General features: G+C 30.9%; 6 protein-coding genes and 2 long non-coding RNA genes across 8 annotated transcripts; 3 read left to right on the top strand and 5 right to left on the bottom strand.

Annotated features, from left to right (window-relative positions):
- Positions 1–8552: 8552 nt before the first annotated feature.
- Positions 8553–14669, top strand: LOC126680010 (probable terpene synthase 12). Its single transcript, XM_050375036.2, is given in 8 exon segments — positions 8553–8822; positions 9280–9535; positions 10694–11060; positions 12880–12902; positions 12905–13070; positions 13540–13678; positions 13787–14035; positions 14187–14669. Coding segments are annotated over 8 exon segments (1707 nt in total). The 5' UTR covers positions 8553–8615; the 3' UTR covers positions 14487–14669.
- Positions 14670–15611: 942 nt separating this feature from the next.
- Positions 15612–16602, top strand: LOC126681257 (uncharacterized). The gene is made up of 2 exons (XM_050376757.2): positions 15612–15896; positions 16250–16602. The coding sequence occupies exons 1-2, from the start codon at positions 15672–15674 to the stop codon at positions 16433–16435; spliced, it is 411 nt and encodes a 136-aa protein (XP_050232714.1). The 5' UTR covers positions 15612–15671; the 3' UTR covers positions 16436–16602.
- A 471-nt stretch (positions 16603–17073) lies between these two features.
- Positions 17074–24597, bottom strand: LOC126681256 (uncharacterized). The gene is made up of 11 exons (XM_050376756.2): positions 24155–24597; positions 23850–23918; positions 23633–23725; positions 23216–23334; positions 22452–22647; positions 21513–21688; positions 19764–19893; positions 18827–18987; positions 18172–18263; positions 17891–17993; positions 17074–17400 (listed from the first exon to the last, which is right to left on the bottom strand). Exons 1-11 carry the CDS (start codon positions 24470–24472, stop codon positions 17355–17357), a joined length of 1503 nt encoding a protein of 500 aa, XP_050232713.1. The 5' UTR covers positions 24473–24597; the 3' UTR covers positions 17074–17354.
- An 883-nt stretch (positions 24598–25480) lies between these two features.
- Positions 25481–28434, bottom strand: LOC126683433 (uncharacterized). The gene is made up of 5 exons (XM_050379322.2): positions 28175–28434; positions 27944–28052; positions 27114–27322; positions 25996–26169; positions 25481–25832 (listed from the first exon to the last, which is right to left on the bottom strand). Exons 1-5 carry the CDS (start codon positions 28346–28348, stop codon positions 25746–25748), a joined length of 753 nt encoding a protein of 250 aa, XP_050235279.1. The 5' UTR covers positions 28349–28434; the 3' UTR covers positions 25481–25745.
- A 300-nt stretch (positions 28435–28734) lies between these two features.
- On the top strand, positions 28735–33049 carry LOC126679962 (probable U3 small nucleolar RNA-associated protein 11). The gene is made up of 10 exons (XM_050374988.2): positions 28735–28802; positions 28907–29011; positions 29102–29192; positions 29385–29476; positions 29557–29650; positions 29771–29850; positions 31855–31938; positions 32304–32403; positions 32663–32758; positions 32837–33049. Exons 2-9 carry the CDS (start codon positions 28956–28958, stop codon positions 32753–32755), a joined length of 690 nt encoding a protein of 229 aa, XP_050230945.1. The 5' UTR covers positions 28735–28802; positions 28907–28955; the 3' UTR covers positions 32756–32758; positions 32837–33049.
- A 2059-nt stretch (positions 33050–35108) lies between these two features.
- LOC126680085 (adenine phosphoribosyltransferase 2) lies at positions 35109–37117 on the bottom strand. The gene is made up of 6 exons (XM_050375135.2): positions 36903–37117; positions 36712–36822; positions 35889–35981; positions 35641–35790; positions 35491–35549; positions 35109–35387 (listed from the first exon to the last, which is right to left on the bottom strand). Exons 1-6 carry the CDS (start codon positions 36991–36993, stop codon positions 35331–35333), a joined length of 561 nt encoding a protein of 186 aa, XP_050231092.1. The 5' UTR covers positions 36994–37117; the 3' UTR covers positions 35109–35330.
- Positions 37118–45236: 8119 nt separating this feature from the next.
- Positions 45237–51624, bottom strand: LOC126680088 (uncharacterized). Its single transcript, XR_007641048.2, has 5 exons — positions 47763–51624; positions 47607–47682; positions 47220–47501; positions 45878–45950; positions 45237–45474 (listed from the first exon to the last, which is right to left on the bottom strand). It is a non-coding gene; the product is annotated as an uncharacterized LOC126680088 (long non-coding RNA).
- A 1030-nt stretch (positions 51625–52654) lies between these two features.
- Positions 52655–55619, bottom strand: LOC126680086 (uncharacterized). The gene is made up of 5 exons (XR_007641043.2): positions 55181–55619; positions 55025–55100; positions 54638–54919; positions 53296–53368; positions 52655–52892 (listed from the first exon to the last, which is right to left on the bottom strand). It is a non-coding gene; the product is annotated as an uncharacterized LOC126680086 (long non-coding RNA).
- Positions 55620–64913: the final 9294 nt, after the last annotated feature.

The following is a 64913-nucleotide window of genomic DNA, read 5'->3' as shown; positions in this document are numbered from 1 at the left end:
GACGCACACATGGTGTGCGAACGCACACCAGTGTGCGAACGCACAGGGTGTGCGAACGCACACCTATGTGTGCGAACGCACACCAGACCGTCAGTGCGAACGCACGGGACCCTTTTGTGCGCTCGCACTGCAGGCTATCGCACCTGTTTGAGTATCTTGACTCGTTTTGACCTAGCCTCCCGAATTCGAATATGTCGGATGTTGAAAATGGATTACAAACCTCGAAAACGGGAAATTTGGGTATCGAACATAACGTGTTCGACTAGAGTTTCGAAGTATATAAAGAACCTAAGTTTATAACTTAGGACTTTAGTATTCAGTTTACGTTTATGAATTAAACGTATGAGTAATTTGAATAGGAAACGGATGTATCGACAAGCTACCAGGACGACGAGCTGGAATAGCTACGAGAACGACGCATGGAGCTTACGTTATGGAATCATTATAATGCAATTTTGGGATAGCGGTCACTGTGAGTTGCATTTTACTTTCGTGTATTATATATAAAGTTATTTTATATAAATACGTACACTGTTTTTACGCATCGCATGTTATATGATTTGATTGAATGTCATACGTTTATTTAATTTCTGTATATAAGAACTAGTATGCGATCCGATGAAACTAGCTACCTATTGGGTGTCAATAGGCTGTGTGATCACCAGTATCGAGTCAGTCTAGTATGTTTGCATTGAGAAATGACTTGACACAGCTGTGAGCTGTTGATGAATATGAAATTTACGATTTGGTTATGATTTAGATACGCAGAGTGAACTCGGCTACGGTGTAGCCTGGAAGTCCCCGTATCTAGTGGCTGGGCCACCAGCGAGTTGGACTCGCAATTGATATTTACGATTGGATTGAATGATATATGATTATTCGAGAGATGTGTCGCATGCTAGGATATTAGTTTCACACGGATCAAATACATGTTTATATGTTTTATACTATTGTTTTCTTGAGATGCGATGTTATGTTTTTATATTAATACCGTTAGTAACTTGCAAGCTCACTCAGTATTTCCCAAAATACTGACCCCCTCACAGTGTTTCCTTTCAGGTGACCGGAGTCGGATCAGACAGACCATCTCCTTTGTGTTGGCAGCCTTTTGGCTTACACAAAGTACAAGTTTTATAGAGCTGCAGTAGTCAGTAGGTGTCAGTATAAGGTGTATGATTTAATTTCAAACGGTATTTGAAAAGTAAACTCTGATATAATTATATAAGTAAGTTGTTTATAAAGATGGCGTTTTATTCGTTTGAATTGTGTACCAATTGCCTTAAGAGGAATTGGTTATGTTTGTGGTCAGAAACAGGGCGGTGCTGGATATGAGATATCGCTCGGTAAGACCCTGGTTTCTAAGAATTTGTTCGCGAATGTTTTCAAAAAAGAAATCCGATGTTTTAATAATTGAATTATATTATTTAAAGAAGATTTCTGAAAACGTATTGTATATAGTAATATGTTTTAATCGCGAAAAATTTATAACGGTTTTAGGCTTGCTACGGGTTTCAGAGCAACCACTCCCATTCCCTAGCGCCGGTCTCGGCTCAATAATTTGGGTCGTGACAATTGTGGTATCAGAGCAGTTGGTCCAGTTACCTCTGCTAATATAAATTTTGTCAGTTAAGTGACCTAGGAACTACTGCAGCTATAGAGTTGAGCTCTGTCTGATCCAAGTAGTTTGCATTGTTGTTTTACGATAAGTATAATTGATTGATTTGTGAAATACTTATGTGTTTTTGTGACACGTATATACGAGATATATACGCATATGTTGTTTCGATGAGACATGCATATAAGATATGCTTTTTGAAATGAAGTTTCTAGGAGAGGTGTTGCCTCCTATGACTAGAGTATAATTGTTGTGAATGTGATTTGATGATATGTATGTATGTGTGTTTAGCATCTTATAACGTAAGAGATGCTATTGAATTCGATCAATCGAAACTTTGGGAAGAGTATGAAGAAGGAATGTAAAGTGGCAGAAGTTGAAGAACTTTCTGGATACAGAGTTTGAAGGTCTAGAGAACTTACAAAACTCGATGTTTATAATTTTTTTTAAAAAAAAAAAGTTATTTGTTTAACAATTTTGAAAGCATAATTGTGCCTAGACCCGATATAGAAATGTATGATTGCCACGACATTGATAGAAGTGCATCACTACATACATTATTAATGAAAGAATAATCAATGAAGACATGCATTAATAGTACATGCATCATATGCATTACGCTCAGACCAAAAGGTGAGCTGTGGCAACTCTTTGGGGATGAGAGACGTCATCACCCTAGTGCACAATTTTGCTAAAGTTTCAATGGAATTTTGATTTAAATCTCGAAATGAGATGTTTTATTTGAGAAAGTTTCCAAAGAGTTTTGTTTTTATGTAAGTATACCTAGACCATAACTCTGTGAAGGAAGTGAAGTACTCGCGAGCAAGCTACGATCAAGGCCACGAGAAGATTGAATACGTATAGTTGCGAGAACATAGGAGTTATGCTTTTAGGATATGAACTTAGTTTCGAGTTAACGAGCTAGAATATAGCTAGAAATCGCAGATGTATTGGAAAGTGACGCGTACCAGGTTAGTGGTAAGCTAGAAAGTAAGTATCTCTTTGACATGACGTCATAGATATTAAACTACGATATAAGGGAAGAAGTTTATAAGAAGAATGAAGTTTATATACGAGAAGCGTATGGTAAGATGTATGTGAGTAGCAAAATGTAACTAATCGAACGATGAACTGGGATATTCCTATCTTTAAACGAAGTGATTAGAGCATCATACTACCACACCATAGAAGTAAGAAAGAGGATAGTCGAGCATAGAAATAGACTCACAGTTTACACCCTGAAGCTAGAAGATTACCCTTATGAAAGGATAATATGAATACTACGTAATGTTAGAAAGTCGTCAGGTTTAATAAGATCGTGACAACTCTTTATCGAACCGGTGGATCAAGTTGACACTGGGACACGATGTCCCTAAGACGGTAACCTAAGAGTTAACCATTACGATCGACAAACCGAGAACGTGAAGTAGATTTCATAAGAATATCGATAATGGTTATATGTCGATAAAAGCGACGAGCTAAGAAGACATGTGACAAGAATATAAAGTACGGAGTGTGGAATTGAATGGTATAAAGTATGAGAGTTGATCAGCTAAGTATTGCCAACATTAACCCCACATGAAAGCAAATGGAAAGAGAGATAAACGATAAGTGCTGCAATAAGTGAATTAGGAGTTGGAACTTTCATTACAAGATTGCAACTATGAAGCGGATTAGTAAACCAAGAAAGGTATAAACGTAACGAACGTATGTGAAGTGTAGAGTCTCAAGCTTTAAGCTCGAATGATTAAAAGGTGAAATGCATAGTGCGATCGATTTGGAGAATTAATAGTAATCCTTTAGTAAAGACGTAAACACTATATGAAGGATTAAAATACATTATATAACCTGTTTTGTATGTGATTGAAACTTCAAGTATTGAAATGCGTGAAAGGATGTAAAGAAGAGACTTAATGTCAGAACTGGGCTATACTAAAGAAAGTAACACCAGATAGATCGAAATATAAGACAAGAGGTAGAAGTAAGATATCTACAAGAGAGTAACCATGTGGAAGGAGGGATGAGGTATGCATAATAAGATATAAGGATTCAAAAGTAAGTCATGGATAGTAAGAGATCAGTTAAGGTAATAAGTATTAATAAAGTACGAATAACCTGCGTATGTCGCAAGGAACTCGATAAGAGTGATCGAGGAAAAGAAAAGAGAAAAGTCACGTGGAGAGTTGACGAGGAGATTAGAGAAATGGAATTCTATGTAGTCGCGGATATATAGAAACAAAGAAGAATAAAGAGGACAGAGACATAGGATTGGATCCACTGACAGTTAAACTGTCAGTAAGAGTACAATAAGTGTATATGTGCGTAGTCGAGAACGTAACATATCGAGTAATTTGAAGGAAATAGATTGCGAACCTCTATTGATAGTCGAGGTTAAAGATATTAAAATAAGAAATATAAGAGATACAAAGTATAATGAAGAAGAATAATAAGAATGCAATAGAAGACAAACGAGGCTTGTGATAAGAACATGAATATGGAACATAAGAAAGGTACCATAGAGTTATAGCATTAAGACTATTAATCCTACTAGTTAATTAGAAACAAGTAGTCAAGGGAGTATCAAGTGAAAATAACAAAACCGTGGACAGTAAAAAGTAAACCTTACACCACGATATGGGAAAGAGAAATAGTTTGGGAATTAAAGGTCAAACTAAGATACAATGTTGAAAGGAAGAACGGAAAAAGAATAGTGAAATATAATGATAAATGCTAAAAGCATCCTTAAAGGTCGTAATACGATCAACGTTAAGAAGACGACGAAAGAAGGAAGAACATAGATAAGATAAAACGAAAAAGTAAAGGAGAAATTGATATCAAGAGGAGATTGATATGAAGAGATTGTACGTGCCAAATACGGCAATAAGGATTTGAATATCGAAATGATCATAAGGATCAGTATGGTATGAACATCGTAAACAATGTTTACGTTCATAATACGTATAAGCAAAGAACTTCGCAAAAAGTGCAGAGAGAAATTGGATAAGTAAGAGAGTAGATTGACGAATTGAAGATTAGTGAAACATATATGCGATAAGTAGGGATGACGACAGTGATGACACTGTCAAAAGCAACACACAACGACGAGAGTTGAAAGAATTAATGATTTTCATTAGAAGTGAGTAAACGAGATACACCAAATAGATCAAGAGTGGAGCTCCAATATGACGACAATTATTATTCCCCTAGTACAAAGATCGTACGCATAACAGCTACGCTTGAACCAAGAAGGTTTACATAAAGACTAAACATCTCTTTCTTATGGGATATCAAGCAGTAATGTACAAGTGTCTGTGGTATAAAGAAACATCACGTAAGACTAACAATCTTTAAAAGATGTTAGCAATAATCGTAAAGTAGAATAGAGGACGGGATAATAAAGACAGTTATCCAAGAATGTAACGAATGAAAGATGAAACAGAACGATGAGAAGTAAAAAGAGGTAAGAAATTTCAATGTTTAGTGCATTGCATTTAGGGAAAAGGAAGTAAGTCAACGAGAATACGACAAAGGAAGTAGTACGTAAGGTACAAGAACATAAAAAGAAGAAGATCAAGTAAGTCCTTGCAGGGAAAGCAAAGACATTATACGGATGCACTATGAGAAATATCTCATATACGACAGTTGATAAACGACAATAGTAAAGGATGAAGTTGCATAAGTATAACAAGATAAGTGAGGATGGTGGATAATGGAATTAGATTCCAAATACCACAACGAATAGCAATCAGATGGTGACAACATCAGTACGAAAGAGACTACGCAAGTAGCGAAGTACGGATCATTTGAGTGTTTACATCACTCAACAAGGAACAGATGAAAGTGTCATGTATATAAGATCGAAGCGAAGAGATTAAAGATAAGGGATCACGAGGCATCAAAATACACCTGACATCACGATAGAAGAAGGTGGTAACATGAAGATCGTCAATGATGAATGACGTTATTGTACAGGAAGTACATAACTGAAATGATAACTTCACGCACCAATAGGCGTCGTGAAATGAACACGGTGTACCTATCATGAAGGGAATTCAAGATGTTAAGAGTTTAAGATAAGTCAAGAAAAGTATATGAAAATTCGAGGACGAATTTTTATAAGGGGGGAAGAATGTAATACCCCAAAATAATTAATTAGCTAATTGGACCACGTGTACAGTTTGGATTCGCCGGAGTGGCGATATCAGAAAGATTTCTGATAAAGATTAAAATGCATAATGTTAGTAGGTCGGTTTCGGGAAGTTAACGACGAAGTTATTAATATCATATGACAGTTGTAAAGTTAGAATTGGAATTAAAAGGAAAAGTGTTAAGAAAAGCCCAAAATAAAGTATAGGGACCAAAGTGGTAATTTAGCCACTTTGAGATAAAAATGGAAATTATTTCGCCAAGGTCCGCGAAATGTTTTATAATATATGTGGTAAAAGTTTCGGGTCAATCGGAGACCTTTTAAAATTTGGACGCGGATGCGTTTGGGCTAAATTGTAACTTTTGAAAAGTTTCAAGGGCTAAAGTGTAAATTAGCCAATTAAGCTTAGAGAATAGCAATTTGAAGATTAATGACGGAAAAATAAAATATTGAGTTAGTATTATTTATCGGATATAAATAATACGTAAGTAATCGAATTAAAAGGATAATTAAACCATTTAGTTAAATTAGAAAGTTTAAAAGAGAAATGGTTTAAATTAAAGAAATGAAGGACCAAAGTGGCTAGTTAACCAAGATATATATGTTTCTTTCCTTATGAATAAGGAAAAGGGGAAAAGTGATCAGAGAAAGAAGAAACCTACAGAAGGTTTCGACGATCAAATGCGATCCGTCGCGGTTTCGCCGTTTCTCGTCCAAATCGCGAGTTCTTTATATCGATTCGTCCAGAATTCAATTCTCTATCATCGTTAAGCTTCAACCCGAGGTAAGCTTGACGTTTTTATTGTGAGAATTGGAAATTAGGGTTATTTCGTTTTAACGAATTAAACGAATCGTAATCGCGTTTCTATAGTCGTTTTTGGTATGAATTGGATTGGAATTTGTGTTATAATGAAGTGGGAGCATGTCGGGAGTGCCGGCGAGCGACGAAGCGCCCGGAAAATGGATTTTTCCGGGAGCTGCTGTGGGTGTGCGGTAAAACAAACAATCCGTCGGCAACAAACAAGCTGCGTTAATGAAACGCTGCGTTTCATTAACGCAGCATTTAGCGACGGATTTTTTGAATCCGTCGCTAACTTTAGCGACAGATTTCAAATATCCGTCGCTAAAATGGGCTCACTGAAACGGTGAGTTTCATTGATCCCATTTTAGCGACGGATTATATTCCGTCGCTAAAACAAACAATCCGTCGGCAACAAACAAGCTGCGTTAATGAAACGCTGCGTTTCATTAACGCAGCATTTAGCGACGGATTTTTTGAATCCGTCGCTAACTTTAGCGACAGATTCCAAATATCCGTCGCTAAAATGGGCTCACTGAAACGGTGAGTTTCATTGATCCCATTTTAGCGACGGACATATGATCCGTCGCTAACTTAGCGACAGATTTTTCGAATCCGTCGCTAAACGACGACCAAAAAAAGGTGGGACACTTTCCGCCATGCTTATTTGGGATTTTGGCGACGGAATAGTAATCCGTCGCCAAATCCGTCGGTAATTGCTGATTTAGCGACGGATATTAAATCCGTCGCTAAAATCCATCGGTAATTCAGTGGATTTTAGTAGTGGACGATCTGCTTGATCCGTTGAATCTTAACTTTCCGATTATCATCTTCAATAAATTCCACAAAAATAGATAAAAACATATCGAAAATTCTTGAATCTTCAAAAACTTGAATATAAAACTCGAACGATCGCTAAATTTGTTTGCATAATTCAAAAAATCAAAATGCCAACCGAAGATATCTTCGCAAATTTTTTATTCAAACACACAATAACTCCATTCCCGGGAGATTATTTAACAAAAAATCTTAAACAATAAAATTTATTCATACACACGATGAACTCCATTCCAGATAGCTTATTGAACAAGAAAAACCTTAAATATAAAAATCATTTTGGGCGGAGAGAAGGTGATTTTTAAATCAAGATCGGAAATCACCCTCTCCACCCTCCAAAAGGATAAGAAGAAAAAAAACTTTCTAGAGAGAAAGAGGATCAAAGTTTTTAAAAAGAGAGTTTTTCTATAAAATGTTAATTACTAGCAGTAGAATATAGGTTAAATGTACATATTGGACTTTCACATTTGGTTCGATTTAGAATTTAGACCCTAATGAATTTTTTTTCCTGATAGAGGTATTTAACATTATAAAAAAAATTACATCGGACCCTCCGAACCTAAAATGCCACATGTTTGTTAGTGATTGTTGAATATGAACCATTTAACCTAATACGTTAGTGCTGAGTTAGCCAGTCACTAACGGACATGTGACATTTTAGGTTCTGAGGGTCCAATGTGAAATTATTTTAAAACGTTAAGTACATCCATTGAAAAAGAAATTTATTAGCGTCCAAATTCAAAACTGAACCAAACGAGAGGATCCTATTCGTATATTTAGGCTAAAATATAATAGGCAACGATGATATATATATATTTCTTGAAATATACTCAATTGGTTTGACCGGGAAACTGTTGACCTTACCGGTTCATCCATTGGTTCAGTTTTTAAAACACTTTTTTATACCTCTAAATTTTGGCTCTTGTACCTCTAAATTTTAAAGTGTATCATATTAATCGGTATAATAACATATTTTATAGTAAAAAAAAAGTTAAAATACAACAAATATAATATATTTTAATAATTATTTTCATTTTTATTGAATTCGAGTAGTTCGGATATTATTCGAGCACGACTTTGAGAATTTAAGCTCATTTGGGCTCAAGCTTTAAGCTCAAACTTAGTATAAATACATGTGCTTGTAAACTAAATTACAATAAACTTATACTACATAAAAGCAAAAGAATAAAAAAAAAAAAAAGAGATAGAAAGTTGCAATGGGTACACGGTTTTGCTCAATTCATATGTTGAGTTATAGTGTTAAACCAAAAATGCCAATCTTCCATCCTTCAAGAAGATCATCAAAGACTCACAAAATGTCTACTTTCTCGCTTTGTTATTCACAAAATGAGAGAAGGTCGGCTAATTATGAATCCACCATATGGTCTTTTAACTTCCTTCAGTCCTTTAATAATAATAATGCGGTAAACTCCTTTTTTTACTTTTTTTTCTCTGTTCTAAATACTACTATAAACTACTGTTTCGGATCTTGAATATATTTATGAGAATTCTGAAATAAACTCTTGATAATTTTATTTACTATTTTGAGGATTTGAAATATTTAATAAACGAATGTAATCTTAAACATATCATTGCAAAAATAGATTTATGTATCATGAAGTGAAGTTTTCTTTAAAGTATAAAATTTAGGGATTTGGCGGATTAAAAAACATACTATATTTACTATTTTTATTTTTCTAAATAATATGCATCTATGACCTTAAGGAATGTGTGTTTCGGAAATATTTCCGTTTCCGAAACTCTCAGAATGTCCTAAGAAACGTTTCGAGCCGTTTCATGCAATATAGCTTATAGTTAAATAAGTTGCTACCTGAAAAAGGAAAAAATAAATGAAAAATCCAGCATAATGGTTGTTTCCAGGATGAACTATATAAAGACCAGGCAAAGAAGCTAGAAGAGGAGGTGAGACGTACGATGAAGGATACAGATATTGAATCATTAGGCGTACTTGAAATGATTGATGACATCCAACGGTTAGGTTTGGGTCACCGCTTCCGAGATGATATAAACACAATCCTGGCGAGAGTTTCATGTAATGAAAATGAACGCAAGTATCTCTATCATTCTGCTCTCCGCTTCAGGCTTCTTAGACAACATGGCTACAATGTCTTTCAAGGTAGTTTCATCATGCTAGATCTCCTACTTCTAAAAGAAGGGTCAATGTCAAAAAAAATCACGAACTTTATACGTTTTCTTATTTCAATCACGCAGTTTAAATTTTCTCATTTTTATGCACGAACTACTATTTTTTTTCAAATTCATGCACGGTGCTGAGTATTGGTGTAAAATGAGCTCCACCTCGGCGAATTACATCAATGGAGCCGTGACACCTCAGCACCGTGCATGAATTCGAGAAAAAGTAGTAGTTAGTGCATGAAAATGAGAAAATTTAAATTGCATGATTAAAATGAGAAAACGTGTAAAGTTAATGAATTTTTATGATATTAACCTTTAAAAAAAGTATAGCATTTGTAAGAACAACTTACTATATATTAATTGTTGTTGTTTCTAAATAATTGAATAATGTTTTAGTAAGTATATTATATTTTTTTATGAATTTTTATTCAACTGAGTAGTTTTTTTTTTAATTTTTTAAAAAATTATAAATATTTAAATAGAAGGAGATAATACTTGTAATTTTTAAAACATCTATTTTTTTTCTTTCGAAAAACTCATTATTTATTCCGAATTCTGAACAATTTAAATATTTATTTGAATTATATTTTTATAATTTTAAAAGTACTTATGGAATTATTTTGAAATTAAATTTGTGAGTCAAAATAAATTTTATTTTTGACAATTTAACACTCAAATCAAATCAACTAGTATAAATTAGAAGACGAAAAGCAATGATAGTATAATTAGTCAAATACCAGAGTAATTAAACTAGTTAAATTTTGAATTCTCGTCCAGTATTTTTGTAATTGTTTTCTCTGATAGTTCTGACAAAAAAAGTCCCATTTTAAAAAAATGGAAAATTATCTTTTTCATGATCAACACCGTTCATTGTAAAATGAATGGTGTAGATTAATTTGCTTAAACTTGTACCTTTTTTTATATACACCGTTCATTTTACACATGAACATGAACTTGAGAGAATCTCAATTCCAATCCCAATCCCCAGTACAACTTATATTAAACTTTCTAAAAGGTTAAACCTTTCTGAAAATATACTTTTCGAAAAGTTAACTTTTCAAAAAAATACTTTAAAATGAATCAAGTGACCTTAATTAGTACAAAAATAACAAAGGGCCAATAAATGTATTATTAACAGATATATTTAGAGATTTCATGGAGCACAATGATGATCTTAGAAGGGACACAAAAGGACTGTTAAGCTTGTATGAAGCTTCCCATCTCTCGTTTGAAGAAGAAGATCTATTAGATCAGGCATTAATACAATCAAAACTATACCTCGAGGAAATTAAAAATGGTTCCGAAGCAAAATTGGAAATTATTGAGAGCATCAGCCATGCTCTTGAGCTTCCACTGCACAGAAGAATTGTTATATCGGAATCCCGGTGGTATATTGAAGCATATAGCAAAAGAGAAGATGCAAATAAATTTCTGCTTCAACTTGCCAAGTTGAATTTCAACATGGTGCAATCTGTACTTCAAAGAGATCTTAAAGACATGTCAAGGTAATTACTCATGTTTTCAAGAAATCTACATTATTAGAAAAAGCGCCTTTATGTTCATTATAAATCTTCAATTTTAGTCTTTCTCACGTCACAGTTTTTAAATTTTAATTCGTAACTATATTTTCTATGAATTTTTATTTTGTATCCATATTGTCCTTGACGTGACTCTAACTTCGTTTCTGTCAAAATTCAATGGGTGTTTATCTCATGCATTGATTGTACCATGTCATATTTACAACAAGCTAATGAATATTTGCGATAGAGAATCTTTTAATTATTACTTAATTTTTTTATTATTAATTTTTTCACATGGCTAACGCACTATATATTGAGTTGTTGTACGAATGATATGGCACAACGGTTGCGTGCAATAATTTTTTAAATTCAATAAGAGGTATTTTCACTTTTCATATTTGTAGTAATTTAAGAAGAACTTTTAACACAAAATTCAAATTTTTCATGTTTTGAACATTTCTGACACAAAAGTAATTTTCCTTCACCAAATGATATTGTTGTTTGTAGTTTTTGATGAATAAAATGACATCGAATAATGATGCTGAACTATAAAATACTAAAAAATAGTACTTCCTTCATCCCAATAGCTAGAGTTGTCCACTTTGATAAAAAAATTGTCCCAAAACTCTTGTCCACTTTCAAAAAATAACAATTTCAAAAACTAATCTTCCTATTCTATTCATATTTAAATTCAACTAATAAAGTAAATTGAAAATAGACACTACATTAAATGAGGGTATAACAAAAAAAGTAGAGAAAAATTTATAAATTTTATAACAATAATTATATTTTTTTAAATTGTGTGATAACGGTAAAGTAGACAACTATATTGAGACGGAAGGAGTAATAGATTGTGTCTTTTTGTGTCAAATTTTAAAGATGTACTTACATTGCTATAAATACGAAACGTGATTTTTTCTCTCTCTCAAATAATCCATTAACAAGATGGCATTGTGGCCAGCTACAGTCTCATTTCTACTAGTAATTTTTTTTGTCATCTGATGCCATGAGCTGGAATAATGTCAGAAAAGAACAAAAACAAAATAACATTTTAGAAAAATTTAGTTGTAACCTGTAACTTGTAACTGAAGTTTAGAAACTATGGTAAAAGAGAGACAAATTCAAAGAATTGGTATCGAAAATTTTCCACAAAAGTGGGTAATTCGATCACCAATAGTTAACATTAGGTAAATATACCTATCTATTCCCGCTTTTGATATATTAAACATAAATAATATAATCTTTCTAATTTTATCATATATATCATAATTGTTTCAATTTTATGATCATATATAACATCATTTTCCAATTTTTATTAAATATACGCACAATTTATGATGTTATTCATCTACATATACAAAACAATCCTAAATGACATATACAACATCATAATACATCATCTTTAAACAGATTTTAAATATATTTGGTAAAAATTGAAAAACTGACAATTAATATATACATATATATATATATATATATATATATATATATATATATATATATATATATATATATATGTATGTATATGTATGTATATATATATGTATGTATATATATATGTATGTATATGTATATATATATATATATATATATATATATGTATGTATATATATATATATATATGTATGTATTAAAACTTAAAATTATAGTATAGTCGGCAATTATATTAAAATTGTAGATAAATAAATATAATTTATCTTAAAATTACTCGAGAATTTCAGTCTCATCGGAAAATCAATATATCGTAATAGTTGTAGTTTAGAGGGTAGTAAAAATTTGACCAAGTATTTGCATGTGTTGATAGGTGGTGGAACAGTTTAGGCCTATCAAAATGGAGTGCTTCTTTTGGAGTGTTGGGATGATCTTTCAACCTCAATTTAGCTCTTCTCGTAAAGGGCTAACACAAGTTGCCTCTTTCATAACCACCATTGATGACATATATGATGTCTATGGTACTTTAGACGAATTGCAACTCTTTACGGATGCGGTTGAAAGGTCTGTGATAACTCATTACTAATTTATTTAAGCTCTAATGCTTTGAAATCACTCGACTTTTAATCCTTTTCAGTCTTATCCTAATGTTGAAAACTGGTCAATTTTACTCTGTTTCGTATTTTCCATTTTAATTGTACCCGTAAACATTAAATTGATTTTTTTTATTTAGAAAAAGTTCAAAATAATTCTTGAAACTAACTCTTTTTGCATTAAATTAATATTTTTATATTAAATCGTCCTTTTTTGAACTTTTTCTAAATGAAAAATGTCAACTTAAAATGTTTAATGGTATAATTGAAACGAAAAAATGTAAAATAAAATAAAATAATCAGTTTTCAACATTTCGTATATTAATCTCCACGTTGATTCAAACTCTGATTTATCTACTCAAACCTCCAAGTCTTTCAAAATCGACTTTAATTAGGGTTCTCAATCTGCTGCCAACTGTTTAGTTTTCTATAATGATCAGGTGGGATGTAAATGCAATAAAAGATCTTCCAGATTATATGAAGCTATGCTTCCTTGCTTTCTTCAACACTATCAATGAGATTGCTTATGAAATTCTCAAAGAACAAGGACAAGATGTCATTCCTTATCTTACCAAAGCAGTATGCCAATTGTTTTTTGTTCAATTTCCTTTTTTTAAGCTAAAAAATTTAATTTAAATTAAATTATTTATGACTTTGAGGCTAATAATGTAATATATCAAGTTTTAGTGGGCAGATTTATTCAAAGCATTCTTACAAGAAGCAAAATGGAGTCGCTACGTAATTATTCCGTCATTTGAAGAATATCTTGAAAATGCATGGCGATCAGTATCAGGATCAGTTTTGTTACTTCATGCATATTTTTTAATGGGTCAGAATAACTCAAAGGAGACACTTGATTTCTTGATTAATTACCATGAAGTTTTGCGTTGGTCATCCATTATTTTCCGCCTTTCTAATGATTTGGGAACTTCTTCGGTACGTATTTATATGCTTGTAAAAAATCATATAAATCTTTTTTAGTTTGTAAAACGAATTACTAATATATTAACTCTTTGTAATTTGACATAACGACTTGCTATTAAACTATAATGTATTATTAATCTTTGGTTTTTAACCTGTTTCACAGGCGGAGATAATAAGAGGTGACAATGTAAATTCAATTTCATGCTACATGAATGAAAATGGAGTTTCTGAAGAGCAAGCTCGTGAATATATAAGAAACTTGATAGATAAAGCATGGAAGAAGATCAATCGGTACCAAGCCGATGATGCGAGTCCGTTTACAAAGCTTTTTATTGAAATTGTAATAAATCTTTGCAGAATTTCACAATTCACATACCAACATGGAGATGGCCATGGAGCTCCTGATGCCAATTCAAAAAAGAAAGTATTGTCATTAATAATTGAACCTATATTAATAGAATAAATATAAATGGGTTAGAATGTAGAATGTACTATAAATAATTCTTAATAGTTAATCTATATGAGACCGATGTATTTAGGAATTGAAATTAAAAGAGGAAAATGTAATATTTTTCTATATGATTTGTAAGAGATACTCTGATCATGTTGATAATCAAGTTCTAGCTCCTGCAAAGGTCTACTAGTATATACTAAGAAATTGACTTTTTTATTTGTTGATAATCGAGCTAAAAATAGTAATTATGAACTGAAATATGTTCCACCTGTTACTGAAGATAGGGATTGTGTTGTGAGTTTTAATTCAAAAGAAGTTATCAATGAGAATTGTAGATGTGATTAACAGATTATAACCAATGAACAATTAATTAACTTTTTTTTCCATTAAAGATATCACTGGCGATCTGGCAATGTTTAGAAACTTATAAAATTAATACTTAAAAATTATTCTTATAGCGTTTAAATTCAAAATTTATGTAGTAAGCTGATTTAATGATGCAGAACATGTTAGAATTATAAAAGAATAATAATCAATTTTTTTAAGTATGTACCAAATAAAAAATAATAAACATCAATCGACAAATTAAATTACGAGCAACGTATGATATATATATTTATAATACATAGCATAATTTGATAAAATAAAAAAGTTATTAATTAAAAAGAAATACTTAATCACTTAAAATACCTATCTTTTTTTTATGGCCTTATCTTTCAAAATGTTCAATTTTAACCTATTTTTCAATTTTTATTTTTAATTGTAGCCAATTGTTCAAATTGAAATAGAAAAAAATTTAAATAAACTTCTCATATTACTTCATTTTAAAGTTTATTATGATAAAAATGCAAATTGAAATAATATAAATAACGTAATTGAAATTTTTTCTAATTTGGACAAATGGTTACAGCTTCAGGGTTTGGGCGGCCCATCTGGTTAGTCTGGTTAGTTCAGCTATCACTGCTGGATAATTGAAAAATAAGTTAAAATATTTTAAAAGATATAGCTATAAACAAAAAAAAATTCAGAAAAGCTAAATATTGTTAAGTGATTAAGTTTAAAATAAATAAATAAATAAGAAAGACGATGGACTATGATTTGATAGAAAAGGCCAAATAGTGTGATAAGTGATATAAGGCTTTCGTGCGGTATATCATTTCTCTTGTTATTTTTAGAACTACTAACAGATTAATAATGGCGGTGGCGACGGCAGCGGCCATGACAAACATAGCTCCGAAGCTCTGCTCTACTCAATCCTCACGTCACCAGCTTTTATCGAAACCCGTAAAGAAGAAGCTAATGTCTGTTCCAAAATTCCACCTCTCATCAAACACATCCCTCAAAAGACATTCTCCCATTTATGCCTCTAATTCTCCACCGGAAGAACAAACTCCGGCCACCAGCCCTATTATCTCTCAGGTCAGTCGGTACTCTCTTTTAGTATATTTTTATAAACATAAATTAGACGGCACATCAATTCTTGATATTCTTGTGTAATAATGCAAGAAGCTGAGGTGAATTAAATTGAAAATTGAGTGTTAAAGATCAAGAACACAAATACCCAGAAAACTAGGTAGCGCACTCACTTCATTCAATCAACGTGTTTTGTTTCGGAAATGTTTCGAACATAAAACTTCATATTTTACATAGTAAATCTTAAAATAACACCATTTCGCGGTGTTGTATCCAAGTGTCCTGTTCTCCCGTGTTCGTATCCGTGCTAACTAGCCAGAAACAGTTTATAAATTTTTTTCTGATTTTTGGTAGAACAGGAAGAGTGGAGTTATCTATGGAAATTAGGAGTTGGTTCTGTTGGTGGTGCGGCTTTAATAAAGTATGGTAGCGTTCTTTTTCCGGAGATTACAAGACCCAATATTGTACAAGCTCTCGTCATGATTTTAACTCCTGTAGTTGTTGCCACTGTGCTTCTGATCAGGCAGAGCCGAGGATCGAAGTGATTATGTATTTGTAAGAGATTTGTATATTGGAACATTTTGTGGATATGTTGTTATTAATCCATGTTAATACCCATTATGATGGGGAAATGTAGTTTGTTCTCCAAGAAATATGTTGAAACAAGTTAAATCTGTAGATAAATCAAGTTGATGATCTGATATTAACAGCAGCAGCCGATCTACTCGATGTCCAGAGCCACTGTTTTGACTAATTCGGACAAAGCGGGATAGGACCTGTTAAGATGATAAAGTTATTTCATAATGGCTAGAATCGGAAACCTCTTTCCAAAATTTCACAACAGCCGAAAATGAACAAAAATGGTATCCAACGGCTCCAAGAGCTAGCAACAACCAAACCAAACAACCATATCAAATACACTGTAAAGCTGATTCGCAGAATATATCACTTATACTCCATTAAAAATACAAGTTCACCTAGTGTCAATCAGTTGAACTTATAGACAACAAAAATTGGTATGCATCAGAATATGTAATATCCAATATGTTTTTCAGTCTGAAATACAGCCTTTGACTCTTTCATCTCATGGTTTCAGATCTGAGCATGTAATTGTCATATTTTTGCCTCTTCAAGGAGTAATGCTAGAGAATTACTTTCAACTGGTAAAAGAGGCTCAAGTGTATGTTGCATGCTAAACTTCAGTACATTCAGATAAACAAACTACAAATAATGCTTAAATTTGCTCGCTGTTGATGCTCATAGAATACAGACTAACATACTAAATTTACAAGTGAAAAAAAAAATGAAAGAATCTATACTAGGGTGCCATTGAATTTTCTACAGCACAGTCCAAGTTGGATTGGCCCTTAGGACTGTCTCTGAGGGAAGCAAAAAATATCTAATGGCCAATTTGAAACACAGAGGTTTGTTTTCAGATGTCATGAAAGCATGAAAACTTCAAAATTAGAGGTTGTCTTTGAACCATTTCATAGCACCATCTGCGATGGACCTGTCAAAATATTTCAGTTAATACATGAAATAACTTTATGGATGATGTCAGAAATAGATGCAAGGGTGTATCATAGAAAAGTGGCACAACAAAGTCAATGCAACTTGTTTGTATAATCTTTAGAAAAAACCTCAAGAAAAATTGGACTCATTCGACTAAATATTCATAACTCAGCTACCAATAGGCCACTAAGGACAGCCACATGTGCTCAGGATTTTAAAAAGTGATTATATCTAAGCTATGTTGCATAGAATCTTATCAATTCCTACATTTCAGCAATTTATTTTCATTTTTGAAAACGCTTTTAAAACTCCTAAGCTTTCTATGTATAACCTATTGTCGTGAAAAATGTCATTTCGCCGTTTTCCATTTCAGCAAATCCATTTTCATACAACATAGCATCTGCAAATAGGTGACAGCATGCAATGAACCCAGCACTTGATCACAGCAACAGGCAAACAGTAAAGTTCAAAATAAGAAAATCATATACCCTGCAAAATCTTTTACTTTCTTCCATACGTCATTTTCATCCTCTGCTTCCTCGGTTTTTTTCTCCTCAACAGTTTCCACTAGGGGTGTTTCTCTGGTTTTACCTACAAAGTTAAAAATTATGGTCATCCCACACTTTTAGCTTCAAATAAGATACTCCAGATTTTAACCAACCATTTTTTGTCATGCTTGCCTGGAAAGCATATGCATATATAAAATAACACATTCAAAATTCATCACTTGAAAGGAGAAGTAATCTGCAAATGGCAAACAATTGCTTACTTGCAGGTTGAGTTATGGTGCGCGTTCGTGATCTAGTGTTGGTGGTATTATTCAGAGAAGCAAGTTCTTCAAGTAATTCACGCTCTTTGGCACTGTAAATGTAAGCAGAAAATCAGGACATAAGCTTGAGAGGTTAAGGAAAATTATTTTAGAACCAGAACGCAAACTATAGGAAATGTCAATCAAATTTGGTACTCAGAACTGATCAAAGTCTGAGCTTGTTTCTACTAGAAAGATAAATGGCAGAATACTATCTCATTTAGCAGTGTAGAGAAGCTAAATTGTCAAGTATTAGACATGAAAATCAACTTTCCACTGACCTGCATTTAGCCTATGTATAAGAAGCGGATCATTGTTCAAACAAGCAGAAACTGAACCATTTAAAATGACAAGGTAATAGGCAGGAAAGTTGGAGTTGAAGACGAAGATTTCGATGCTACAGAACCTAGCGGAAGGTCTAAACGACTTGAAGTGCCATATTATTTATTATGTCATGACTCATGATACAAACAACCAGAAATCTAATAAAAAAAGTGCATAAACTGAATGACAATTTATAGAGAGAATGCCGTGTAGTCATTATTGAGAAAGACAAATTATAACATTGAGCAGCTATTAATAAAAACTAGATGATGAGAAGAAAACTAATGCATACCTTGTTCTATTTGGTATGGTCACTTTAATAGAAAATAAGTGATCACCACGTATAGATGGTTTATTCAGTTTAGGTGCACCTTTCTTTGACAGGACTAGTACATCTCCAGGCTGCGTACCTGCTGGAATCTGTAGTTCACTTGTCCCTTCAACTGTCTTTACCTGTTTTCGAAGTCAACAAATCAAACCAGTCAAGCAAGATTTCGGATTCTCCAGCTTTAATTTATGAATGTGATTTTCCAAGAAAAGATGCACAAAAGGATCTAATTATTTTGGCTAATAGTGGAGAGGTTTGTTCTCTCCTTCTGGCTCCCTCTACAGAATTGGGAAGGCACGATTAAATTAAATTGAGTTGCCAAGGCACCACAAAAGCAAATTTAATTTGTGCAGAATGTAACGTGAGATAGGACAATCCAAAAGGGCCAATTATCAAAGCGTCTGATTTTGTTTCTTGTTATGATATACACCTAAGTTAAGATTATATTATATATTGCAGATGAAATTTCTAGAGTCTGAGATATTAACACCATCTTAAACACATTTTAATTGGGAAGAAAGATCAAGCAGTAAGGAATTCTAGTTTCTAGTTTCTACTTCTTTACAACAAGCAACTCATGGCAGAAACATTTTCAACAATTAAACTCAAACTGCAAGTTGTGTACCCTATTAAATAAAAGAGTATTGACCAATAATTCAAAGAAAGGTAATCACTGGCTTTGTATAACTGTTTCCGACTTCTATGCCGTCTGGATTTGCACAATTGTAATAAAATTATCTATAACATCATTAGTGCTAGCAGTATTAAAGCTTGTACATTCTTGGCCTGTTTCCTATTAGCTTAATATTTTAGAATCAATGGGCCGTGGCTAACTATAATGTAGATAAATTTAACTGATTCTTCTAACAAAAATTTAACTTGAATCACTTAAAAGAATGACCTTGACAACAGCTCCCAAAATTGCATCGAGATAACTGATGGATATTGTTGAGTTGAGATTTATGCCATCTCTTTGGATTCCACTCATTTCTTCAACATCAAGATACACATAAAGATCTCCTGGGGGACCACTGCAGATACCAGAATAAATCAGTAATCCAGAAACATGTAAATCAGCACAAAACTGCTTAAGATATGCATGCACTATCAGTTACCAAATGTTATGAATGTTCACTTCTACTCCTACATATGCAATTTATGAGTGAGTTCTTGGGAGGGAGATTGCAACTCTTTAAGGATCAAGAGCCTTGATGCAAAAAACAAAATTACCAGCATTGTAAGGGGAAAAAGATGAAGACTATATCAAAAGAAAAAGGAAAGAAATATGGAAAGCACTTGGGAGTCTGCTCCAGTTACAAGAAAGAGCTATACAATAACTGCATTTAGAAGAACCAAGATGGCTTCAGCATCTGCGCAGTCATTTTTAGCATTGATTGCACTCATATGTTGTAAAACTGCACCTAGAATTTTAGAAGGAATATCTCTAATCATCACAAAAATGATGAAGCTTTAGTTTTCTTGAGTCAGATTTGGAAAAATCTTAGGTCATCTCCAATCCATCTCTATTTTAGAGTAACTCTATATATAAAAAGAGTTAAAGTTTCTATCCATCTACAAACTATATCTCTAAATATTCTTACCATATCACATTTTGCTACACTATTTTATTATCTTAACAACTTATACCCAAATTTAAGCTTTTTTAACATACTCATCCAAAAATTAAAAAATAATTGGTTTTATTAATAAAAAAATAATATAAATTTAAATAAATATATTGTACTATATAACTTATAAAGTAACTAAATTTAACTTATTCAAATCAAATCCAAATATCGATTTTTTTTAATAAATAAATAAAAGTAACATTTAAATAAACACACATGCTAGAAAAACATTACATGAAAATAATAAAAAATACAATACAAATGGTAAAAGTAATAATTTTATTTAATTTTAATATAAGTCATATATAAAGGAATACAATAATGAACATATGAAATTATAGAAGGGAAAAGGATTATCTATGCCCCTAAAGTTTGGATTTAGGATCAAGTAAGCCCTCAACGTCTGAAAAGGTGCAAATATTGCCTTGAACGTCTTAAAAATGAACAATCAGGCCCCCAATGTCTCATTTATGAATAGGGGGGCTGGTTGTTCATTTTTTAAGACGTTAGGGGCATATGAACCTTTCTCGACGTTGAGGGCTTACTTGATCCTGAAGCCAAACGTTAGGGGTATAAGTGACTCTTTTCCCATTATAGAATTATAACATTTGAACATCTATTTTATTATAGGATATAATTATATAAATTAATATTAATAGGTTAAATAAGTAATTTATAAAATCAGAAACTTACAAAAAAATTCCTTATAAAGCTGTGAATAGGGAAACTTTACATGTAGAGTAAAAAAATCGAAAACTGTAAAAGAGAGTAGGTTTTTAGAGATTAATTGGAGTTGGTTTACTTTATATGGTAGGGCCAAACTCTATTGTGGAGTTGAGTTGGAGATACCCTTAGACGTCTTTTCTATAGAAGCAGGTGAAGGTTTGTAAACTTCCAAAACCAGCCTTATTGTGATTGTGAAGGTATAAGTCCTTTTATAAGGGAGTTAAAATTGCCTACTGTGATTTATCAAACAACCTGATGAAGCTTCGGGATATGAAAAGTAAAGTTAATTGACATACCCTCTTGGTCCAGCATCCCCTTCTCCAGCCACTCTAAGTATACTGCCTGTGCTAACTCCAGGAGGGACTTTGACTTTAATATTTTTCCTAATACGTGTTCGCCCTTCCCCAGAGCATTTTCGACAGTATTCAGAAATCACTTCACCTTCTCCACTACAAGTTGGACAAACAGACACCTAATATGTACAAGAAAACAGAGACATAAGCAGCAAAATATAACAATTATCCCATGTGAAAAATAGAAAAAGAAAAATAAGCAATTGAAAAAATAAACAAACTTGTTTGTCTGTCTGTGTTACAGTTCGGCTCTATACAAAGCCTGAAATATGTTATTCAATAAGAATTAAAAGTTCATTGTCATTGCATATTTTCACAACATGGCCTGTTTGATTGGGGTCTAAAAAATCATCACTGTCAAAAGAACTATTATAATTTTGTATTGGCTTTTCTTTGGTGCTCTATCAACGGTTTCTTCAGATGAATTTCTGAGCCAATATCCAGAGGGATTGGGGATCTCCTGATTATTAGTTTCAATAGTTTAGAGTATTTTCATTTGTTGGAGACTTTTATTTTATTTTTTTGCATTCTTTACTCATATAAAATAAACATTTTCATCATTTTTTCTATAAACTAATACCGAGCTATCCCTTGCATATGAAAATGCCTTGTTTCCACCGCATTACAAATGAATGCATTACATGTCATTCTTGTTTGTCACTCTGACCAATCCATTCCTGTCTTACTATTCAAAATACTTCCAATAAACTTATAGAACAGATCACATAGTCACTGTTCTTTTCATCACGGCAGAATATCAGATTTTCACTTGAGCAGTGTCAAGAAATCTCCAGTTCAAGAAACAAAATGTGATGAAATCTAATGCTTTGATTTCCCATTCTAGAAAGGTCGTGAATAGAGAACCAGGTAGAGGCTTTGTACCTGTGAGAACATGCCAAAGGGTGTCTGCTCAGTTCTCATTACTTGACCCCTGCCACCACAAGTTGAGCATACTCTCATCTTGGAACCTATCTTTGCTCCAGTGCCGGCGCAAACTTCACACGTTTCCAAATGAGAAAGATCAAAATCTTTCTCAGCTCCAAATATAGCCTCCGAAAATTCTAAAGTGATGTCATAACTGAAATATCATTAAATAGCAAGTCAAGCATATCTAGCATTTTAACAGAAACATAGTAAAACATTAGAACAATAAACCTTGAGGACATGGCACCTTATGACCCAACTTAAGGCATAGAACTGCAAATAGACAGATATTTTGAATACATATATTCAAAAGCAATCAATTAAATAACACCATTATTGGGTGCATGCAAGCAAATCAGCTTACTTTGTTGACAAATCAGCATAAACACATTAATACCAAGAAATGCACCGAGTTCAATTCAATGCTTGGAAAAGAGTTCAATGTGCCTTTTCCAAACATAAATTCATGTGACTTAAAATACTGTCTCTGAGAATTTGTGACCTATTTGAAGAACAAAGCATGTTTCATTATGTATGATTAGAGAAAAGATAAAGCGACTGTTAAAGAACATTGTAAGGCTTTCTGTGTGGCAATTCATGTGCTCTCTCTTTCTACGTTTTTTTCCCTTTTTAACCACATCATGCCAAAATGTAAACACCAACACACCTGGACTTTTCTCTCTCCTATTTGTTGAGTATTATCTCCATTAAAATTAACTTACCGTAAATCTTGACCCTTAGTAACAGTACTACGACGGCGTGTCCCAAACCCAGTTTCCACGCCAGGAAAACCACCCATGCTTGATCCAAAGAATGTCTCAAACAGATCAAAAGGATTAGTCTGCAGATAAAATAAATTTGTGAGTCTTAAATCTAGAGACAAGCGGAGAATGGTCTGTGCCAACTCACTTAGTCATAGAATTTAAAATTATTTGTAATTATAGCAATTGAAAAGAATGATTATTCTCCTCTCTAACAAGATTGCCACTTTCAACTATACATCTTTAAGATTGCCACTTTCAACTTTATGAAAAACAAGATTGGAAAAATGATTCCACAAAGCCCTTACTGCTCATAAAAGGATAAGAGCTGGAAAGAAATAAAGCATATAAAGTAGAGATGCGAAGACGCAGTATTACCGCATAAGCACTCGATCCCCCGCCTACGGCACTCTTAACTCCAGCTTCACCATAGCGATCATACATGGCTCGTTTGCTATCATCGGATAACACCTGACAGCATTGTACTAGAAAATTCAAAATACAATATGAAACCAATACAACAAAGAAGAAATAAAAAGTGATAAAAAAGTCCGAAAAGCAGATTGGTAATGAGTTCATTAGTGCATATGCATACCTCATAAGCAGCACTTATCTCCTTGAACTTGTCAGTTGCTCCAGGTTCCTTGTTAACATCTGGGTGATACTGCAATCACAATAAAACCAATTCCAAATCATAAAAGACATGGATTACATAGCTATTGAGACACCACAAAGCTCCAATTAGACACCAATTTCACTCTAGAAAAATGACTTTTGTCTCTTTTTAAACACACCCACCTCAAATTCGATTGAAATTTAGACACCCAACAACCGAATAGCCATTAAGAAACAAACTTCACATGAAATAAAGAAAGCAAAAAGGATGAATTTGTAGAGTACCTGACGAGCTAACTTACGATAAGCAGCTTTAATTTCCTTAGTGGAGGCAGATTTAGGGATACCAAGAGTAGCATAATAATCCCCAGAAGCAGAAATTTCAGGTCCATACCGATTATTAGAATTGGAAGCCTTGGTCCTGAACTTGGGAGATGAAGATGTTAAAGCTAGAGAAGATAATTTCTTGTGGGACCAGAGGTGGTGGGTGCCACCTGTAAAGAAGGAATAGGAAGAAGATAATGAAGCTGCATTTGCAGTAGCAGAAGATGAAGAAGAACAAGAAGGGATAATAGAGAGAGCAACAGTGGCAGTGGCTGCCATTAATTTGATTCAACAGAGTTTAATCAGAGAAATATGTTAAAATAGTGATTCTGATCATCGTTTTATGTAAACGCTTATAACATTGCAGAAACACAGAGAGAGAATGAGAGTATTAAAAGAGATGATTAATCATCCCAAAATCTAAATTTTCCAGCTTTTATCCACACTAATTTAATTTTTATTTTTGGCAAAAATATTACATTTTGTTTAAAAATTAAAGTTAAAATGAAACATTTGTTTTTATTTTTGTTTAAAATTTATGATCAATTTTTTGAAAAATTAATACTTTTTTTTAATTAATTAAAATTTAAGTCTTTGGTACTAATATGCCTGAAAGGAAAAAGAAAGGTTGGGTTTTTTTTTGTGATAAAAAAGAAATGTGTTTGTGGTCTTTATAGTTCGTCTTCTTTATTTTTTTTCTTTTCCTACTAAATGCACGTGCCAATATCTATACCGCTATTTTAATTTCTTTATGGTACAAAAATAGACCTGAGTTAGATTTTTAAGTTTAAAGTCTCAGCTTTGAAAATCTTACCTAAACTGATATTTCATGAAATTCTCTCATAATAACTTATATAAAATACCAACGAGCTGTAACTCAAATGGTATAAGCGCTGGGCAGCAAATGCCAAGGTCGTGGGTTCAAATCCTCCTACAAGCGCTCCCCCTCCTCAATTATCAAAAAAAAACTTATATAAAATAATGCATCATAATTAGATCTGTAGGAAATAACTTTAAAGGTGTCCGCATTTAATTAAAATTAAATAAACTTGAAATTTTAATTTTTAAAGAATTAGAAAAATGCAAATATTAATTGGTTAATTTTTTTAATTCGATTTGCATTAAAACTTGATTATTATTTGTATCCAAAACCAAACCAAACACAAATCAAAAAACAAGATTATAATACCAAACCTAGCCAAACTGTATTTGTGAGTTTGATTCATCATGTGAAATTTGAGATAGGGCAGCTGAAAAAAGATACAAAAGGACCAGTATAAATCGTCCTGAAAAAAATTGAAAGAGAGACTTGATATAACAAAGATCACAAGACACAATACTGCTCACAAATTGCTTCAAAAGTAATCTAAAATGAAAAACAAAAGCAAACTTGTATCTCCATTGCAAAATGCCCACACTAAGAGCTTCAGGCCTCTCATATATATTGAATTGCGGAACACTCTTGGCGGCCTAAGACGCATAAATCTACATTAACTGAATATGAAATGCACTCATAAGGTGTTTCCAAAATGTCACAAATTGAGAATCTTCATTAAAATATATCAGGATTGAAACGTCCTGGGATGGGGCTGCTTTGTTCGGCCTGCCTCAAACGCATCATCAATCCATAATTATTCAGCTGGAATTGCAGACACAAAAAATGATTTGTTAGGACACAAAGAGAATGATATAAATTTTTGTTCTGCAAAACATTAATGTTCAAAGTTTTAAGATTTTCTCTCCTTCACCAATTTGGTGCACCCAAACTAGGAGATAAAAGGGAAATTTCTTTTGAAACTGACCTCAAGGGTTTTCATCTGTTCTTGATATTGAGACACCAACTGCTTCAACTGCTGCAACTCTCGGTTCTTGTCCTCAAAATCTTTCTGACGCTCATGTTGAATAGCTACAGCTCTCTTGAGTATTGTATTATCTCTGATTAGTGATTCAATGTGCTCCTTTAGCACCACAATTTCCTAAAATAAAAACCCACAATTGTTGTTTAGCTCCAGAATTTGCTATCCAAATATAACTATACTTCTGAATAGCATATGGAACCGTAACTACTGACTAGAAGAGTAACTGTGGTTTCTGAATGAGTGTTCTAGTTAAATTTTGTCACTGAAAATAAAATCAATTAGCAATTTCCAATACAAAAAGAAATTGATAGAGAAATCATAGAAAGATTCCATAATAATTAATAACTACATTAAAAAAAGTCTAAGACATTCAGTTTTAACTAGGGATCACTGCCATTATAGTTCTACTTCACTTTTCTTTTTATTCGTGCACAAAGAGAGAAGATGAATACATCACTGTATATTTATTTGGCATGATTAAATGCATCTACTTCCCATTTGATTCACAATAGGATGAAAGGAGATGAAAACAATATTCCCCTGTAAAGTTATTAGAAAAATGGAATTCCTGTAGTCCCAAGTATTGATTTTTTCTAAGTACTTGACATTAATCACTTTAAAAGAGATCAAGAAACTGTCATTTTTTCCAGTTTTAATGTTGTTAGATACTTAGATGACAATACTTTATCACTATATTCCAACGAAAAAGCTATAAATAACGTTAGCAGAGGATTCACAACATGGCTTTCCATCTATGAAAAAAATATGTACTTTGTTAGATTCCATCTTAAAACCAATTGGTGTTAAGTGGAGTTGCCCAACCAATATTTAAACACATGTCCATTCACACGCACAACCAATGTGGGATTTTCCACTTCAACACTCCCCCTCACGCGTAGCGTGTCCGGGCCGAGCAACCAATCCCTCCTCACGCATCTCACGTGGGCCGGACCAAATTCAAATTGTGTGAATGGACATGTGTTTAAATATTGGTTGGGCAACTCCACTTAACACCAATTGGTTTTAAGATGGAATCTAACATACTATAAACAAATAGATACCTTATGGAAACTCTGTGTGGTCTCTTCAGCAACACGTGCACTAATAGATTTGTCCAAAATCTCCAAAACTCTTGACGCACGAGCTTTAGCATCATCAATACTGGTAGCACTTGTCATTTCCCTCACAAACACATCAACCCATTCTGCACCTTGCACAGGAAAATTGCTTGGCGCAGCAGCAGTAGCATCTCCTTCATTGGGCAATGCACCTAGAAAATGCCACTGAAGCGGTGAGGTTTTCTTTTTATGATACGACATCGAATGAAGCAGAAACAGATGATGCACTCTAAACGATAATTTAATTCTGATTCTTAGTGAGGTATCCATTTTCCACAATAAGGTTACAATTACTTCGTCTTCATGAAGGAAAGATACAACTAAGTTCAACATCCATAAATGTTATAGTCTCCTATATAAGTCATGATTCTGCAACTAGAAACATTAAAGTTGCAACTCGCAAGGTATGTACGTACTACGCAAGATTCATCTAACAAAGCTATTTGTGTAGTTTGCTAAATGTTTTCTACCATAGACTTTAACTGATCAGAGTGTACACTATCGAAAAGAACACCCCACAGTTTTTAATTCAAGATAAGAAAACAAATACAATCTACAGAATACAAAACTAACTCACAACGCATCCTTCGCAAGTCAACCTTCATAACTGAATACAAATTGCACTAAAGCCGAAGGCGCAATATCATTCATACAAGATCCAAATTCCAATCATCAAACTAAAAGCTTGCCAAGTAAATGAACGAAACGATACATACTTCATACTAAAGTTCATCGGAAAAACACGAGTTTTACACGGCAATAAAGAACCATACCTTGCTCTGATTTCACCCCAGATTCATCCAGGTTTGCAGAGTAATCATTTAAGCTCTTTATGGCTGAATCTAAATCATTTCCGCACTCTCCCAATGCCCTCGCAACAAACTGCAAGGTTAAATTATAATCAATTAACTCATAATAAGCTGACTACTAACCTAACAAATCATAAGTAAAAAAAAAATCAAACAGTCGCGTAATTTGCAATCGTTATACAGAGAAGGACAAACCTGTGGATCGAGACGGGGGAAAAGAGATTTAAGGTGAAGGAGAGGAGACGGAGAGAAGCGCGGAGGAGATGAGGAGGCGCAACGGTGGCGTTTTATCAGTGGAGGAGAAGGAAGGTCTTCATTATTGAAGTAGTAATCATATGATCGTTTGCTTCCGCAAACAATTGCTGACATTTTTTTATTAATTTGAAGATTAGGTTTTTTTTTTGGTTTTGGTTTTTTAAAATTTTTGGGTTTGCGTTTTGTTAATTTATAGTGGACGGAGATGGATTGAAGAAGAAGGAGGCGCCGATTGTTTTTAGTATTTTTTAAGTATTTTATTTTTGAAAAGGACAATATGGGCGCGTGTAGTTGTTTCCGGAATTCCAGCTATTTTTGGAAACAAGAAACGACGACGTACATTACTTACGTTGCGACCAATAAAAACTACATCCCAAAAGAAAAAAGTTTAAGGACTAAAATGGTAATTTGAAAATAAAAGTTTTAGTACTGAACTAACCTGTTTTAACAACTTCAAACACCAAAGCTACATCTTTGTCTTTTAATTAAATTTCATAAACCCTGAACCTCAAACAAAAAATTTATAGTCACCGCCATTAACTTCTGCTTCAGCTCCAGCTTCAGTAAGGTAACGCTATTTCTCTATCCGCGTCCAATTTTTTTAATTACCGCTATAATTTGTTTATGAATTCTTGTAATTGGAAAAAATTTGATTGCTTTCTTCTTCCTCAGTAAACCCTAAGAAGTTTTTTTTTTCAATTTAAATTGAAGAAGAAACAACATGTCATCTTTAAGGAATGCAATTCCAAGAAAAGCTCACAAGGAGCGATCGCAACCGTGAGTTTTCATTATTCTTATAATTACAGTTACTATTATGGTTCCTCTTTGATTGTTTACATTTTTGAATTCCAATTTGTAATGTGGCAGGCAATCACGAAAGAAATATGGACTTCTCGAGAAACACAAGGACTATATTGTCCGTGCTAAAGCTTACCATACGAAACAGCAAAGCTTACAGGTATCAGTTTTCTTGTGTTTTGAAATTTTATTTGATTTTGTTCGGTTATCAGTAATCCGGAAATAATATGTTCTCTGCACGTCAATTCCTTTAGCTTAATAGCATTTTTGAAAGAAATGAAGTAATCGATATATGTGTTCTTGTTCGCGGATATTATGCTTATAGCTATATGGTTGTGGTCATGTGTTGTAGAGGCTCAAAGAGAAAGCTGCTTTCAAGAATCCCGATGAATTCTACTTTAAGATGATTAAAACTAAAACTGTCAACGGAGTTCATCTGCCAGAGTAATATAGTTCTCCTCTGTTAATTTTTGTGTTTATGTTTTATTTCTAATTTCATTGACTTTTTATCTATTATCTTGTAGGAGTCAGGCCAACAAATACACCGCAGAAGAACTTTTATTAATGAAGACTCAAGATATTGGATATATTCTTCAGAAACTGCAAAGTGAAAAGAATGTGGGTGTTTGACTAAATTTCTTTTTCTTTTTTGTTTGTTGTTAATTTGGGATATGGGGTCCAAGGTGATTCGTTGCCATTTTGATGGCGTAATGAAATATTATTAATATTTTTCTGCAGAAAATTGAGAAATTAACTGCGACATTGCATTCTCTTGATAGTCAGCTGCCAAACAAGCATATATACTATGCTGAAGACAGGTTAGCGCTACCTGACCTCATATTGTTGTCACTGGCTGGCATGTTCTCTGTTGATTTTAGAAATTCAAATTTTAATCCTTGAAAAGCATGGTGAAAACAGAAATGGTTGATAGCGTTAAAGCAATTTTCATGTGCCCAACCCCTTCAATCCCCAAAATAATGCACAATAGAAAGGGACAAATTGGGCTTGCTCAGTTAAATTAGATAGTGCAATGACACATGCATGTATTCTTTTCCTATGAATTCGCACCGGTATATGCGGTCTCAATATAGGAGAGAATAGAGATGTGTTGGTGTTTGAGTGCATGATATTTAGTGCTCATGTGTGGGTAGGTTTAATAACGGGAATGAATTTCATGTAGTAGTCCTGACTTCATTTTTCTGCGCAGCATTTGTTTGTGATTTTGGGATTGTAAATCAATCATTTATAACTGAAAATAAAGAGTCAATGATGTAACAATTAGGGCTGTTTAGTGACAAAAACCCGCGTTTTGAATTTTTTTTAATTATTATTTTTTGTTCGGTTTTGTTAATTTTTTAAAAACTTTTTTTCCATATCTGCTTTTTGAAAAAAGCATCTATTTACCTACTTCCAAAGAACAGTTTCAAAACTTATAAAAGTTCAACAATTTTTTTTCTTTCGAAAAGGTGTTCTTTATAACAACAATCTCAAACACATACAATGCCGTCCAAACAATATGATGTTACCATTAAGCTCGTAGCGCACTTCCTATTAAGGACTGTATTTGAAGTTAAAAAAAGTGTCCAGGGTAAAGATTTGCTTTTGCAATTAGAGGTTGGGCACTCTTGGTTTCATTTTAAGCCCAAAAAATAAATGTGTAGTGTAAGCTTTGTTGTATGCATGATTCTCCTAGGGTGTCTCTTGATAATGCTAGATATCCTAGGTGCTATACCAGCAAGCCAATAAAGTGTGTTTGGACTTTTGAATAAATTGGTTTAACTTTGTTTTCAGTACAAGAGGAAAAAAAATTCTTACTCTTCAATTTACCTTGCACTTATTCTTTCTTGTTTTTGCAGCACTTGTCTCCGTTGTATTTACTTGGATATATGATCAGTTATTTTCTTGTTTTCATTGCAATCTTCTATTAAATCTCTTTTCAATTGATTTTCTCATTATCTTCTGGCAAGCATAAGTAATGAGTTCACGAGCTAGAAGCTTCCCATAATACCATGAAGTGCCCACAGTGTAATAGATGTGTGTTGCATGTATATCTAATATTGCTAATGTGCATGTTTTAAGTCTTGTAATTTTTGTAATCATCAACTATCATTTATTTTGGTAAGTTAGTCCAGATTAAGTGTGCATTCTACAGGACTAATGAAGTCAAATCCATTTGTGTGTTTAGCCTCTTGCTTTCACTTGTGAATTTTCTGATTGAGTAAAATGTGAATCCCGCATAACTGTGCGTGCATCACCTTGTTTACATTAATATAGATCTGTTTTTCTTTTTGTACGCATGTATCACATTTACGTTAAATTAGAAAAGACATGCTCATAAACATTTCGGTTCAGTAGTTGTAAGAGTAAGCTTATAATTTTTTTTATATGGCTTATGTTGACACTTTCTTACTTCACAAGAAGGATGAATTATTTAAAAAGAAAAGGTATAGTATGCAACGTCATGGTTCAGCTATTGGTATGTAACTTTGTAGCCAGCTTTTAGGGCTGCTAAACTTCTCTGATTAACACATTTTTTTTAGATGTATTTTACTTTAGTTTTATCTTTCGCCCTCTATTTCACCTTCAGTTTTTGCTCATAAAAGTGCTGAATTCATCTACTACTTTTTAGCTGTCCCAAGTCTTAACTTTCAGTGTAACTTTTCTGGATGGTGTCCTTTTTGTCTGATTTGTAAACCTAGTTGTCTAATTTTATTTCTTATTTTATTTAGTGGTTTTCTTTTCCTGCATTCTACACATGTGTGCTAAATGACTAATGCTCCAATGTTTAATTGCTTATTTTATTGTTCTTGTAAATCTTGCAGGGAGGAAGCTAAAGAGTTAAGGTCACGACCATCAGAAAATAAAATTAACTCTCCTTTTGAAGATGTTCCTGATCATATCAAGAGGTAAAAATAGTTTTAGTGTTGGGATCGTGCTGCTTACACCAAAGAAAACCTTAATGTCTGCTGATATGGGTGGATGCTGATTCAATTTTAAAATTTAAATCTGTAGTTTTTGCCAAATTACTAGACACCTAAAGTTCTTCAAATGAACTCCTATCTTTTTTACTTTTTTGAGGAGTTTTATTTTGCAAAGACTTGGAAAGAATACTACAATTGGCTGGCTCTTCCTTGTTCTCCATCTCCAATATATATAAAAAGATTCTTGATAAGATGGGATATTTATTCATGTACCATAAATTGATTCTTTCATGCTGTAAAATAGGCCAGTAAGATGATGTCGCCTTTTCAAAAAAAAAATTCATGTGTAGGAAAACAGCCGGTGCCTACAGAGAGCTGGAAGCTCGGAAGAATAGAGCAAACCAGTTGGAGAAACTATATGCAGATATGTCTTTGAAGAAGGAATTACAGGTGGGAACATTTTAAATTTGCCTCAACGAGTCTGGTTCAAATGAATTTATTTATAAAGGAATTTAGTTGTGTTTGGTTTACTTAGAAATTCATTCAGCAACTCTATGTTATAAGTTCTCTAGATTCCTTTATTAATGAATTGCTGAATAAATTTCTAAGTAAACCAAAGAAAGGGTTACACTGGCCCTAATCTTAAATGACATCATTTATTTTGGTTTTGCGTTGAATTTTGATGCAAGCTATTTTTCTTAATTGTTAGAAAAATGGTAGGAAGCGTAAATTACGTGAAGATGAAATTGTCTGTCCAACTTCAAACCCGGTATATAAATGGCGATCTGAAAGAAAGCGGTGAAAGGTGCGTGTGTTGTATCATGACATCTCTAACAACTTGTTTGCATACTTCTATTTACTTTTGTAGTCATTAACTTTTCAGGAGTCATCAATACTTGTTAATGAAGTCAGAAAAATCTCATGTTGAATACACCAAAGCTGCATGGGAGCTGATGAGGCACTTAACCAGGTAAGATGAGATGACAGATGCATTAAAATGCAACTTTTGTAGCTTTAATTTATTGACGATTGAACGATTTGATGTTAAGATTTTGTTACTTTTCTTTACATAAACGATTTCTAGTATCTTTATTCACCTTCTTCATCAATTGGCAAGCCAAGTTTTAGTTCAGTACCATTATAATTTATATAGTTTAAGATTGCTGGCGACCATCTAACAAATTTGGATCTACCTTTTAATTTTTTTGGTGCTCAACAAGAAACTTCTTTTTGTCTTTGCTAGTTTAGTTCAAATTGCATTTTATTATGAAACCATGAGACTAAATTTGGGAATTTATTCCTTGGAAGTGAGTGAATCCGTATGCAAAACGATGAAAACATTTATTTGGCATCAGTGATAAACATCTAGTAGCATTTTTAATTATATTGTACTTTTCAAATGAAATTCGGAGTTTATATGCATGGTACGGTTGTTTAGAAGCTATATCTTCAGCATTTTAAACATCGGAAAATCGCAATTCAACCCCCAACTTTTTCAAGCAAATTAGAGATCTTGTATGAAGCACCAACAGTTCTAAAGTCATGACTGAACATTACGATTGAGCATGAATCTTACAATTCTGAAATATTTAGAACTGGAAATTGATTGAGCATGAATCTTACAATTCTGAAATATTTAGAACTGGAAATTTTTGTTGGCTGTTTGATTTTGTGTGAATCGAATTGTATCAAAAAATTACATTTGTTATGGATTTGGATTGTAGTTTTTTAGATCAATATCCAAACTGATTTGTCCAATTGTATTGAACTGAAAAGTTGAAATTGTAATTAATTTGTGAGGGAAAAGAATTGTAATTGATTTGTAGGTTATGTTATATATTTTATAATTATAACACATAAAATTTTAAAAATTGAATGAATTTAAAGCTAAGTTAACTTGGTTTAAATAAACAACATTCTATATGTACGATTTTAATTAAATAAAGTATAACTTCTATCACCCCATAAATGTTTGGTCACAATTACTGTTTATTTCTTCTGAATTTAAAACTTTTCTCTTCATATTTTAGGTTTGTTTAATTCAAGTTATGACAAGGAAATTTAAGTTAATCTTATATCTTAAAGTCAAATTGACCTTCTTGCCTTTCAAATGGTTAATTTTTTTATTTTTTGTTAATTCATTTCTCCTTCACTAATTCATTTTCTATGTACTATAAATAATAGCTTATCTTTGTTCTCTCTTTATCTTATGATTCAAGCATTTACAGTATGCTACTAGTACTATGGTTTACAAGTTTTTATTCCCTGTTATGATAGGAAGTTAGGCCTTAATTGTCTTTGTTTTCTGTATATTCTCTGTATCTATTTTTTATAGGAGAGATCGGGCTATGCAGTCTCATGTGAATATTAAAGGAATACATATTACAAAATTAATTAAAAGCAAATCGTGCAATTTTTTGTTTTATTTTATTTTTATGATTGGGGAGCAGAGAGCGCTTGTAGGAGGAATTGAATCCACAACTTAACAAAATATTGCTCAAGGCATATGCAAAATTAATTCAAAGCAAATTATAAAAGAATTAAGCAAAAAAACTCTCTAAAATTAAGGTGAAAACAAAAAAGATCTTATTTTTCTTTAATTGTCAAAGTGACTTTCAATTCCAGCATCAATTTTCGTATTTAACAAAATCGAGATAGAACTTTAACTATGTCTTCAAACATATTACTCCGATTCAAATTTCAGCAAAACCATTGTTCATCACTTAAGATTGAACTGGTGAATCAACAAAGCATTTGCTGATTCATCTATAATTTTTATTGACGAGTCATAAATATTTTGTTGATCTATCATTATTTTTAATAATTCCAGTGTTATGTCACTTATTGTTGTTAAATTTTTAATTGAACTGTTATGTTTGAAAATATATTAAAGCTCAATGTTAATTTTGTTAAATGTGAAAGTGATGTTAAAATTAAGGCCTTATAACCTAAAAATACCCGACATCTTTTATTTTTTTATTTATGAATTAATTTTTAAAAACATCAATTTAAAACCTAAATTTGATAGATACATTTCAATTGTTTCCAATTAGACATTTATTAAAAAAATTGAATCTTTTTGAATTTAAAAACAAAAGTGTTAAATCAAGTGTAGCAAGTGACAGCTTAGTCTTGTGTATAGGTGGGCTCTATGGTGTCAATAAGTCACTTTTTTTTCCTTTAGCAATTCAGGAACTCTTGAATGTCAGAGTCAATTGGATTCTTAGGCATGCCTAAACTATCACTAGAGAAGAAGCTAATACAACTTGACTATCAATTTCATCTTTTTTTTAGTTCAAACATAAATCACAGATAATAAAGCAGAAATAAACTTGACTATGACATTTTCAGGCTCAGCCGCACCGATCTCAATTCGTCTACTGAGTCGGCTCCACGAGAATGTACAATGGCTTTCCTTTTAGCCTCCGATGTCCCTGCAATCAAATTTCAAAATGACGTCGTTTTGATTCTAAATCTACGTTAATCAAACCAAACTCGAGGAAATTTGTAGATGTCGGTTAACCGAACTAGAATTACCTTGAACTCGGGCAATCCAATGACACAAGCGCATTCCACCACTTCTGCTCCCACGCGTTCTAGCAAATGAAATGACATTTCCAAATTTTATGATTCTTTACTAGAAGAAATGTATGAATAGAAGAAATCTAATGAATTCCGGTTAGTTACCGAGCAGTCTTATGGCAGCAGAGAGCGTTCCGCCAGTAGCAACTAAATCATCAATGATGATAGCGCGTTCATCGAGTTTAACGGCACCGGTATGCATTTCCAAGCAGTCGTTTCCATATTCGAGTTCATATGATTCTGATATCACTTCTCCTGCACACTCACGAAACACAATTTTAATTTTGAATGTTTTACAAGATTAAACTTATCATTCTGAATTATGCATAATGCATTAGCTAATTTCACAGTACCTGGCAATTTTTTAGGTTTACGTAGAGGAACAAACTTCGCACCAATTGCTAATGCAATTGACGGACCAAATATGAATCCTCTAGCTTCCACTCCTACCAAAATTAGAAAAATTTGTGTTGCCGAATTAAATAGATTAAATTTAATTACTCCAAGTAAAAAAAATCAATTTTTTAAAATAAAATGAAGTACTATATACAAATTGAAATGAAATAATAAAATAAATTCATTCTACCAGAAATTGTACACTCTCCATTTTAAATTAATAGTACTATCCTAAAAAAAAAATTATTTTGAATTACAAGCATTCAATTATTATTTAAATGATAATAATTGCCATTAAAAGAGACAAAGTACTAGCATTTTTTTTTATCAATTACTAACTCATAGTATTTTTTTATATATTTGACTTTTAAAGAATAAAAGTAGAAGTAATTGATCTCCCTGCATAAATTAATGTTCCCGAACTACCCTTCCCTAAGAAAAACTGTAGTCAAAGTAATTAAAATTAATTAGTTGGCCTACACCTTGATAAGGGACCAACTTTTCTTGAAAAACTAAAATGCCATTAATTTCTCAGGAATAGTTTCAAGCAAAACGACCAAACAAACAACCACAAAAATCCTGAAAATTTAAAAACAAAATTTTTCATTATGCAAAAAAAAAAAAAAAAGAAATCTCAATGTAACCCACTATGATATGAATTATGGAGATCCCACTACTACACCAACTTGTTTGAGATTATAAAATAAATAAAAATAATTATAAAGAGCAGACCAAAAAACACCCACAAATCTTTAAAATATGAAAATATATTAGGGTTACCAGCAACAACAGAGATTCCCATATCTCTATAGCGATCCACAAATATATCCACTGTGTCCTTAAACGCCTTGGGATCAAGTAATAGTGTTGTTATGTCTTGAAACATTATTCCTGCAAAATTAACAAAAACATTAGCAAAAAATCTTTAAAAAACTTCAAAAAAACCAAGAAAATTTAAGAAACTGCATGACCTTGTTTAGGGAAGTGAGGGACAACTCTAATGGCATCTGAAATGGCCTGTAATCTTGGGTCTCCTAGCAGCCCATTTTCAACTGCAAACATGTTGTTGAAAATGTGAGTGTTTGGTAATGTGTAAACAAAGAAGAAGAAGAGAATGAGAGTGAGGTTAAGAAAGTGTATCTTTGTTGGTGGAAGCACTACTGCAGAAGATCCAACTGCTCAGTGCTCTATATTTATAGCCATCACTCTTTTTCTTTTATTTTTTTATTCATTTTCTCTCATTTGCATACCAACTTTTTATTATGTCAGCCAGCCATATATTATTTTATATTCACATGCAATAACAAAATAGCAAGAAATTAATAGTTTATGTTTCATTTTAATTTAGATAACTAATTATTAATGTCTTAATCGATCAGTGTTTTCAAAATTGAGCCGGTCGCCGAATTCGGTGAGGCCACCGATTCCTGGTTAAATTAATTTTTGAATTAAGATAAAGTATTAGAAAACTAGCGATGGATTTTGGGTATTTAGCAACGAATTAGTCGGTTGCTAGTTATCTTTGATAGTTTAATAGGTTTGATGATTGGTTCAACCGCTGATTTAATTTAATTGTTTAGATTCAATCTGGTTAAACTAGTTTGAGCAAATTTCCTATTTTCTATTTTTTTCAAACCGGCTTCCGATTCAACTGCTTGAACTTGCCGGTTTGGTTTTGTAATCACTGGTCTTAATTGGTAGGGGTGAGCACAGTTTGAGAGAATTCGCTACTCTTCATAACCAAACCAAAAATTAAAGATATCAAAAAATAGAATTTTCGGAACCACACCAATAATCGGTTCGGTTCGATTCAGAGATTTTATTTTTCGATACAGTTAGGTATGGGAATTCGGCTAATAGTATGATTCGCTACGGATATCACTAGAACCACAAATATTAATTTATTTATAACATGATCTTTATATTTAATAAAATATTATTTTGACTCTTTAAATTATTATGTTTAAAAAAAATATTTTTCATACAATATCATCTTGAAAGTTCAATGAGATATAAACTTCTCGTAAATTAAATTTGATAAGATCTCTAACAACAACAATCCAGAGTTCCTCCAGTGAAAACAATTGACGACACATAGGATAAATTATTGAATATTGACATTCCAAATGACAATGTTACATGCAACAAAGCACAAGTTCAAAATAAAATGGCAAAATATATAAGTTTTAAATAAAATAACTAGAACGCATATAAATTCTTTAAAATTAAAATAAAATGTCATTGTAAAGCAACAGACACACATAAATAAAAATAAAGTTAAGATACCAAAATTTATAAATGCTATTAAATACTCAGCTAAATAGTTGAATAAACATGGAAAAGCCTAAATGCATAAGCAATCTACATAGAAATTATTTTCCAAATACCTGTTTTTGATAAAATATTTATACCATTTTAACCCATCTTTTCCTATTAACCTATGTTATTTAATAAGCTAACTTATTTACCAAAAATACCTACTATATAAAGAAGTTTTATCTCATTTTAGGTTAAAATTTTACATAGCCGCTTTTTTTTTCTCTTCTCTCTCTTCTTCTCTCTTTTTTTCTTCTTTATTTTTCTTTTTTTTCATTTGATTTTCAGTTTATCTCCTCCGATTACTATTCCGTTTGTCTTTTCAGTTCGTTTTTTCGGTCGCGTTTCCGTTTGTCTACTTCCGATGGATTTCTCGTTGTTTCCGGTCATTTTTCCGTTCGTCTTTTCCGTTCGTGCTAGTCCGTTCGTCTCTTCCGTTCGCGCTATGGATTTCTCGACTCGTTTTTAGATTTGTGTAATTTTTTAGGTTTTTTATAATGATTTAAATATTTTGTAAATAAATTATTGTAGATCTATAATTTTTTGTTTATAAAATTATTCTGTTATTCATATAATTATTTATTTTGTTTTCATTTATTCATAAATTTGTTTATTGCTACTGATTTTGTAAATAAAAAATTGATTTATGGTGCATTTGTAGTAATTTTATAATATATTTACATTTTAATGTATTTTTGGTGTATTTATAGTGTATTTCTGCCGTTGTTTAGTATATTTATGGTGCATTTACAGTGTTTATGGTGTATTTGCAGTGTTTATGGTGTATTTGCAGTGTTTCATGGTGTAAACCACAAAAAACACTACAAAATGCCATAAATACACTACTTATACACTATATATACACTACTTATACACTATATATACATTACTTATACACTAATCTTACACTATATAAACACCATAAAAACACTATATATACATAACTGTTACACTATAAAAAATAAAAAAAAAATCCAGAAAAAAATCTATAAAAAATAAAAATTAACACTATATATACACTATATACACACTAATCTTACACTATATAAAAAAATTGTCGGTCGGTTCGGTCGAACGAACCGAAAAATCCGAAAAACCGAAATTGGAAATCGAAAAAAAGGTATTTTTAAAATTAAAAAAACAAAAAGGTATTTTTCGTAAATAAAAAAAGATAAAAAGAAAAATCAAAACTTGGCAAGTAAAGGTGTAAATAAGTTATCAAAACATGTATTTCAGGAAATTACCACACCTATATACTCTAATTACCTAATGCTTCATTTCCACTTAATTTCATGCAAAATTTAATCAAATTGAATCCTTTTGCATTATTAATTCCATTCAAAAAGATTAATTTCCAATTAATTCAACCAAAAAACTGTGAATCGATGCAAAATGTCGATGCAAAATAGAAAAAAAACATCAAAGATTTTAATCGAATGAGGGAGCAGTGAAAGAAGTTGGAAGCTTAGAGTGGTAATAGATGGTAACCCAACAATCGCCCTTTCGTTGAAATTTATATAACTTTCATTAAATAAATAAATAATACTCCTTCCGTCTCAATAGAGTTGTCCACTTTATCTTTATCACACATTTTAAAAAAAACAATTATTATTTATGGATTTTGTACAAAAATTTCTTACTTTTCTTATCATATCCCTATTTAATATAGGGTCCACTTATAATTTCCTTTCAATTTATTCATTAGTGGATTTTAGATAGGGGTAATATAGAAAAATTGAGTGTAAAAAATAGTTACTTTTTGAAAGTGGAAAAAAAATTTGAGACAAAAAAATTTCTCAAAGTGGACAACTCTATTGGGACGGAGCGAGTATTTATTTATATAATTTAAAATTATATAATTATATTTTATGTAAATTAATAATTTATACATATATAAACTAATATTTTTGGTATATATTATTTAATATTATAAAACAATTTTAAAGTTTAATAATTCAAATGTAATATGAATATAATAATTAAATTAAAAATACCCCATATTATAGGGTGGATCTCGAAAGATATGAAAGACCTCCCTCCAAGCCGTACATACGACTTTCATCGAATACGGCTTTCCACAGAATTCTCTATGTATCTATGAGATCGAATATGGAATTCTGTTTACTCACTTTAAATTGAGTATCTGTTTCCCTCCCTTTCCTGCTAGGATTGGAAATCCTGTATTTTACATATCCATACGATTGAGTCCTTGGGTTTCCGAAATAGTGTAAAAAGAAGTGCTTCAAATCGTTGCTATTTGACCCGGACCTGTTCTAAAAAAGTCGAGGCATTTCGAATTATTTGTTGACACGGATAAAGTCAAGAAAAACCTCTGAAATTATTCAAATATTGGACCTTGGACATATAATAGTTCCGAATCGAATCTCTTTTGAAAAAATATCTTTTGTCTCACGGTAGCCTGCTCCAGTCCCCTTATGAAACTTTCGTTATTGGGTTAGCCATATACTTTACATGTTTCTAGCGATTCACATGGCATCATCAAATGATATAAGTCTTGGATAAGAATTTACAACGCACTAGAACGCCCTTGTTGACGATCCTTTACTCTTTTCAGTTTGGTACAGTTCGGTATGGTTATCTACCTAAGATCTATAACCGTACCAATAAAATTTTCAGTTGGGTAAAGTCAATGATCAACAGGTATTTTTCGGTCATAGATAGTTTCGCTTCGATTTTGGATACCCATAACTCGTGCACACCCTTATTAATTGGAGTGTTAAAATAAATCGGTGGGTCATGTTAATTTAGTGTCGATCCACTCTATTGACTCGATTAAACTAAATACAAATACTCATTTTACTAATTGTGTCAAAATTTTAACACAACACAAATTTTATAATAGCTAAAATTATTTTTATATTTTAAATGGACAAATAATTATAGACATCCATGAATAAATGAACAACAAAAAAAAGTATATATAGACAGATTAATAATCAAGATGAAAATAATTAGTCAAAGACGCAGTTAATTTTCTACAAAAGTTATTGTTTTTATTTTTTCATAAAAAAAATGTTTATAAAAATTTATTTTATCTTCTTTCATGGAATTTAAAAAGAACTTCATTATAGTATATCAGATAAACTGTTATGTAACCTTACTTTTGTGTTTACAAAGAGATCTGAGAACAATGTCGTGTAATATTTTACTCAGACATCTCATCCTATCTCAATTCAATAGAAATATATTCTAGTATTTCTAACTGCGTTTATAATTAGAATGTTCTTATATATTTTTGAAAAATATAAAAAAATTAACTAATCATAACGAGTTTAACTCATCATTTGACCTTTAATTCTATACCGTTTTCATCTTTTCATCTGATTACTCATCTTTTACTTTAACCTCCCTAACATCTTTACATTTAAATTGTGCCTTTTAACTTCTAAAATTATATTTTTTATAATTGTTTAATCTCCTTCTTTTAAGTTGGTACATGAGTTTGATTACAAATCACAAGGGCATATTTTAAGCTACCGTGTAATAGTCTAATGTATATTTTAACTTCTATCCTTTCACCTGTATGACCTCCTAATCTTTCAGTTCAATCTTTCTGAAATGTAAATTTTTAAATTTTTATATAATATACTTTTTAATATGAAATTTAAAAAAAACAACTTTATACTTTATATCTAAATATTGAACTTTAAATTTAAAATAAATTATTTTTAAAATCTTATGAATTTAACTTCTTTAATTTTTTTTCAGAAAAAGAAGAAACCAATAAAAATGTATTAACATATTAAAATATAAAATGAAAAATTTATAAATTTCAATCTAAATATTACTTTTATTTTTATTATTTTTTGTATAAAAAAAATAAATTGAATCAACTCTAAAAATTAAACTAACTCTGAAAATGTATATTTTTATAATGGAGTTTATATTAATAAATATTTTAATTTTTTCTATCTTTTATATCGTTACACCCATCAAGCCTCTTATCTTCCTGTTTAACTCCTATAACCTCATCTTTCGGTTTTGATGTTGTGTCAAATTAGATGGAATTCTGAGCATTATAGTTTCTTCACATCAAAGTGTTGTGTATCATTTTCTATTTCAAAAATAAGAAAAAATAAAATTTAAAATGTCAAAGAGATTAAACTTGAAAGATGAAAAGTTAGAACAAGAAAATGATATAAATTTAATATATGCATGAAGTCAATCATAACGTATTAGACGAAATTATGTCGTGCATGGTAATTGTTGACTTGTATGTCCCGATAATAAGAAGTTTCTTTTATGGCATTTCCAACAAAACTCTAAAAAAGAGTTGGGTACCACCATTTAGAATTAATCAACTCCATCCCAACTCTATAATTGCACTTTTCTTAGAGTTTTGAACAGTAAACTCTACATGTAGAATTTCACTATTCATTACTCTATAAGGATTAGTATGTACTTTTTCAATTTTACAAATTACTTATTTGACCCATTAGTTTTAATTTATACAATTATATTCTATGATAAAATAGTATATTTAAATATTATATTTTTGTATTTTTATTATTATATTTTTTACGACTTCTAATAAAATTAAATAATTAAGTAAATAATAAAAAACCACATATATTATAATTAATAATATATAAAATCAATAAAAAATATTTTAATAAATAATACAAACAATTATAAAAACAACAACAACAATAATAATAAAAATCAAAATCAAAATGAACGAAAATACTACTACTACTACTAATACTAATACTACTACTACTGATAATAATAATAATAATAATAACAATAATAATAATAATAATAATAATAATAATAATAATAATACATGTTTCACTATTGATAAAAAAATTATATGTTTCTATTTTTAGGATGAATATGTAAAAAAAAAAATTAATCTGAGTTAAGTTGTTAAAATAATAAAATAGTGTAGTTTAAAAATATTATTTTAGAGTTAAAGATAGAGTTTATGATTGGAGAAAAACTTATTTAGAGTTAGATATAGAGTTTGTTGTTGGTGAGAAATTTACTCTATTTTTAAAAAATAAAATTTTAAATTTAGAGTGAGTTGGAGTTGGCCTTAATTGCTAAAAAAATGTGTTAATTCCCTTTCATATATTTTTCTCTTACCCAGAATAATTATGTAAAATTTAATCTTCCACTGTCGGCCTTTTCGTACTCTAAAAATATCCTAATCGTCTAATGTTTTTTTACTGTCATCAATAATAAAAAAAAATCAAAATAAAATTATCTAGTTCTATCTTTACAGGATGGAGTTTAATATTAATAACTAGATTGAAATGCTTCAATAATAAAAATAAAATTATTTAGTCAATATTTTTTTTAATATTTTAATAATATTTTAATTGAGTATTGACAATTTTTGTTTTATCCTTCCGATAGAATGTTATTTTATTTTTTGGATAAAAAAAAATATAAGCAAATTACTTTCAGATTTTCATATATTTCATAATTCACACTCTCATCCTCTTATTTCAAAACTAAATGATATTGTCTTCTGTTTTTGTTTCCATTAACTTTAATTTAATTTTTTAATTTTTATTAACATTTAATTCTTTGAAAAATATTATGAATGTACCTCCTTTTTTAATTTTCTGATTGCTTATATTTTTGCAGTACTATTTTCTTCAAAAAAAATTAAAGATTTTTTTTAAAAGTTGCAAAGAATGTTTGCATACTCAATCATATCCAAATTTATGTAAGTTATTTTCTTTAATCAATAGGATTGTTCATCCAGCAGTGTTATACTATCTTCATATACAAGACTTAAACTTTTCTGTTGTTGGCAGTTGATGATGATTCCAGAAGCTTGTTAGATTTTGTATTATTAAGAATAACACAAATTGGATATTTAATGAAATTATTTTTGTTCTTCTTCAACTCTATATAGAATCCAAGACTTCCTTCGTCTAAGATTTTCATAGAAGGATAATCACCACTTATTGTATATTGCATATCTAATTGAATTACATTTTCTTGTAGTTGCAATCGTTGATAGACTAGTTCAGTAAAATCTATGAACGTTCAGTCCATTTTCAATAAAAGTCTTGTTATTTTGAAATCGATATATTTTCCATCTTCATACCACTATCCATCATATTGCATTAGCACTTGAATATTTTACATTCCTGCATATTATAAATAGATACAGTCGACCCTCTGATAATTAATATATATGGTGGATCAAAAATTTATTAATTATTAGAATTATTAATTTATTGAATTTGTATAGAAAAATAATAAAAATTATAAATTATATTTTAAAGCATTTGTAAACCTAATATTAATATTATATTATAAAAAAATCTAACTAATTAAATACTTTACAATCACTCAATATAAAAGAAATAATATTATATTCACTTTAATAAATTCCAATTTAATATTAAACAATAAAAAAATTATAAAAAAATTGTATTCATAAAGTAAAGTAACTTTTAATATCTTTTTGTATTAAGGTTGCTTCATATTCTTTTACTTGCTCAGCTAATAACTTTTTTTAAAATTTTCTCAAATGAACAAAAAAGTCATAATTTGATGGTATTTCAGCTTCTATCTTACGAATCAAGGTTTATATTGTCCGAAATAAATCACCAATTGTTGTATTTTTTTATTAATTTTTCTGTGTCATTATCTTCATCCTCTTCATTTTTATTCTCATCCTTCAAAGCAAGTAATTCTTCATCTGATAAGATTCCATGAACAATATTTTCATCTTGCACATCAATAAATTGTTCCACACTCATTATCTTCCTCCTCTTCATTAAATTAAGTGTTGAACAACAATTTTATATCCTACATATAAATTAAATAATTTATTATATTTATATATAAATATATATGTCACGACCCAATTTCATGGATCGCGACCGGCGCTAGGGTATGGGTATGGTTGTACCAAAACCCGTAGCAAGCCTTGCGGAAAACCACCAATCAAATAAACCTGCAGAAAATCCAATGCTCGGGGCAACCGAGACTCCAACTTAAACTAACAGTTTAAATATAAGTACTTCCATTAAATAAATATAACCAGAGTTAAACAATATTAATGCCAAAGCATAAAAGAAAGCCAGTCAGACAAATCCGACAAACAGACTAGAATAATATAGACTTCTAATTTACTACTGCGGTCTAAGAATAAAAGTAGTTTGACAATTTATTAAAAAGAAAATAAACCTCCGAGGAATAAAGATTCGGAGATCTGCAGACTCGCTCAAAATAATAAACCTGGAAAATTTGGGAAAACAACGGGGTCAGATATACTGAGATGAGTTCGCAATACTATTTACATTTATTAAGTTTAAAACCCTTAAATCAAAACATTTTTATACTAATATAATATGATTATGGAAAACAGTATTGAAATGATCCCAGCGTAAGTATGACATAGCATACCGATAAACCCAGAGTGGACGGGAACAAATCCTCGTCATATAAATATACCAGCGTAAGCAAGACTTTAGTCTGCCGTTTCCCAGAGTACTTACCGGTGCACACAGTCTCGATACAAGCCTATCGAGTAGCTCGTTTCAATCCAGATCCATAATCCGTAAAAACAGTTCACAAACATTTATAATATTAAAATACGATGCGGTACTTAATAAAGCGGTAAATAGCACTACAAACTCACTGCTTGCTTATCCACGTGATCTTGGCAAACAGTTAACCCTGCGTAGACTCCGAAGCACGAGCAGTCGACGGGTCTAAAATAATAAATAGGTTAAAATCCGTACGACCCCTAACTCTAAGATCACTAGACACCACGTAGGACTAGCACAATTAAATAACCAGATAAATCACAGAGAAACACAATTCTCAATAAATTGTAATGCCGTAATTAATTCAAGACTATTGAGTTCTCACTTAAATCCAATCCGAAAATATTATTAAAATAATATTTAATTGATAAATAAAATCAATTCCTCAAATAGTGGGTTAGCCGAGTTTTTTCAAAAACTACCACGCTAAACCCACATGTCGGTGACCCAAGTCCAAACCGACCCAACTAATATTCCAGAGTTTATAAACCACAGTTTATAATTAATATTAAATAAAATATTAATTAATATCAAAATAGAACTCAATAGCTTGAAACTCAAGTAATTAAATATTACCGGCAATTATCTCAATTAATTAAATAACAAACAAAGCTAAAATATAAATTTAATCTCAAAGGCATTCTAGGCTAAAAATATAAATTTAACAATTAAATAATAATTAATAACAATTATTAATTTAATTTTTAAATATTCAAATATTATTTTTAGGCCTTAAAAATAATATAATTAATTTGACAAACTTTTAAATAAAATAAAATCCCAATACTTATTTAATATAGTCAATATAAAATTTTAAGTATAACCATAATAAAATTAATATTTAATTTAAACTTAAAATATTAATGCCCGGAGAAATTTTAAATTATAAATAATAGTATTATTTAAATCACTAATTAATAAGTCGAAATCAATTTCATATATTAAAAATCAAAGTCAATTATAAAGAAGATAAATTTTTTTAACTTGAGAATCAATTGGTTTAAAACAAGTTATCTTGAGGACCAATCATGCACATTCTCCATCTTCTTCAATCTAAACAACCAAATTTCAAATTCCATTCCCAGGGACAAAACCCGCCATCCTAAAGCTCTAACCCAATAACCTTAAATTTGCAATTCAATCGTGAAACCCAAAAAAAAATCCAAAGCAACAATATAATCAAACAAATGATAAGATCACAATTGCAAATCCCTACTCTGAAACACAAAGCCTATATGCATTTGAACTAATCACCCCGCCAACAACTTGGAACCAATCCGTGATGGAATTCAAATGATAAGCGTGGATTATAATTTACAACAGCCAACACTTATAAATCAATTATCAATTATCAAACTTAGCGAATCCAAACAACAACAAAAATGGCGGATACAAATTCAAAAATAAAACAGTAATTCATGGAACTTTACATACCTCTGAGAATCAATGAAGTTTTGAAGAATTTCAGAGATGAAACGACTTGATTCGGACGTAAGATAATAGCCTAACGTAATAAGAATCACACCCAGGAATCAACACTTAGCCTATGACAATAAACAGAGCAAGTAGAAACTTAAGCTACCGCAAAACGATGAAACGACGGCGATTGATACGGGTGCGTTTACGTACCGTTTGACAAAAGAAAAGTGTAGAATCGTAGAGGAGCGAGCCTACTATCACGGGGAATGAACGGAACGGATTTCGATCTCCAAACGGCTGCGAAACGGATTGAAAAACAAAAGTATCGTTTTAGAAAATCAAAACAACGAATAACTTAAAAACGATAAAACGGCGGCGATTAATACGGGTTCGTTTACGTACCGTTTGACAAAATTCGAAAGGCAAAGTTGTAGAGGAATGAGTCTACTTTCTCAGCGACGAAGCGGAACTGAATTTGCTTCAGAAACGAAGGAGAACGATCCAAATTACGGAGGTATCGCTTTAAAGCTAAATCTGAAAATATAAGAACAAACTTACCAAAAATTTTGGAAACTTTGGGAGGAAAATAAGGGCAGCGATTCCTCAAAGGATCAGCAAGAATTGGCAGCTAGGGTTTAGTGTGCCGTGTGGTGAATAGATTAGGATTGAAAAGTTACGGATTTATAGGAGTTAGTTAGGTTATAAAACGAAGGAAAAAATGGACCCCTGTGAACCAAAATGCTGGTCTCGAACGAGACCAACAACAAATTGAAGAAGTCTCGTTCGAGACTGAAGGTCTCGAACGAGACTTTACGTGAAAATTTCAGGTCTCGATTGAGACCTGAGATTTTCCGCATGTACCACAAACCTAGAGAACCAAAGACCGAACCGAGCCACGAACCAAGCCACAAATCGAACCACCCAACGAATTTCAAATACGTAAATGACTCAAAATATTACTGAAACTCGCAAAAATAAATTTTAAAATTTTATGGGGTTTTACATTATCCCCAACTTATTAAAAATTCGTCCTCGAATTTATCAAAAAGCCCAGTAATAAAAACTCAATTACCAATACGTAAAACTCACACATAACTCAAAATACGAAGAACGTATCCTCGACGGAACGAAAGAGATATACGTACCACAATTTGTGATATCTAAGATTACTCACGACCGAGGGACAACTCTACGGATAACAAAATAAAAATTGTTTAATTCAGTCTAAGCAAAACATCACCGCAATCTCAAAAGTTTAAGCAAACTCCTACCCAAGGGTAATCTTACCATAATTTCAACTGAGGATAGCTAAGAAAAACGACACATCATCTAACCGAAACACGCTGAAAATTTTACGACTTCGAATTTACAACTGATCTGAAAACCCGAAAGACCACCATACGCAAACGCGGAAAACTCTAAGATCAACAATTTGGTACTTCAAACGGCTCCTCAAACACCACGTGTGAACGAATTAAACATTGATTTCTCAAACCTAAAATTCGAATCAAAAACTTATTAAGCCAAACCCCAATACTACAAACCGAAAACCTACAAGCACTCTCTACGGAAAATAATCTTACATCACTTAGCGTCTACGCACTATGAACTTATAATGGTCATAGTATCAATTACTTCAAATGAGAAAGCTTAACAACAATTCAAAATATCGTTCAGATCAAATGTGCCGTCACAAAATAATGGATGAAAACTAACGCCATTAGTATCGTCTCGGTTCAACCAACTAAGATCTCCTCGACAATACTATCAACTTCAAGAACTAAGACGTAAGAAAACACACCAATTTTTTAAGGAATACATAACTTATACTTCTGAAAACAATATTATTCATCCTTGACATTTATTTCTATATCACCAAAACCTCGAATCCTACTGAAGATCATTAAGATCTAATCGCACTCAATTTGATTATTGGTTATGCTTAAAACAAAACTTCTCCAGAAAAATATTTTACGTAAACACAAATATATACTAGCGCTATCCACCTTTAATTTGAAATCACTAGCACCTCAAATTAAATTTTCACTTTTATCTAAATAATTAACCCGTTGAAAAATTATTTTGTTTGTAAACGCATCAACATGATAAAATACTCTCAATTTGAAATCATAACTGAACCTTACTTTCACAATAATTTTTATGATTTTATAAAATCCATTTAAAACAATTTGAAATCCGCTTTTAAATCTAAACTGGCAAAGTTGCATCGCTTCTCAAAAGTTAAAATTTTACAAATAAGAGTTCCTTTATTCACAATAAATTTTCATTTCGGTATCAAAACTTTTTAAACAGATATTAAATCTGTAAAAACAAAATTGCTTTTAGTTCTTTAAAAAAAAACACACACAGAGCATAACCAATGTTCTTCAAAACAAAACTCCTCAAACCATATACTCTAAGCTGACACAACTCTTTAATCCGAACTCAATATTTTTCCGCACCTACCACAACTAAACCTTGAGTGCAACTTATAACCATAGCTCCTATTTACCAAACGCTGATACTCCAATCAATATAGAATAAATCCTTACAATGCCATTTTTCTTAAATCACTACCGTCGTCACAGAGTATTTGTCTAGTTTCCTACCAAATAAAAATTTCAAAACCGTTTGAAATTTAATAACCTTTTAAACACTATTTTCACAATATAACTCGCGAGTTTTAAACAAAACATTTGAAAAATCTCACTGATAAAATTTATTTTACATAATTGTGCGCCAGGGTGATGACAGCTCTCATCCCCAAAGAGTTGCATTCGACCCTAATAATTTAATGTCGTGATGAATGTTCTAAATGCATGTATCAATTATTTATTTCTCTTTTAATTAGTGATCATGCTCAATGCTCAATGCAGTTTTCTATTCGTGGCATTCCAAAATGCATGTTCATGACATGTCTGGGCACAATTATGTGATAAAAACATTTCAATTCTCTTTAACCATTTAACATTTGAAATCAATTTTCCCTCGAAATATTTTCTAGACCTCACACTCTGTAAGACGTGCACTCGCCCATTTTGACATATTTGCCCATCTCCATTATCCTAGTTCACCAATTTGCATCGTCATTAACGAAATAACCCAACATCAACAAGGAAACTAAAATTTACCTAATAATGAATTCTCCCTCAAATCAAATTGAAAATTTTCCAAAGACATCAAACAATACGAACGCCTTCACAGCTCCACTATCAGTTTTGGTGTTTCACCGATCTACCCAATGAAAACACCAATGTATTACTACACTGATCTACCTCGAACACAATTTCCACATCCTTTTCCAGAATACCAAAAGCCGAAAGATTTTGATACTATAATTTATCACAACGAACACGATCTAGAAATGCATAACGCTCCAAATTCCACGCGCGAGGTAAGCACTCACGAGTAGAATTATTCCACCGGTGCTGAGTAACTCAAATCGCCTTCCTCTGGCCATGACAGATTCGGAATTCGAATATGCAAACAGCTCTTGAGGATCGCTCCTCAAATTTCTTGATGACAAAATTAATAACTTCGATTTCCAGAGTCCAACGTTCGATCCAACTAACCAATTAGAACACCTAAATAATCACAAGGTCAAAACAAAGGTTCGAAACTCACATCGATATCAATGTCAAGGTTAGGCCAAAGAAAGACTAGCGAGAAATACTATCACGTGATACTCCACACAGTGAGGCCAACGAGGACGGAACTGATACGGCATAACTTAATCAAATACTATAGACCAGAATAAATAATATAGGTTAAAAATTGATCACACATCCGAAAAACACTTAAGCATCTTATAGTAAACCAATTACTCATTTAGATAGCTAACCAATGTAATTCCAAAAATAATTAAGCATGCAACATCTTATATGGCCAATGAGTTCCTACCCGTAACTAAGGAAAATTTTACTTACACAATAATATTTTCAACACACCAACTCAAATTAAAATAATAAAGATACTGGTCAAAAGTACCTATCAAAATCCACTTCGAAAAATAAAATTTACAAAATAGATTTCAAGTTCGTGTCGAGCCCCACAGTTTTGAAAATCATTTTTCGGAAACCTCTTTTATAAAACAATAGAGACAATTATTCCCAAACGCCTCAATTTAAAATCATCGAGTTAGCCGAGTGATTACCACTTCCAAACTCTACTACAAATTTGGGTGACTCAAGTCAAACCCATAATATCCATTTATAAAATGTATGCAACATATTTTCAAATCCGTAAAGAAACCCCTTTTGAAAATAAATCTCAATATTTTCAACATAGGTAGCTTGACGTCATCCAAAGTAATAACATCAACTCATCGCCCAAGTGGAAAAATAATAATTCTTTAACAATCTTTCAAAAATACTGGCTTCAATCAAAATTAGTAAATCAAGCATACGACCAACACCAAAGTTTAGATAAATCGAAATATGGTAAAATTACAAGATTAATGTTATATTATCAAATCGATATCGCCTTTAAAAATAATTTTTTTTAAACCGTCATTTTGAAAACACCAAGTTAGACATAACATTCAATTTTTTTTTTTTTTTTGAATACGACAAATTCATTTTATTTCAAAAGAACAACCCTTTGCAATCCTTAGTCAAATTTAAAATTTTAAAATATATGAATTTTATTTACTGGAAAAATACTGAAAATAATATTTTAGGGTGTCACGTCCAGACTGTCCATTTGACTTTTTGCGTCACAACACCAGTTAGGCAAAAATAATTTCCTTAAGGTAATTTAAAAACGTAATTCATAAAACGTGAAAAAGATTTTTCAGTCAAAAATCATTTAAACCTAAAACAATGTCAAAGCCTGACAAAATATTATTTTTTTATAAATCAAAGCTCACGGCCAAAGCCAGAAGTACTCACAAAACAATTTAACGTCGACAATATCATTAAAGCATGAAAACCAAAATATTTCACCCAGGTGAAATTAAAGCAACATCATCAAGATAAGACAATTAACATCATACCCAAGTATGACATAGAGGAAATTACCAACATAAGATTCCCCGAGAAATCAAAAACAATTAAATCACCAAAGTGAGATATCATCAAAAGAATCAAATCAAAGCATAAATAATGACTGACTGGACGCAATCCTATCGGTGTAGGCAGAAAGTTTTAAAATCAAAAGATGACGTTTTAAAGACAAGACATGAATCCTAATTCCGCAGTAGATCCTATGACACAACAGTAGCACTAAACGTGCCTTAAAGCGATAAACACATAGCATGCAAAAATTTGGCCTTAGTTCGAAACTAAAGCTCTGATACCAAGTTTGTCACGACCCAATTTCATGGATCGCGACCGGCGCTAGGGTATGGGTATGGTTGTACCAAAACCCGTAGCAAGCCTTGCGGAAAACCACCAATCAAATAAACCTGCAGAAAATCCAATGCTCGGGGCAACCGAGACTCCAACTTAAACTAACAGTTTAAATATAAGTACTTCCATTAAATAAATATAACCAGAGTTAAACAATATTAATGCCAAAGCATAAAAGAAAGCCAGTCAGACAAATCCGACAAACAGACTAGAATAATATAGACTTCTAATTTACTACTGCGGTCTAAGAATAAAAGTAGTTTGACAATTTATTAAAAAGAAAATAAACCTCCGAGGAATAAAGATTCGGAGATCTGCAGACTCGCTCAAAATAATAAACCTGGAAAATTTGGGAAAACAACGGGGTCAGATATACTGAGATGAGTTCGCAATACTATTTACATTTATTAAGTTTAAAACCCTTAAATCAAAACATTTTTATACTAATATAATATGATTATGGAAAACAGTATTGAAATGATCCCAGCGTAAGTATGACATAGCATACCGATAAACCCAGAGTGGACGGGAACAAATCCTCGTCATATAAATATACCAGCGTAAGCAAGACTTTAGTCTGCCGTTTCCCAGAGTACTTACCGGTGCACACAGTCTCGATACAAGCCTATCGAGTAGCTCGTTTCAATCCAGATCCATAATCCGTAAAAACAGTTCACAAACATTTATAATATTAAAATACGATGCGGTACTTAATAAAGCGGTAAATAGCACTACAAACTCACTGCTTGCTTATCCACGTGATCTTGGCAAACAGTTAACCCTGCGTAGACTCCGAAGCACGAGCAGTCGACGGGTCTAAAATAATAAATAGGTTAAAATCCGTACGACCCCTAACTCTAAGATCACTAGACACCACGTAGGACTAGCACAATTAAATAACCAGATAAATCACAGAGAAACACAATTCTCAATAAATTGTAATGCCGTAATTAATTCAAGACTATTGAGTTCTCACTTAAATCCAATCCGAAAATATTATTAAAATAATATTTAATTGATAAATAAAATCAATTCCTCAAATAGTGGGTTAGCCGAGTTTTTTCAAAAACTACCACGCTAAACCCACATGTCGGTGACCCAAGTCCAAACCGACCCAACTAATATTCCAGAGTTTATAAACCACAGTTTATAATTAATATTAAATAAAATATTAATTAATATCAAAATAGAACTCAATAGCTTGAAACTCAAGTAATTAAATATTACCGGCAATTATCTCAATTAATTAAATAACAAACAAAGCTAAAATATAAATTTAATCTCAAAGGCATTCTAGGCTAAAAATATAAATTTAACAATTAAATAATAATTAATAACAATTATTAATTTAATTTTTAAATATTCAAATATTATTTTTAGGCCTTAAAAATAATATAATTAATTTGACAAACTTTTAAATAAAATAAAATCCCAATACTTATTTAATATAGTCAATATAAAATTTTAAGTATAACCATAATAAAATTAATATTTAATTTAAACTTAAAATATTAATGCCCGGAGAAATTTTAAATTATAAATAATAGTATTATTTAAATCACTAATTAATAAGTCGAAATCAATTTCATATATTAAAAATCAAAGTCAATTATAAAGAAGATAAATTTTTTTAACTTGAGAATCAATTGGTTTAAAACAAGTTATCTTGAGGACCAATCATGCACATTCTCCATCTTCTTCAATCTAAACAACCAAATTTCAAATTCCATTCCCAGGGACAAAACCCGCCATCCTAAAGCTCTAACCCAATAACCTTAAATTTGCAATTCAATCGTGAAACCCAAAAAAAAATCCAAAGCAACAATATAATCAAACAAATGATAAGATCACAATTGCAAATCCCTACTCTGAAACACAAAGCCTATATGCATTTGAACTAATCACCCCGCCAACAACTTGGAACCAATCCGTGATGGAATTCAAATGATAAGCGTGGATTATAATTTACAACAGCCAACACTTATAAATCAATTATCAATTATCAAACTTAGCGAATCCAAACAACAACAAAAATGGCGGATACAAATTCAAAAATAAAACAGTAATTCATGGAACTTTACATACCTCTGAGAATCAATGAAGTTTTGAAGAATTTCAGAGATGAAACGACTTGATTCGGACGTAAGATAATAGCCTAACGTAATAAGAATCACACCCAGGAATCAACACTTAGCCTATGACAATAAACAGAGCAAGTAGAAACTTAAGCTACCGCAAAACGATGAAACGACGGCGATTGATACGGGTGCGTTTACGTACCGTTTGACAAAAGAAAAGTGTAGAATCGTAGAGGAGCGAGCCTACTATCACGGGGAATGAACGGAACGGATTTCGATCTCCAAACGGCTGCGAAACGGATTGAAAAACAAAAGTATCGTTTTAGAAAATCAAAACAACGAATAACTTAAAAACGATAAAACGGCGGCGATTAATACGGGTTCGTTTACGTACCGTTTGACAAAATTCGAAAGGCAAAGTTGTAGAGGAATGAGTCTACTTTCTCAGCGACGAAGCGGAACTGAATTTGCTTCAGAAACGAAGGAGAACGATCCAAATTACGGAGGTATCGCTTTAAAGCTAAATCTGAAAATATAAGAACAAACTTACCAAAAATTTTGGAAACTTTGGGAGGAAAATAAGGGCAGCGATTCCTCAAAGGATCAGCAAGAATTGGCAGCTAGGGTTTAGTGTGCCGTGTGGTGAATAGATTAGGATTGAAAAGTTACGGATTTATAGGAGTTAGTTAGGTTATAAAACGAAGGAAAAAATGGACCCCTGTGAACCAAAATGCTGGTCTCGAACGAGACCAACAACAAATTGAAGAAGTCTCGTTCGAGACTGAAGGTCTCGAACGAGACTTTACGTGAAAATTTCAGGTCTCGATTGAGACCTGAGATTTTCCGCATGTACCACAAACCTAGAGAACCAAAGACCGAACCGAGCCACGAACCAAGCCACAAATCGAACCACCCAACGAATTTCAAATACGTAAATGACTCAAAATATTACTGAAACTCGCAAAAATAAATTTTAAAATTTTATGGGGTTTTACAATATATTCTTTTAAAAAAATCTCTCTAATAATTAATATACATATAGAATATATTTTAAATTTTATTAATTATTAAATAATAGAATTATTAATTATTAATTATCCAACGTGGAACGAAGTTGGTTTCCTCAATTTTCTATTAATTATTAGAATTATTAATTTATTGAATATTAATAATCAGAGGGTCGACTGTAATATAGGATAAGCATAGTTCTCTACGATAATCTGATAATTGTATGATACTATTATGATAGTTATATACTACTATTATGATAATTGTATGACACCGGTTCTAAAACATATACTACTATGATAACAACTTATTCTTAATTTCTTACAGTTACCATCACAATATCATTACATTATCATAAGACAATCAGAAACTTCTATGACAATATTTTTAAAACATATACTGCTATAATAACATCTTAATCTAAATTTCTTATAGTTATCATCACAATATCATTACATTATGGCAAAAATACTCAAAACCCCCCCACTTTTGACTTTGTTTTTAATTGTACCACCACGTAAGAGAATTTTCAATTACTCCCTATTTAAGGTTTTTAGTTTTTGCATATACCCTAATTGACTAAGCGACCTCTTTTTATTTAGAAAAAAGTTTAAATTAATCCTTCATTTTCAGTCTATATACTAATTAGATGTTAATGTTATTAATATTATAAAATTACCTTCTTCCTAAATAAAATCAACAATTCATGATTTTATTTTTTTAGTTTATATTAATTATTAATATTTTTTAAAATTAAAAACTGTAATCCTTTTTCCGGAAAAAATAAATTAAAACCTTAAATTTAACAAATAATAATTATTTTTAATTTAAATTTTATTAATTATTCGATGTTCGATGGCCTGTATATTTTTTATTAATTAAAATTTAATAAATAATATTTTTAAAAAAAGTAAAAAATCGTAAAAGAAATACGTTCACATAACACGAGATCAATTTACGAAAAAAAATTAAAAATATAAAAAACAATTATATTAAAAAATTCTAAAGAAAAGACTACCACAATGGTCTGTAGAAGAACATACCATCAATGGTGGTATGTTCCTTTCTTAACAGACCACCGATGGTGGTCTGTAGAAGAACAGACCACCGGTGGTGGTTTGTTTTTTATTTTTAAGAATTTTTTTAAAAAAATTAATTTATTTTTAAAAATATAAAAAATTAATTAATTATTAGGATTTGTTTGAACATTTTTAAAGATGGAGAACTTATTTGTATTTTTTTAAATGGAAAAAATAATGATACAACAGTTCCTCTTTTTAGTTGGTTTTAATAATTTTATCCTTAAATTAATTAAATTATCAATTTTTTTATTTTGGGGTACAGACGAAAACTGAAAATCTTGAATAGGATGCAGTTGAAAATTCTCCTGTTGGTAGTGGAATTGAAAAAAAATTCAAAGGTGGGGGAGTTTTCAGTATTTTTGCCTTACATTATCATAGGACAATCAAAAACTTCTATGACACTAGTTTTAAAACATATACTTTTATGATGAATGTTTAATCTCAATTTCTTACAGTTATCATCACAGTATCATTACAATATTATATGACAATCAGAAACTTATATGACACTAGTTTTAAAAACATATACTAATATGCTAACAGTTTAATCTAAATTTCTTACAGTTATTATCACAATATCATTATATTATCATAGGATAATCAAAAAATTCTATGACACTAGTTTTAAAACATATACGACAATGATAACAACTTATTCTAAATTTCTTACAATTATCATCACATTATCATTATATTATCGTAGGACAATCAAAAAACTTCTATGACACTAGTTTTAAAACATATACTGCTATGATAACATCTTATTCTAAATTTGTTACAGTTATCATCACAGTATCATTACATTATCCTATGACAATCAAGAACTTCTATGACACTAGTTTTAAAACATATGATGCTATGATAACATTTTATTCTAAATTGCTTACAATTATCCTCACATTATTATTACATTATCATAGAACAATCGGAAATTTCCATGACACTAGTTTTAAAACATATATTGTCATGATATATAACAACTTAATTTAATTTTTTACAGTTATCATCACATTATTAGAATATTATTATGAAAAATAGGAAAAGGAGTTAATATTTTTGAAGTATCTCTGTAGTTTTGAAAAAAAAAACGATTTTTGATGAAGATCTAGCCGTTTGTGAAATCTGTAATTGAATAATTCAGCTCGCGATAAAAGAATTTATAAAAAACGAAGTTGATTGTTTTTCAAATCGCAAGCTTAAAGACGAGCCGAAGGAGAAGTTTTTAGAGAGGGAAAACAGAAAAAACATATTGTTGTGAGTGAAAGTGACAACTGAAAAAATAATTTTATATAATAGGAGTAAAATTCTAAATAAAAACACGTGGAGAATAAAAACTTAAAAACAGAAAATTTGTGATGTAGTTTGTGTAATTTTTCCATGTCAAAACTATAAATCCTATTATTTTCTTTTGAACAAACGGTCAATTCACCCCCTCAACTTGGCACGAAATATCCAATGAGTAATTTCGAAGTGTTTTGGGTCGAACAAACCTGCAACTATGTCAAAGTGCATCAAATCAACCCCTCTCACATTTTTTCCCACTCTCAACCCGCTTTTGATACACACTTTCATGATTAATGATTTAAAATAGTCCCTGTTATTTTAAAAAATTACAAATTAATACCTAAAATATTTGAAAAAATAATAATATTTTTTTTTAGTTTTTGAGGAAGAGCAACTACTCCTCAGCTCCTCTGGCGAGGACCGTTGCCGGAAAAAAATTCCCCCCACTCCCCGACAGATATGTTCTTTTGAAGAATAAATCTGCATCACCTGTTCTTCTCGCAATTTGTGCCGGAAAAAATTCTGGCAAGGAGTGATGGCTGCCGATTTTTTTCCGGCAGTAGATACGATGAGTGCGGCGGTCGGCGGTCAAATTAAAGCGGTTTTCGGTAAAAATGGAGGGATAAATTGATCTGGTTTACATAATTTAGAGGGGTGATATTCCCATTCTCTTTGAGTGTTTTCAATACGAAAACGCAAGTTGCGGGTAGTTTGACCAAAAAATTTCAAAATAATTTTTTTAATATTTTGTGTCAAATTGAGGGATGAATTGAACCTTTGTTCATTTTCTTATTATAGGTAAATACTAATTTTCCTTTTATTTATCCTTCAAGGGGCCCAGTTAGGCATCTTGTCAATTTTATTACTCCTTCAAGGAGTAAGTATAGTATATAAAAGAGATCCGAAAACATGGTAAATTAAAATTAGAATGAATAATAATTTTGAGAAGTAAGGGTTGGTGGGACCACGGGATTAGTAAGAGAATCAAATGACGCAGATATACATATTTGGAAAGTTGTGATGGTACCATAAAGACTTGATGACGTGGCAAAGCTGGATACGCTATTGCTGGTCCCAGCGGTTGAATGATCAAGATCATTTCGACCGTTGGGAATATCTGATTCTCTCTCAGCTATAGAGAAGCAGCATTCGATCATAAATGACTCATTTAAAATGAGTACGCCTGCATGCACATGATGATTCATAAATTATCGTCCGTACCATCCTATTTCGGATTATTTTGCTCTTTAATTATTAATAATAACAAATAGGAGAGATGTTTAAAAGATTTTTTTTATTTATACACAAATGAAGGTTATGTGTATTTTATATACTCCTTCCATTTTATTTTAGTTGTCACTTTAAATAAATGTATTTTTTTATTAATAATAGTCTTTTTTAAGAATTTAAGATAACATTAGTTATTATCTTCCAAATTTATCCCTCTCCTAATAAATGATTTTATGACTCAATTTATATAAGTATTTATTATATAGTAGAGTTATATGAGTATTTACTCCCATAATTTAAGACAAATGGACAATAAAATAAAAATAGAAGGAGTACTTTCTACTAATTTAATATTTAATAATTACAAAGATCTTTTTATTAAAATTTATTAGTATTGAATAATAAAATAATAAAAATATGGAAATATGGAAAAATTATTAAAAAAATCCCACCCTATTATATAACAGGCATTTCAAATATTACAATAAATTTTGGAACAAAAAAAAAATACTAATTTTAAAAGTTTCAATCAAACCATTTGTTCATAACAGTGTTAAGCAAATAAAGAAAATAAAAAATAAATTTAGTCTCAAAACTTCTAACAATGAACTCTACAGTCAAACTTCAATTTTCTTTATAGATTCATCAATTATCTGTATATTATTACACTGAATTTTTAAGGAATTATTTTCAAAATAGCTTATTTTGAAACGTATTCACAATAAATTTGTCCATATTTTTATAATTTTATATTCTACACTAATAACAAATATGGTCACTCTCTTTTCTTTCTTTCTTTTTTTCAAAATTCTCTTTTCTTTTTTTCTTATTTTCCGTTTGTTTTTATGTTCGTCTCTTCCGATTACTTTTCTATAGGTCTCTTCAGTTCACTTTTCCGTTCGTGTTTTCATTCGTCTACTTTTGATGAGTTTTTCGTCTCTTCCGGTAGTTTTTTTATTTGTCTCTTCCGTTCACGTTTTTCCATTCGGCTGTTCGTTCGCGCTATGGATTTTTCGACATCGTTTTTAGATTTTTTATACTTTTTTAAATTTTTTGATGGTTTAAACATTATGTAAATAAATTATTGTAAATCTATAATTTATTTTTATAAAATTGTTCTATTATTTATATAATTATTTTGAATTTATCTTATTCATAGATTTGTTTATTTAGTTTAAAGCTACTAATTTTGTAAATAATAAATTGATTTATGGTGTATTTGCCGTGTTTTTATAATGTATTTACGTTATAGTGTATTTTTGGTGAATATATAGTGCATTTTTGGGTTTTTTCGGTATATTTTATATTTTTATGGTGTATTTCTGCCGGTTTTTAGTATAGGTATAGTGTATTTGCAGTGTTTATGGTTTATTTGCAGTGTTTTTATGGTATATACCATAAAAACACTAAAAAAATCATAAATACACTATTGTTACACTATAAAAATACCATAATTACACTAAAAACACAATAAATACACTATAATATATCATAATTACACTAAAAAATACGATAAAAAGATAAAAAAAATACCAGAAAAAATTTCATAAAAAAGAGAATAAATCATTAAAAAGTAAAAAAAAAGTATTTGTGAAATTAAAAAAAAGGTACCTTTCGTAAAAAAAAAAGTTAGAAAAGTAAAGACAAAAAAAAAGTAAAAATGTAAATAAAATAGAAAATAGTGTAGGAAATTCCCTCAATTTTTAACGAGTACCTAAAATTTTATAATTTTCATCTAATGAATTATTTAAAAATAAAACTACATTTTTAGTAAAAAAATATTATCTATTCTTAATTTTTAAAAATTGTAAATTGTACAAATTTTATAAACTAGTAGCTTTTTATTTAGGAAAACTATAAAATTTAATACTTTTACATAATTTTCACCACTATTATAAGCCCACATGCATTATTTATTGAAATTTATTCCATATAAATCATTGACATATTTATTTAATTATTGTTAATATAAAAAAATAAAGTTAGTACATATGCAAATAGTTATTTTTATATTAACAGTGAAAATAAAATAATTACTAATAAGAAATCAAATTGAAATTAATAAATGATAGTAAGAATCAGAAAATTTTAATAACTTTGTGGATTGATTCTATATAAAAACCATTAAAATAATATTTATTTTCAAATATTATTATGTTAAAAGTAAATTTATTGTAATTTTTATAAAATTAATTATTTTAAATTTTTTAAATTAAATATATCAATTTTTAAATTAAATGAATGATTTTATATATTTTAAAATATAAATATTAGACTAATTTATAAAAATAATTAAAATTTTGATAATTGTCTAATATTATATTTTTGATAATCAAAATTTGTTTTATTTGTTTGTTTATTTAACACTATCAAAAATCGTGTATTTGTTTTGAATTTTTTTAAGAAACTGATATTCATTTAATATGGAAATTTAATATAATGTTTAATTTACCTATTATATGAAATATTGATATTTTTCTAATAGTTGTTTCTATAATTATTCAAGGCTGAAGGTATAAAAAAATTCTAAATAGTTTTTCAAAAAGTACAAGACAGCTCTTTAATTTTTTTGGGTATAAATCGATCCTTTAATTTATTTTTGAACAAAAAAGCTTTTCCGTACAAAATATCAGTTAATAGATGACGTGACACTTAAGAAAAAAATTCAAAAATATCCTTAATGTTTAAAAAACTTATCGATTTTATACATATAATTTTTTTAGCACATTTCACCCTCTTCTTCATTTAGACATCAAAATTATTTGATATTATATATATAATTATAAAATCATATTTATTTATTTAATTTAATTAAAATTAATTAAATTTGTTTAATAAATTCTAAAATTTTGAAAAAAAATGATTAATTCTCATTCTTATCTCGAGATTTATTATTCCGGAATAAAAATCGTCCAAAAATTTTAGATTCCGGAATTCTTTACTCCCGCTACCATCCTCGCACACTCCGACCATCGCCCCACGATTCTTCACTCCGACCACCATGATACTGATCAGTCTTCTCCATGCTCAGAGAAGACGGAACTGCTCGTCTTCTCCATTCTTGGAGAAGACGAGCATGGAGAAACACAGCCCGTCTTCTCCATGCTTGAGAAGACGATATGTGCGTCTTCTTTAAGCATGGAGAAGACAGCTAAGCAGATTTGTCTTCTCCATGCTTGAGAAGACGATATGTGCGTCTTCTTTAAGCATGGAGAAGACAGCTAAGCAGATTTGTCTTCTCCATGCTTGGAAAAGACGACCTACTGCTGCAGATCCGTCTTCTCCAAACATGGAGAAGACGCATCTGCGCTTCGTGGTGGTCGGAGTAAAAAAATTGTGGAGTAGTGGTCGGAGTACGAGAGGGCGATGGAACTGACAAATTGTGGAGTCTAAAATTTTTGGGACGAAAATTTTATTTTGGAATAAAAAAATTAAGATAAAAATGAGAATTAATTAAATAAATTCATTAAATTTTAATTAAATTAATTGTGATTTTAAATTATGTCTAATAAATTAATTTGATTTTAAATTTATTTAATTATAGATATTTAAATGAAAAATAGGATGAAAATGGTTAAAAAATTATAAATATAAAGTTGGTAAGTATTTTAAACATCAAGGCTGTTTTTGAACTTTTCTCTATTTGCCATGTCATCAGTTTATTGAAATTTTGGATGGAAGGGCTCTTTTGTTCAATTTTAAAAATTTGAGGGTTGATTTGTACCAAAAATAAGTTAAAAGGCTGTTTTGTATTTTTTGGAAAAGTTTACGGGTTTTTTTGTACCTTTGGCAATTATTCAGTGTGAAGAAGTTGGCATGTGAAAATTATTTTTGAAAAATTATTCTACGTCCACTATTACACGGATGGCCCCGAAGTACGTGATCTACTGTTGAAGTGCACGCGTGTACTGCTTTGTTTTGTGATGCATTATCACACGATTATTTGCCTGCTTCTCTTTGCTCCATATCAATGTCCTACTAGTATTTTACCATGGTTACTATTGTTTTTTTCTTCATAAAATAGATATTTATTTATTGGCTTAATATATAGTTTAACCCCTGAATTTGTATCCTTTGACTCATCTAATCTTTAAACTTAACGTATAACCCATCGAACTTCTGAACTCGTTAGATAATTCCTATTAACCCCTGAAACGGAGATTGAGTCTCAAACACGCTGACGCGACAAAAGACCTTTAACCAGGCTGCCAGCTCGTTTGCCACATCACCAAATATATAACGCTTAATGCACTATTTGATCTCCGAATTTATACTAATTTATCTATTTGACCCGTAAATATTTTATGTAACCCATCACACCTCTAAACTTAATAAATTATCATTCTTAACCCATGAACTTGAGAGTTTTAAATTTATTTTATTTTTTATTTTATTTTTAATATATATTTAGTTCAATTAATAATTAATAATAAAAAAAATATTATTTTTCCATACTTTATATACTACTTGTTTAAATGATACCGTTTATTTTGTATATATTATTAATTCTAATAAAATTCCAATAAAAATACTTATAATTTATTCTAATAATTATTTAATTTAATTTAATTTTAATTTTAATTTATTTTGCAATGGACGAGATGAGATTTGTATGGTCGGGTGAGACTTGTTAAATAAATATTATATAAGATAAGAAAATAATAATTAAAATTAATTTAAAAATTAAATAAACTAAAATAAATATTAAATTAAATGAAAATAATTACTATATAAGGTATAACTATTTTTCATTAAAATTTTATTAGAACTGATAACGTATATAAACTAAATTCAAAATAAACGATATGTATTAAAAAAATAGTATATAAAGTACGAAAATGAATAATTATTTTATTAATAATCATTTATTAAATTAAATATATATTAAAAATAAAATATAAATTTAAATAAATTTAAAACATTCAATTTTAGGGATTAAGAAGGATAATTTAATAAGTTTAGAGGTCTGATGGGTGGAACAAAAAATTTAGGTGTCAAGTAGATAAATTAGTATAAGTTCAAGAGTCAAACGACGTATTAAGCCATTTTTATATTGGCCACCTAAATTTTGCTTTTCTGCCAGGACGCGCCAATTTTTGTTTGAACACACGCGCCCAAGCCAGGTGGACGAGCATGGGTTAAACGTTTACAAATTATCAAATTCAGGGGTTAAAAAGGATTATTTAAAAAGTTTAGAAGTTTGATAGATCAACCGTTAAGTTTAGAGGTTAAATGGGTAAAAGGGTACAAGTTCAGGAGTTAAACTATGTATGAAACTTTTATTTATTTATTATTAAATACATTATACTTAGTTACATCTGATAGTAAATAGATAAAATATACAAAATATAAAGTAATCATATAAAATTAAGTTTCTGCCTCCAAAAACCAAACACACAAGAATTTAGGGGCTGGAGTGGGTGCGTGTGTGGCCAGGAATCATGTAGGAAAGCCAGTTGCCTCAGCAGCTCAGAAGTACAGTCATGTTTCGTCTCCGGCAGTGCTCGAGGCGATGGCATTACGAGAAGCTGTCGGCTGGCCAGTAGCTTAAGGCCCTCCGAAGTCATTTTTGAAGGGGACGCCAAAGGCATAATAAAGGGCCATGACAAAAGGAGCAAAAACAGACACGGCATGCAACGTTATTTGGCATGACTGCCGCATCTTGTGTCAATCGCTACC

This window comes from Mercurialis annua, linkage group LG5 (genome assembly GCF_937616625.2).
Source record: "Mercurialis annua linkage group LG5, ddMerAnnu1.2, whole genome shotgun sequence".
In the NCBI taxonomy this organism is placed as follows: Eukaryota; Viridiplantae; Streptophyta; class Magnoliopsida; order Malpighiales; family Euphorbiaceae; genus Mercurialis; species Mercurialis annua.
The sequence above is the reverse complement of the archived record's forward strand: the minus strand, read 5'-3'. Positions and strand labels throughout refer to the sequence as shown.

Excerpts from the sequence above, each read along its gene's own strand:
- LOC126683433 (XM_050379322.2), bottom strand. The coding sequence starts at position 28,348 with ATGTCAGCAATTGTTTGCGGAAGCAAACGATCATATGATTACTACTTC. Across the intron at positions 27,323-27,943 it reads TGGGGTGAAATCAGAGCAAG|GTGCATTGCCCAATGAAGGA; the intron begins GTATGGTTCTTT and ends GGCATTTTCTAG. Across the intron at positions 26,170-27,113 it reads CCACACAGAGTTTCCATAAG|GAAATTGTGGTGCTAAAGGA; the intron begins GTATCTATTTGT and ends TTTTTATTTTAG.
- LOC126681257 (XM_050376757.2), top strand. The coding sequence starts at position 15,672 with ATGGCGGTGGCGACGGCAGCGGCCATGACAAACATAGCTCCGAAGCTC. Across the intron at positions 15,897-16,249 it reads CCAGCCCTATTATCTCTCAG|GAAGAGTGGAGTTATCTATG; the intron begins GTCAGTCGGTAC and ends TTGGTAGAACAG.
- LOC126680085 (XM_050375135.2), bottom strand. The coding sequence starts at position 36,993 with ATGTTTGCAGTTGAAAATGGGCTGCTAGGAGACCCAAGATTACAGGCC. Across the intron at positions 36,823-36,902 it reads CCCTCACTTCCCTAAACAAG|GAATAATGTTTCAAGACATA; the intron begins GTCATGCAGTTT and ends TTAATTTTGCAG. Across the intron at positions 35,791-35,888 it reads TAAACCTAAAAAATTGCCAG|GAGAAGTGATATCAGAATCA; the intron begins GTACTGTGAAAT and ends GTGAGTGTGCAG.
- LOC126679962 (XM_050374988.2), top strand. The coding sequence starts at position 28,956 with ATGTCATCTTTAAGGAATGCAATTCCAAGAAAAGCTCACAAGGAGCGA. Across the intron at positions 29,851-31,854 it reads ATATACTATGCTGAAGACAG|GGAGGAAGCTAAAGAGTTAA; the intron begins GTTAGCGCTACC and ends TAAATCTTGCAG. Across the intron at positions 31,939-32,303 it reads GTTCCTGATCATATCAAGAG|GAAAACAGCCGGTGCCTACA; the intron begins GTAAAAATAGTT and ends ATTCATGTGTAG.
- LOC126681256 (XM_050376756.2), bottom strand. The coding sequence starts at position 24,472 with ATGGCAGCCACTGCCACTGTTGCTCTCTCTATTATCCCTTCTTGTTCT. Across the intron at positions 21,689-22,451 it reads CCTTTGGCATGTTCTCACAG|GTGTCTGTTTGTCCAACTTG; the intron begins GTACAAAGCCTC and ends TGTACATATTAG. Across the intron at positions 17,994-18,171 it reads CACCATAACTCAACCTGCAA|GTAAAACCAGAGAAACACCC; the intron begins GTAAGCAATTGT and ends TTAACTTTGTAG.